General features: G+C 39.5%; 1 protein-coding gene across 1 annotated transcript; it reads left to right on the plus strand.

Annotated features, from left to right (window-relative positions):
- Nucleotides 1-13,990: 13,990 nt before the first annotated feature.
- Nucleotides 13,991-50,184, plus strand: FHIP2A (FHF complex subunit HOOK interacting protein 2A). The gene is made up of 17 exons (XM_082633776.1): nucleotides 13,991-14,344; nucleotides 21,474-21,552; nucleotides 25,870-26,039; nucleotides 27,739-27,843; nucleotides 28,284-28,406; nucleotides 33,217-33,510; nucleotides 33,686-33,882; nucleotides 35,419-35,533; nucleotides 36,108-36,184; nucleotides 36,267-36,459; nucleotides 36,643-36,812; nucleotides 37,195-37,338; nucleotides 38,223-38,313; nucleotides 40,345-40,488; nucleotides 46,205-46,345; nucleotides 46,692-46,795; nucleotides 46,900-50,184. Exons 1-17 carry the CDS (start codon nucleotides 14,300-14,302, stop codon nucleotides 47,003-47,005), a joined length of 2,298 nt encoding a protein of 765 aa, XP_082489902.1. The 5' UTR covers nucleotides 13,991-14,299; the 3' UTR covers nucleotides 47,006-50,184.
- Nucleotides 50,185-72,089: the final 21,905 nt, after the last annotated feature.

A 72,089-nucleotide genomic window follows, 5' to 3' on the forward strand; every position in this document is an offset into this window, starting at 1 on the left:
TGATGGAGACAGTACTAGCATATCCTAGCAGGTGTTTTGGAAATTAGTGTAGGACTATGGAATTCAAGGAACAGTTCTAGACATCCTGCAATATACGGGCTGTTCCCATAAAAGAAGGACTTTTGAATTTCTGGCTGGATATTCATGTAGATGAAAAACCTATTTACCGTTAGTTGAATATATAAAATAAAATTCCAGGAATGCACCAATTTGTAAATCAAGGGACAGTGGTACATTATTTTTTTTGGAACGTTACCAAAAGTTGCTCACCACGTTGAAGAATCGCATTATTCTTGGCAACACCATTTGTTACTTGCATCACTAGCGTAACATGCCTGAATAGATGTAGAGCTGTCACCTTCGTGCTGATCCCATATATGGATATAAACATCTATTTTATCATGTCCTCTCTGGAATTGAGTCGCCGCATTTATGTGTTAAAACACACATAATCCTATTAAATCAGGTCCAAATCCACCCTCCTAAACTCTGCTCTGTGGTCTGGGTCTAGGTCTGCAAATTAGTTTCTCTTTTGCCGGGTAACTGTTCAGTTCTGCCAGCAGGGGGTGCTGGAGGGAGAGGATGAGGAGGAAGAAAAGAAGCAGAACTGCCTCTTTGGGCTTGAACCCATGTCCCCTGCATTGGCAGGCAGATTCTTAACCACTGCACCACCAGGGAAGCCCTGAAAATGCCAAACTCTTCCCTTTGTTCCAGTGGCAGGTCATTATCTCTGGGCCTCAATGTTTGCCCCATGTACCACATTTCTTACATTAAATTCTCTCTGCTGAAATGACTGGTGTGGTCTCTGTCTTCCTGACGGTACCCTAACAGGTACAGTACTCAGTGCCAAAGTGGTTCTGGGAAACAGACCCTCAAAGATGGGATTTGGGATTGTTTGGTTATGTCCTTAACTTTGAAAGCAGTGCCAAGATCTTTTGCTAATAGAAAATAGGAATCTAGTTGTCTGTGGTCATGCAGGTCATCATGATTAACTAAAATATCATCTGTAGTTGACTGTGAAGAAGTGTGTACTGAAACAAGTGGCCTGGAGGACCAAGTGGTTGATGCACTGGGTTGCTATGATAATACTGAAAAGTATGAGAACTAGGGGGTCATTGGCTGCTTCTGACTGCACTGGAGAGCTTACAGAAAGGAAACAACAAAATCAAGGTTTTAAAATGTGATTTTAAACTCTGAGACATTTCAAGTCACAAAGAACTAGAGAGAGTCTATGGTGACCCTAAGATAGTTTGCAATTTCTTATAGCTGCAGGGTCAAACTCACTGAAAATCATACCCCAAATTTAGTTGCTTGGGTTGCAAAAAAAAAAAAAAAAACCAACTGGAGTTGAATTCATAGACTTGGCCATGTCTCTTATGTTAAAGTTATGGCATTGAGAGGGAGTGGACCTGAGACTTGGAATGGGGACTTCTGGTGGAATTGAACAAAGATGAGAACTTAACTCCAAGTGTCTCTGAGCCTCTCCTCCCAACACAGACAGCCTGTCCTCCTGTGTCCAAGGAGACTAGATTAAAGATCCTGTGTAAGATCACCTAGGGAAGTTGCCTTGCATATCCTTCTCGAGACCCACCCTGACCACCCCTAATGACTCTAGACTCAGATCTCAGCATACCCCTGAGAGAACAGTGTTTTCCTGAAGACTCAGTTACAACACCAGTTTGAATACAACATCCTGTCAAAAGAAAACTCAAAGACAAAAGCACTCAGAAAAGAAAAATAGCTTGCAAAGGAGATTTTTAGAAATAACATTAACAAAAAAATACAATAAGTTTTTTTAAATCCCACAAAGTTACCGATGTTACTGAGTTTATATTTCATTTGTTCATGATGGAAAATAGCAATTTTCTCATATTATTATTATATCCACAGAGACCATGACATTTTTTTCAGGCATCAGCACTACAAAAATCAAGGATGAAGTTGGTTGTTTTTGTTAGGGAGTGAGAAATTTCCAGAAAAAAAAAAAACACTTAAGGTTTCATTTATTTGGGGGACCAGAATTATATGGGGAGATTTGTTTGTTTGTTTGTTTTTTAAAGCATAGTTATACATAGAGTTTGACATGGCTTTGCTTCAATATCCTGAGAGTCTGTACTGTGATTCACATATAGCAGCCTGCCAAATGCTCCATACAGCATCCCTATCTGCCACTGACATTTCAGGCACCATTGGACCTGCTGGGTCATATGGCCAAGTGACAGAGCGGCTTATGCTGCAGCCCAGTCCTGTTTTGGGTCCCACTCAAAACTGGCAGCTTTGGGGGTCACTTCTTATATGGGTCAGAGCAGCATGCAAAAATGAGGTATATACTGCCTCCAAATTCCAAAGAGGCTTACTAGGTATTGTCCCTCTTTCTTAGTGGTAGTGGGGTCCAGATGGAGCAAATTATCCTTCACACAGGAGACATATCTTGACATGCCCCAGACCACTGAACTCCCTAGAAGTGTCACCAAAATGGCAAGCCTCTAAATTTTTGTAGGATTTATTTTGTACCTTCTGGCACATGTGTAGCAGGAAGAGTTATTACTTCCTGCTCAGCAATCAGCATAATGTCATCAATGTATCAGACTAGCACGGCGTCATGTGGAATGGAAGGTTGATCAGTCTCTGAACACTGGATTATGGAATAGGGGTGGAGAGTTGATATGTCTCTCAGCTAGGACATTGAAGGTGTATTGTTGGCCCTGCCTGCTGAAAGAGGACTCCATGTGATGATATTTAATGATGCAAAAGGTCAGCAAACCATGGCCTGAAAATCTGGCCTCCCAGCTGGTTTTGTACATAAAGTTTTACTGGATCACAACCACGTCCGTTAATTTATATATTGTCTATGGATGCTTTTGCACTACAATGTCAGAGTTGAGTAGTTGTGACAGGGACCTACAGCCCATAAATCCTAAAATATTTTCCATCGGGTCACTGACAAAAAAGTTTGCTGATCCCTGGTCTTTACTAACAGGTATAGAGGGGGAAAATATCTCAAAATAGCTGCGAGCCAGTTGAAAGAGGATGTGTTGATTTGCTCCAGCAATGAAAGCACATCTGGAACAACAGCTGCAGTAGGAGTCACCACCTGATCAAGTTTACAATAAACCAGTGTGGTTATGCAAGACACATCTGTCTTCTGCAAGACTACATAGGCAAGTTGAATAGAGATGTGGTAGGAATCACCATCCTTGCATCTTTTCAATCCTTGATGGTGGTACTTATCTCTGCAATCCATCCATAAATATGATACTGTCTTACTATTTTCATAAACAGAGGCAATTCTAGCGGCTCCCACTTAGCCTTTCCTGACATAACAGTACTCACTCCACGAGTCAGGGAATCAATGTGGAGATTTTGCCAGTTGCTGAATATGTCTATTCCAGTTATGTATTACAGAACTGGGCAAATAACTGCAAGGTAGATTCAGATACCCACTGGGACCACTATATAAGAACCTGTGACAAAACTCCATTGACCACCCGACTTTAATTTCCTAAGGCCCTACCCTCACTGTTGGACTACAGCAACATTTGAAGTCTCTAAAAATTAGTGTCAGAGCTAGTATTTAGTAATTCCTAAAATAGCCTGACTCTTTCTCTTTCCTCAGTACACAGCCACATTGGTAAATGATTACATATCCTTGGGAGATGGCTAGAAAGAAGATTAACACTGTAAATATTTGGCAGTATGGCATGGTCCTTTCTCAAGGGGACCTGGCTTTCCCTCCATTCAAGGAACTCCAGGTTTGTGACATGACTCAAGCCTGGGAAATGATAGAGTAGCTGAGACTCTCTGTTTTGGTGATAGAAGCCAGACTTCTGTTCATTAGAACTAGAGTAACAGATGAAGTAAGACTTTAATAAGGATGCCCATCTATTTCAATTCTAGGGATACCATAATCAATTAGCCAATGCCAAAGACCTGTGCAGGTTAGGCTATTCTATTTATCGCTTTGACTCTGTTGTCCATTACAGTCATTATGTCCACCTTGACTTTGGTAATTAAGTGCTGCCACTTGGCCCCTGCTATCCTAGGATCCTATCATCCCCATTTAATTTAGGGGTCCCAGTTCAATGGTAGTAGTTCCCAACTTCAATTACTTACCTAAAGAAGAGCCAGCGCAGAATCTATTTCTCACTACTTTGATGAAAAGCGTATCCTGAGAACCTCTTGGGGGCTGTGGTGGGAGGGTGGATGAGCAGGTCTTACATGATAAATCCACTAATATTCCAGTTTCCTTAAACTTTACAATTTCCTAAATACCTTTCCCTACAACATACGAAAGAAGTTCTGGCATTTCTACTTCATTTAATGGAAGTCACTTTTGGGTCCAGAATTTGGATCAACCAAACAAGAAAACTATCAGATCTATTTCCATGCTCGTTGGCTAACATGCTGAATCTAGACTCTCTGATAAGTGAGCCATCATTGGCCTGATCGAACTTTATATTCCTTCCATCCTTAAGATTTATTCCCACACCTATTCTCTAGGTTTCTATCTATATAAATTGGGAAAATCATGATACATTACCCTCAAAAACGCAATAAGACTGATAGATGACTTCTTAAAAAAAGTAATGGAGGCCAGAAAAATGGAATGATACCTTTAGGGTGTTGAAATAAAAATAAGTTCCAACCAACAGTAGGAATATCCTGGGCTTCCCTGGTGGCGCAGTGGTTAAGAATCCACCTGCCAATGCAGGGGACACGGGTTTGAGCCCTGGTCCAGGAAGATCCCATGTGCCGCGGAACACTTAAGCCTGTGCGTCACAACTACTGAGCCTGCGCTCTAGAGCCCGCAAACCACAACTACTGAGCCCACATGCCACAACTACTGAAGCCCGTGCGCCTAGAGCCCGTGCTCCACAACAAGAGAAGCCACCGAAATGAGAAGCCCGCCCACCGCAACGAAGAGTAGCCCCTGCTCGCTGCAACTAGAGAAAGCCTGTACGCAGCAACGAAGACCCAATGCAGCCAAAATAAATAAATAAATAATTTTAAAAAAAGAATATCCTTCAACATTGAGAGTGAAATAAGTGAATAAACAGATAAAGATGAAATAAAGATATTTTTAGGCAACCCCCCACTGCAAAACTAAAAGAAACAAAACAAAAACAAAAACCAATCATGGGAGTTCTTCAGGGCAGAAAGAAAGTAACCCTAGAGGGAAACCAGAGGGAATTGAAAGGAGAAATAAAGAACAGAAGAAGAAAATATATGGTAAATACAAGTGGATATATAATGTTCAAATAATAATAGTAATGTTTTATGGAATAAGACAACCCTAAAGGGTAAAAGTTAATAAATAGAAATAAAGTATTTTAAGGTCCCAGCATTATTATGGAAGTTATGAAGGTAATAATTTGTAATAAAATAGAATACGTCAAGGATATATGTTATAATTTCTAATCTATCAGTATTAAAAGAAATATAATGCCTAATTAACAAATTTTGTTAAATTTTTATATAAATGTAACAATATTAAAATATTAATGGAAATAAAGAATCTTGATTAATTCAAGGAAGGTAAGATATGAATGAAAAGGAAACAAAAAACTGGTAAAATAGAAAATAAATAGTGAGATGGTAGACATAAACCCAAATTATCAGCAACTATATTAAACAGAATAAAATTCTAAGTAAAGGGCTAAGACTGTCTCAGTAGATGAAAGAAAAACCTATGTTGTCAACAGACAGATCTTATTTTTTAAGCACACAGAAAGTTTGAAAGTAAAAAGATGGAACTATATACTCAGTATGCAAACATTAACCAGTTATACTTAAAATCAATCATAGTAGACTTTAAGGCAAGAAGCATTATTATCATAAAAGGTACTTACATCAGGACAAAGAGGTCAATCCATCAGGAAGTGACTAAAAGTCAAAATCTGAATATACATATAATACAGCTTCAAAATATATAAAGCAAAATTGGCATAACTAAAAGTAGAAGAAGCCACAATCATAGTGGGAGACTTACATCTCTCAAAAGCTGACAGAACAAAGCAAACAAATAATCATTAAGGATATAGAAGATCAGAACCACAATATTAACAAGTTTGGCTTTTACAACACTGCACCCAACAGTGACAGAATACATGTTATATGATTCCACTTTATATATAATTCAGAATGAGGCAAAACTAGTCCACGGTGTTGGAAGTCATAACAGTGGTAGCTCATGGCAAGGGTTAATGACTGGATGGGCATTCAGAGGCTTCAGAAGTGGTGGTAATGCTCACTTTCTTGATCTGCGTACTGATTGCCCAGGTGGTTCACTATGTGAAAATTCATTAAGGTGTACACATATGACTTTTCTGTATTTGTAATACTTTCATTAACATTTTTCCGTTAAGAAAAGGGGCCCTTTGAATTTGACAGCATTGAGAATTACTGCTTTCTGTGATCTGACTCCTGGCCACCTCCCTAACTGCATATTCAACTTTTTCCTTTTTTCTCCTCAAACACCTACCTATTCCAGCCACACTGGCCTTCCTCAGAGATGCCAAACTCTTTCTCATATCATAAGACATTTGCACACGATGTTTTCTCTACCAGAACCACTCTTCTATTTGCATAGCTAATTCCCTTGCTTTGTTCATATGACACCTCCACAGAAAAGACTTCCTGGGCCACTTTATTTAAAATAAGACTTCACCAAATCATCTTCTCTCCCTTTATTCTAGTTTATTCTCTTCAAAGCTTTTACCACTACTTGAAATTTTATTATATATTTGTTTGTTATTAGTTTTTCCCATTAGGATATAACTTCTGTGTGTGTGTGCATGCGTGCGTGTGTGTGTGTTGCTCAATAAATATTTGGTTTAAGAAAGAATATTGAGTCTTTGGAATTTCCTTATGCTTCTTTTGTGGCTGGGTATGTAATCAAATTTTGTGGATGTTCCAGGTATGCTTGAAAGTATGATTTCTTTCATGGGTATACATTTCTATATAACTTTTAGCTTGAGCTTATTAATCATGTTATTCAAATACCCTATATCTTTGCTTATTTTCAGAGCTTGATCTATCTGCGTATGTGAGAGGTGAATTAAAACCTCTAAGTACAGGGCTTCCCTGGTGGCGCAGTGGTTGAGAATCCGCCTGCCGATGCAGGGGACATGGGTTCGTGCCCCGGTCTGGGAAGATCCCACATGCCGCGGAGCGGCTAGGCCCGTGAGCCATGGCCACTGAGCCTGAGCGTCCGGAGCCTGTGCTCTGCAACGGGAGAGGCCACAACAGTGAGAGGCCCGCGTACCGCAAAAAAAAACCTCTAAGTACAATAGTTTATCTCTTTCTGTAGTGCTGTGAGTTATCGCTTTATATATTTTGTGTCTATACCATATTTTTTGTCAATATCAGGTATCTTTATATTATTGGTCTATTATTATTTTACCAATATTGTTATATGTTTTAGCTCTTGTGACATTTTTCAACTTCAATTCTTTTGTCTGGTACAATTGCTACTCTGTTTTTTTCTTTGATTCATATTTCCCTGGTATAACTTTTCATTCCTTATTTCAGCCTTTCTCTTCCCTTTTGTTTTAAATTTGCCTCTCCTAGAAAGTATGGTACTACAGTTGACCTTTTGACAATGTGGCAGTTTAGGGGCACTAACCCTCTGAGCAGTAGAACATCCGTGTATAACTTTACAGTCATCCCTCTGTATCTGCGTTTCTGTATCCATGAAGTCAACCAACTGTGGATCATGTACTACTGTAGTGCATATTTATTGAAAAAAATCTGCATATAAGTGGATCCTTGACATTCAAACCCATGTTGTTCAAGAGTCAATTATAGATATTTTAAAAAATCCAGTGTATGACTCTCTGGCTTTCAATTGGTGGGTTTAGCCCATTTACATTTATTATAATTAATAGACCTATTTTAAGTTTTCTATTTTTCATGCTTCTTTTTTATGTATTTTTTCTTTCCCACATTTCATTGGATTGAGCAAACTTTTTGTACTGAATTTGAAAGTTATACTTTTTATTTTTCTGCTGGTTACTCTGAATTAAACACTACATTTCCCAACTTTCTTTCCCAAAAACTAGGTGTGGTTATGTAAGTTCTGGCCAGTGAAATGTAAGAAGTGTGGAACTTTCAGAAAGAATTTGTTAAAAGGGAGGAGGTAATCGCTTTTCTCCTTGCTTCTTCCTGCTACTGCCCTCAAAAGGGTAACTGGAGCTCCAGCATCACTATGAGACCATGAATTGATCTTGAGTATGGCAGCACTGGATGGAGTGCAGAAAGTTAAGAGTCCTGACAGCCTACCAGGCAAACTTTTACTTGAGAGAAAGAAACTTTTTTAAGGAACTATTATTTGAAAAAAAAAAATTTTTTTTTTTTGGTCATATGCAGCTGGACCTAATAGGCACTGATCATCTCTAGGAATTGCTTCCTTTGTTGTAATTCCCTAGCCTATGGGATAAGGGTATATTTCCCTTAGTCTGGACCCAATTTGTGGCACTTGGTCTTCCCCTCCAGGTTTCTTCCACTCTAACTCCCACACACAGTGGGTTTCCTCAAAAGTAGACCCTGAGACAAAACTTGACTGTAATTTACTTCAGATCACAGGAAGTGAGGAAGTGGGGAGGATAAGAATGAAGAACGAAAAGCATAAGAGGGCTACTGAGGTCACCACTCTGGTCAGGGGTACTTGATCCCACCAGGACATCCTGAGAAGTGTGCAGAATACTTCCTAGAATTGCTTCCCAGAATCAGACAGGACACTGGAGTCTTTATCCACCAGTTTCCATCCCCCATTGGCTAAGAGTTGTCCCCACGGGTTCTAACTCCATCACACGTTTGCAAGGAGTAGGCTCTCCTACACAGAGATTTCAGTGGCAGAAGTTCTGGAGAGGGTTGAGTGAGACTGAGGTGAGATACTGTCACCATGAGGTGAGTCTGAGCTTGCACAGAACTGCAGTCAGCTGCAGCTGCAATCAGAAGTGGACCAAAGGAACGTGACACTGAACACTAGAGGTATCTGCTAATACTTGCTAAGGAGTTTTCACAGTTTTTATATAAGGTTCTGGGATCTATCAGCTTCTCTCTTGTTTCTGTGGCAGCTGTAGGGTTGAGTTCAGGAGATGAAGCCTATGCTACTTTTATCTTGAACCAGCCTCAAAAGTTCGAAACTCACTTCATCCTGAACTTCACAATGTATTTTCCTATCCCTTTAACTGCTTTTTTCAGTGAATTCCTCTTCCATCTCCCAATCCGCAAATTCAGTGACTCCTGGAGTTTACATACATTCTGTCTTTTTTCTGTTCACTATACCATCTCACTGAACTACCTCATTTATTCTAACATCTCATCTCTAAGAGATGACTCTCAGATCTTTACTTCCAGCCCAGATCTCTCTCTTGACTTTCTAATCCAAATTTATCATCCCGTAATCAACATCCTCACACAGATGTCATCATACAAGCAATCAAACCTAACATGTTAAAAGAAACCCTATCTTTCTACATTCCCGTAGTCCCTATTTCAATTAATGGCATCTTCACCTAACTTCATCCAAGCTAGAAACTCTAGCAACATCTTTGACTACTTTTTCTTCCTCACTTTTTGTATTTAATCACTTGCACAATTTGGTTGATCTTACCTCATCTTTCAAGTCTACCCTCTCCTTCCTATTTTCCACAGTTAAGAACCCTTACAATCTCTTGTCTGCACCAAAAATGGTTTCTTGCCTTTAGTTTCTCCCTTTGCCAAACAAACTTTGGTCATATCAGTTATACTAGCATACAGTTGGTCAAGAGGTTTTTACAAGGTTTGTTATGAAAGCCCCTGCCTTCCTCCAAAACTCCCAACTTCCTGCTTCACAGAGGCAAGCTCTTTCAATGCTTTGGGTGGGCTCTTTTGTTAAATACTTCATTTCCTTAAATAATATGCTTATAGTGTCACTTCTTGATATTTTGGTTTTAAACAATACCTAATGTTTCCTGACTACAGATGATAAAGATTTAGCTTTCTTTCACACTCACACACACATACCCCCCACCCCCACCCATCACACATCCATCCTTTCATCTTCCCTAAGAACAGCAGCAATACCATAATTTTTAATTAGATCAGTATTTACATTATTATGGTTATGTAAGCACTATTTACAGTTGAGCCATGTGTATACTATGATTACACATTTCTACACAATATTTTTCCTGGTGTTAACAATGATCTAGCTTTTTTTTTTCCTTTGCTTAGTTTTCTTTGTATTTATCACTAATTCAATATCACTCTCCTCCTATCTGATAAATCTGCTCAAACACATAGATAGGCTATCCACCAGTTCCATCTTCTTGAGGAAATCTCTTCTTTTGTTTTTAAATTGAAGTATAGTTGATTTACAATATTTTATTAGTTTTTCATGTACAGCATAGTGATTCAGTATTTTTAGATTATACTCCAATAAAAGTTATTACAAGATAATGGCTATAATTTCCTATGCCATACAATATACCTTTGTTGCTTATTTATTTTAGACATAGTAGTTTGTACTTCTTAATCCCACACTCCTACTTTGCCCCTTCCCCCTTCCCTCTCCCATTTGGTAACCACTAGTTTGTCTTTTATATCAGCAAGTCTGTTTCTGCAGGGACTCTCTTCTGACTTGCTCCAATTTGGACTGGTTGTTTGCTATCCCATCTTGATGCATAGCTGTCTTCCTGAGATTCTGCTTTACTATCATTCTAGGAATTTCCTTTACCTCCTTCTTATGGTGGATTCTGTTAGCTGATTCCTTTATCTGTTTTCCTTTGGTTTACTCCCTGAGTTTTGATGGAGCACATCTTCTGACAGCTTCCTGAGAAAGACTGCAAGTTAGGAAAAATTTTCAACACCCTGCACATCTGAAATGACTTATTTTACCCTTACACTTGATTGATAGTTTCTTAGTATAGAATTCTAGATTGAAATTATTTTACCTCAGAATTTTGAAGGCATTGCCCCAAAGCCTTCTGACATCCCATTTTGTTGTTGAAAAGTATGATGCCATTGTAATTTTTGATTCTTTGCATAAACTTGTTTTCTTTTTTTCCCTCATTGGAAGTTTTATAGGAGCTTTCTTTGAACCCACTGTTCTGAAATTTCACAATAATGCCCTCCAGAGTGAGTCTATTTTCATTCATTGTTCTGGTGTTTAATGAACGCTCTCAATTTGGAAACTCATGTCTTTCAGATCTATAAAATTATATCAAATTATTAATTAATATATTCAATTATTCCCCCCCCTCTATTCTCTCCAATTTTTCAGATGTTGGATCCATTGGACTGGCCTTCTAATTTAAAAAAATTTTTCCTCCCATTTTCCATTCTTTTTTGCTCTAGTCTAAGCTTGCTAAACTTTTTCAAGCTTATTTTCCACCCTTATTTTTTTTTAAATGTCTGTTATCATATTCTTGATTTCTAAGAGTCTCTTTTTCGTTTCCAAAATGCTGCTTTTTAAAAACACCATACCATTCATATTTTATAGGTGCAACATCTTCTATCTCTCTGAGGATATTAATGAGGATATTAAAATAGTTGTTTTTTTTAAAGTTTTCTTCCCATCTTTCCCTATCTGTTCAATGTAAGCAACTCTGTTTCTTCCCAGTTTCTTTTTTGACGTGTTTTTCCTTTGGGTTCTACCTTTAATGTTGTAAGCTTTCCTCAAGTTACTGATGATCCCGGGGCTGTGTGATCCTATTTAAAAGAGGTGCATGAAGAAACTGAAGCTCTGAGCATGTGGACAGAGCTTGTCAACTGGGGGCTGCACTGAAGACTTGTCTGGGTTCCCTCTGCAGGACCTTTGGGTCTTTTCTCTTGGGCTAAATGGATTCTCCAGAGAGGATCCTTCCTGCCTTCTACCTGGAAGGATCAGCCTGATGATTACATTTTGAGCCAAGTGCAGGATGAGGGTTGGGGACGTGCGTCTTCAACATTCACAAGGTTTATTTTCACTTTATCTTCTTCTTCTCCTTCTCCTTCTTCTTTTTTTCTTCTCTCAGTATGGAACCCCTCCCTTTCTGGGAAAAAGTCTCTAATGTTATTCCAGGGTGGGAAAGGGGACGTCAGCCAATCTTGTGGAGTGGGGGGGGATGCATCTATCCAGTTCTAAACAAACTTTCAATCCATCCTGATATTTTCAGTCCCACTTTTACCTCTACTTCCAGAGGTACTTAATGCTACCAATTCCTGAGCCATTGAGAGGTTCTGTGAATGTACTGACATATCACTTTTGTTCTTGGTTTCCTTAATTGTTACCTTGGGATTCAGCTTTCTTATGTCAGTCATATCAGTTACCTCCTTACAGTTACTTTCCAATCCTCAAAATTTTATTGCTATCTCTTAATTTATTTGTACTTTTTTGGTATGTACTTTGAAAAATCTCTTTACTGTAATTTTTAGTGACATTTGGAAAGGGAATGTTGCTGAATTCTATAGATAGAGGGAATATATATAGAAAATCTCCAGAAGTCTGCCAAATCTTGAAAGTGGGTATCCTCTAACTCTATTTCTTCTTCAACTCCATCCCAACTGAGTTTCAGTTTTATAGATTTTTCTGTGTCCTTCCTGTTTTAATGTTGAATAAATAAATAACTAAATAAAATAATAACAAGACAACAACAATAAAAATAATAATAAAGTTTTACAGTTAGCAAAGCCATTTCATCTGCATTAGTTGATTTGTTCTAATTCTTAACTAGTTTCTGGCCCTATTATTTTGTTAAATACTACTATTACTAATAACAACAATAATAATAACAATTGTCCATGCATCGCTTACTATGGACTGGGCATGTTAAAGTATTTTACGTATATTAAGGAATTTACATACAACTTCATGAGGTAGGTGCTACTCCCATTTTACAGATGAGGAAACTAAAAGCACAAAGAGGTTAAACAACTTGCCACAGTGAGTGGCATAACTGGGATTTAAATCTAGGCTACCCAGTTCCAGAGACTGGCCCTAAACACCACTCTGCACTGATGCTACTTTTTCTGCCTTTTTCCTCTGTTCAGCTAATTGAGTTACAATACATATTTTCATCACCGGTTGTGCAACACTTACTTCACCCTCATCTTATCAAGAATTTAGTGGTTCTTTTGATAAAATGCCAATACAAGCAAAAACAAAGTTCTCCAGGATATGAACATGTTCATAATTTGTATCAACCCAACCTAAACTTTACCAGCCCGAATCTTGTTTCTTCAAGGCTTGACAAATATACTGTTGCACCGTATTTTAAGAAGCCTCCATCCGAGCGCTTACATTGTAGCTCCACTTATCTGTCCTATGCATTTCCTAGAAACCCTTCTGATTCTTTTCCCTCACTGTTGTTTCCCAGTATCAACTGATAAGCTGAACAGAAAATGCTATACTGAATGCATTTTCTAACTATCAAACATGTTACAAATTAATAACTGAATCATCTTACCATTTGTCCACCTGGGGCTTCCTGTTTTAATGTTGAATAAATAAATAACTAAATAAAATAATAACAAGACAACAACAATAAAAATAATAATAAAGTTTTACAGTTAGCAAAGCCATTTCATCTGCATTAGTTGATTTGTTCTAATTCTTAGCATTTAAACCCACGGTTCCTGTTTGCCTTGGGAATTCTGTGCTTTTTCTTACCGGTCTTGCAAATCTGCCCTTAAAAGACGAACCTCTGAATTTTATGTACATACATATCTACGGTTTCATACAAAATCGGCATGTTAACTTCCATCGGAGAAGCAAAGTGAGTGAGAACGGCTGAATTTTTAAAACGTGAGAATGACCGCCGCAAGAGGGGGGCGGCTGCGCCCAGGCCCGATTCCCGCCCCAGGCAGGCCGCGGCCTCTCGGTGCCTCTACCGCCCCCGCGGCGTGTGGCCCCCGCGGCGCAGGGCCGGCCTGGCCTGGCTGGGCGCCCCACCCCCGGGCCGCGGCGGCGCCCCCTGCAGGCCGCGGCGGGCAGAGCGGGCGGAAGGAACCCGAGCCGAGCTGCCACCGTGTCCGAGCAGGAGCCGCCGCCGCCGCCGCCGCCGCCGCCGCCGCCGCCAGAGTGCCGCGGGCCCAGAGTCCGCCTGGAACGCCCTCCTCGCCGCCCGCCACGTCGCAGCGCCCGCCGGAGCCGCCTCGCCGCCCGCGCACACCCGAAGCGGCCGGGCCGGGCCCGCCTCGGCCCTCTGCTCGTCCTCCCCGCCCCGCACCGGCCTTCACTCTGGAGCGGCCCCGGCAGCCGCAGCAGGGGCGGCGGCGGCGGATCGAGGAGCTCTCCAGGTCGTCCCGGGAGAGGCTGCTGCAGTCCCGGGACAGGATGTTCTCCAAGTTCACCTCCATCCTGCAGCACGCCGTGGAGGCGGTAAGGCCTCGGGCTGCGGGCGCACGACAGGCCGGGGATGGCGGCCGGCCTACGCTCCTCCGCCGGCCCCGGGAGAGCCCGGCGGCCTCGGCACGGCCCTCGGCGTCCCCGGCCCCGCGGAGGGGCGAGGCCCGGGGCGGGCGCCGCGGGGTCGGGCGGGCGCCGGGGCCTCGGGCCTGGCTCTGAACGGACCCCCTGCCCTCCTTCCTGCTCCGGGCGGGCGTGGAGCCCTTTCCTTCGCTCAGGAGGGTGGGCGGGGGTCCCCGGCAGGACCGGCCCCCCGGCCCGGGTCGGGGGTCGCCCGATTCCTCCGGTGGGGACAAGGGGAGTCGGGGAGCACCTGGCAGGGCCACAGGGCTCTCCCCCGGACTCCCTGGCCGTTAACCTCAAGTGGTTAGCGTTGACCAAGACAAAAGAAACGGCCTAACACTGCTTGGGTTTGTTTTGTTTTGGGGGGGTGGGGAGGCAGGAAGGGGTGCTCTTGCTGGGGGCGCGGCTCTGGCGAGGAAGCAGCCCACCCGACCCGGTTTCGTAGTCTGGCCAGCTCTTGCTTTCACGGGCCTTGCGGCCGAACTCAGCAGGACCTTACTGATTGATGTGAAATAGGCGTTTGGAGGGTCTCATCGAGGGCGCTTTAGACAGCTTCCAAGCCCTCACACAGCACCGGGACCATCTGTTTCCTTTCACCTCTTCCTTTACTGGACGCTCGTCGTTTTTCCTTCAATTGTGCCCTCCTTTGAGGATTTTAGACACAAGCATAGGGAGACATTACTCAAATATCCTAACGCTAATAAAAGAGAAGTAACTAACAGGAAGATGTCTTCCTGCTGTTTCAGTGAAAGGGGTCGAGTTGCTTTACTCTGGTTGTTTTGCTTTACGCTGGCAGAATTGCCCAAATTGAAAAGTGCACCCTGTGAAGTTCATAACAAGTGCAGTTTTGCTAGACGTGTTACTTTGCTAGTTTTAAAAATGTCATTCTCTTTCTATGTTCAGTTTGAGTGATACAGCACATTCAAATCTACACAACTTTAAGGGAAAAAAACCCCAAACCCAATTACAATAGAACAGTTTTTATGGCCAGATAAAAATAGAATGGATTTTTAAAACTCAGTAATGGAAACAAAACTTCGATACAATTTTTATTTTAAGTGCTGTGTGGGAAATGTTTAAGAGTCATTTTAGCTCTACTACAGGTTCTTGAGAAAATGAGTGTATCAAATCAAGCAAGACAGGGTTTTTCGTAGATGAAGAGCAGTATTACTGTCAACTGGGAGATGACAGTTTTTGACTTTAGGGCAACTTTTAATTTTCCTTTCTTGGCTTCTACACAATCAATCTACAGCACCTTATTTTAAGAATTTAACTGAAATTTATTTTTTTAAAGTGATATTTAAATTTTATATTATTCCTTAACTTAAAGTACTAAGAATCATTTAATTTTTAACACTGAATACAGCTAAATACTGAGATAATTGGGAATAAAAATTTATTACATTATTTATATTCTTTACTAATTCAGGCTGATATTTACAGAAATAAGTAGTTAGAAAAAGAAAGATGGCTTTCATGCTCTCCCAGTAAAGACTCATTTTTGTCCAGAGGCCTGTGTTCTCTGTCTGCGTTATCTTTTTATAACTGTATATGTTAGCACCTACCAGATTATCCATGTAAATTGTCTGACTCTGGCACTGTAATATCCAGGTTCTCTACTTTGCTGAGGTTAGTGAGCAAAAGTTAAGAGTGGATTATATTCACCTGGTCCTAGGAGTTAATGCATTGCATTTAGAAAAGTAATGTTTTTATTTGCTTAGCATTAATGTTTTCAGCTGTGATACTTCCCAGTTTACCTTGATAAGAGGTTAAATCTTATGAAAAATTTTTGGCATACTTTTTTTTCTCCGCTTTTAGCATTCTCTTGGGAATGAACTCATATGTAATGCTGAATAAGCCACCTTTGTGGTATTTGAAGAATATTTTTTTTCCTAGCCCAAGATTGGTTTACATTTATTCAGTTCTATTTCTTTATTTGCTTGACATTTTTTTCTGTGTACTAATCTTACCATTCCTCAGTTTATTTCATTAGCTTTTCTCTGTACTCCTTTTAATTTGTATGCCCAATTAGCATTTTCTGATACAGTATTGCAATTATCATAATTATCAGGATTCTACAGAGATGGGAGATAATCCTATATGCAGATGCTGACATGACCTTTTTTCGGTTGTGTCATTGTGTGAATCTCGAATGTTTTCTCAACCGTTTTGGTATTATTACCTACTAGGTTTCTTTCTTTTTTCTTTTTTAATTAATTAATTTATTTTTGGTTGCCTCGTGTGTTCATCGCTGCGCGCGGGCTTTCTCTAGTTGCGGCGAGCAGGGGCTACTCTTTGTTGTGGTTCGCGGGCTTCTCATTGCTGTGGCTTCTCTTGTTGCGGAGCATGGGCTCTAGGCACGGGGGCTTCAGTAGTTGTGGCTCATGGGCTCTAGAGCGCGCAGGCTCAGTAGCTGTGGCGCATGGGCTTAGTTGCTCCGCGGCATGTGGGATGTTCCTGGACCAGGGATCGAACCCGTGTCCCCTGCATTGGCAGGAGGATTCTTACCCACTGTGTCACCAGGGAAGTCCCTTCCTAGGTTTCTTGATTCAATTGGATCAGCCTTCAAATGGTTTTTTAGGGTCAACCAGATACATATTCATTTAAATGGGGTTTAAGTGTAGAGTTTTCCTTATTGTTTAATTAATGGTTTCTTCACATTTCCTGTTAACTACTTAACAAGGATGAAATACAACTAAGATGTTTTCAAAGATCAGTATTTGAAGATGTGTTATTAAGCTGATAGACTGCATTTTGAATTTAGGAGAGAAATTCACACCTTGATCAAAAACAAAAACTGTAATGTAACTCTTGCCTCCTGTTTCAGAAATGACAGTTTTCCCTCAGCATACAAATGATTGGCCAGTAAGAGTTACGAAATGAATCTATTCTTTTAGCCAGTTGTCACATGTCACATGTCTGAAATCAGGCCTCCCATGTAGTTCTGAGGTGGATCATTTTAGTACAGCTTCTCCAAAGGATAAATAAAACACCTTCCATACAATTCAACATTTGTTGAGGGCCTTTGTCTATGTGAGGTTATCTGCCAGGGACTAATGTCTTTTAAATTCCAGTCAGTTCCATCCTTGAGGGCAGATTTATTCCAAGAGGATAAAGGGCAGTGTCAGGAAAGAAAGTTTCATCTACCTTAACTAATTAATTCAATGGAAGTCACCTTTCAGAATTTGAATGCAACATTTTCTTTTTAAATTATAGTTGAGTTAATGATGATTGTTGGGACCAGCAATTCCTTAAAAATCTACTCTGCACTAGGAATTAAAACTTCAGATGAAACATATGTAGTGTTTTCTTAAGTGTATTCTTTTCCAACAAGTGATCTTTAACTTTAGTCCTTTAGTCATTCAGTAAATATTTTATGAGCCCACCAAGAAAGCGTGGCACAGTGCGAGTTCACAGTAAGAATGCATTGGGAGACAAAACAAAACACTGGTTAAAGTTCAAGCAGTGCACAAGAGTGTGGCCTAGCCCCTAGAGCCAGTCAGAGTGGGGTTCCAGGCTTGCCTCCGTCCCTTGCTTTTTCACTAGACAAGTTACTTAGTCTTTGTACATTTCAATTCCTCATTGTAAAATGGAAATAATTGTATCTATCTGATAGAATTGTTGTGAAAATTAGAATGAGATTGTGTATATGAAGTGCTTAATGCAGTGCCTGGCACATAGTAAGTGCTTAATAAATGTTAATTATTATTATTATCTGGATGATTGTTCAGCCAGTGAGTTCTATAGGAGGAGGGGAGTAAACACTTAGGGTTGGAGTAGTTGCAGAAGGCTCCCTGGATTAAGTGAGACTTGAGCTGGACTTTGAAGAGGCAGAGAAGATAGGATGGGCGTCTGGAAAGTTGCAGCGGAGAAGAAGCATTTTAAAAGATCTGGGCATGGAATGTTCATGATACATGTGAGACTGCAGATGTGGCTTTGAGAACACTAGTTCTCATCTGAGTTATCAATGTAGATAGGTCCTTTTGTGTGGTAGGCATTTTGGAGAAAGAGTCCAGGTTTCTAATTACAAGTAGTGTTTCCTTGGGCAGGTCAGTTAATGACTCAGGGTCTTAGAGTTTGTTGTGAGAATTTAAGACCACATGGTGAATGTAAACTTTGTAGCACTGTGCCTGGCACATAGCTACTCATTAAATGGTAGCAACTGCTGTTTATTCACTCAATAAACGGTACTGAATGCTTACTATTTGCCATCATTGACTTGGAAACTGGGGATTCAGTGATGAGCAAGATGATATAATCTTTGTAAACTCATTGAGTTTACAATCTAGTGGAGAAGATGGGTAACTCAACAATTACAAACATGGGATAAGGGCTGGGAGAGAGTGAGCAGTCAGTCAGGGAGCGGGTGCCACAAATGTGTTTGGAAAGGACTAACCTTGGCAGGAAGTCTGGAAAGACTTCTCAGGGAAAGTGATATCCAGGTTAGATATTCAGGTCAGTTTTTGGTTGAGATAGTTATCGATCGCATGAATTTTCAAAAATTTAATCTCTGTATTGTAAGAAGTTAACTCACATTAGAATCCCCTCATGCTGATTCACACATCTTTTTTTTTTTTTAACCCAGAGTGTAAATGTTTTTAGGTAATGATAAAACATATATTTTGCATGTTATAATTTGAAATGAAAGAGGCATGTTTACTAGGAAGTTTTACCTAAATAAGAAAATTTATTCATGTTTGAACAAGATTGTTACTAAATTATTAGCAATTTAGAACTGTTTCACTGGCTCCGTAAATAGGTTTCTTATTTAAAGCAAATTTCTGCAAGAGATTCACAAGTAAGCAACACCATCCTGCTTTGAATTTGACTGTAACAGCAAAGACCCAGACACAAATCATTTAAGACCTCTGATTTAGTAACTCTCCTTGTAAATAGAGTTAAATCCCCTGGGTGAAATAATCTGGAACAAGGATGCTGTAATTCCATATATACCCTGGAAATTCCCTTGGAAAAATTTAACAAGTCATAATATTTACACATAAGAAACTAGGTACATTTTTTGAAACACCAAATTTCATTTGGGTTTGTCCCAATTGTTAATACATAATTAATTAATAATAATTGTTAGCACTACATAAAGTTGGTGTGTAAAAAACCAGGCCCCAAAAACAAGAGAAATTTTATGTGTTTTGAGGAAGATTCTAAAAATAAGTAGCTGATTAAAACAGACTTTTTAATCTAAAAACTTCAGGAAGATTATTTTCCCAAGTTAATTCTTTCTTTCCTATTTTTCTTTTTAATTGTTTTCTCAATCTCCTACAAGTTATTTCTTTCCCCATGTTCTTGAAGTATATAATCCCAAAGGTTTTAACTCCTTTGTTAAATATCTTAAAGTCTTTAAAAATTTTTCATAGCATTCTATTTGGAAATAAGATGAATATTTATGTTTTCTTAATTCAGTACTATTCAGAGTGGTACGAATACGCACATATGAAAAAGCTAGCGTTAAGATGTTGATGATTGCTGAAAATTTTTCAGGTCCATTTTTTTCCTAAGTACAGTTCATCCTCTGGATTGAAACACTTAAGACATCATGACCAATGTTTATAATTTGCTCAAGAGTTTGGAAATTGTTTTGACAGGGTTTCGAACTTTGAGGTCCCTCCAGGAGACTCCAAGAAATGAAAATGGAACAAGTAGAAGTATAGGAGTGACATGACCTCTTAGGTCATCTGTTTAGATGAATATATGAAAATGGACGACTATGCTGCCATAGTTTAGGTTCCCAAAATAGAAGCCTATTTGTTCTTTTTTTAATATAAATTTATTTATTTTATTTATTTTATTTTTGGCTTGTTGGGTCTTCTTTGCTGCATGTGGGCTTTCTCTAATTGTGGCAAGCAGGGGCTAATCTTCGTTGCATTGCGCAGGCTTCTCGTTGTGGTGGCTTCTCTTGTTGCGGAGCGTAGGCTGTAGACGCATGGGCTTCAGTAGTTGTGGCACACCGGCTTCAGTAGTTGTGGCTCGCAGGCTCTAGAGTGCAGGCTCAGGAGTTGTGGCGCACGGGCTTAATTGCTCTGCGGCATGTGGGATCTTCCCAGACCAGGGCTCGAACCCGTGTCCCCTGCATTGGCAGGCGGATTCTTAACCACTGCGCCACCAGGGAAGCCCGAAACCTATTTGTTCTTAAGTAAACTGGGTCAACTCTGTACTTTCTGACCAGAATTTATGATGATACTAGGACTGAGAGAGAGTTCTCTCTCTCTTTCTCTCACTCTTTTTAAGGGCAAGAAAATGTTTTAGAAGGTACATCCAAATCTTTTTCTATCCATTTAACACCCATTTGAAATACTTGTAAATTTGCTATGAGATGGCTGAAGGGATATAATTTTGGTCTTCAAACTTCTGAAGTAAATTTCAAAATTAAAATGTAAAACATTTTTGACTTTGTGGAATTTAAATTGGTAGTGTCTTTTTCATGTAGTTGTTTTGCTAAAAATATGCACTGCCTAATCTAGGCTTAAAAAGATTCACTTCTGTATGTCATTGAAAATAGGGAACAGTTTTAATCTGATTACAGGGTTGACTTTGGTGATGTGTAACTAATCACATAGCAGCCTTTTTACTATCTTGCATTTCAAAGTCCTAGGTACAAAGATCCCTGGTTATCGATAATTCCATTTTACTGATATTTAGTAATAGAATATTGTGTTGTCACGTAAGCTGTTACTTTTGAAGCCATATATATAGTAACTAGTGTCAGGGGAGGGGGAAAAATACCCAATACTATAATATAATGATAATGCTGATAAATGTGTTTGTCCTCTTTCTTAATAAATCATTTTTACTTTCTTGGATTTGACTCATTTTGTTTCTCTTTGATATTGACATAAAGAATCAAATTAGAAGCAATTATACTCCAATAAAGTTGTAAAAAAAAAAAGAATCAAATTAAAGCTCACCCCTTATTCTTATGCTGCTTTTGCATCATTAGTAGACAATACAGAGTTATACTTAATGGGAAACTTTTAATGCCATTTTCTTAATTGCTATGGTCTTTTTGTTTGTGTTTGTGTAGCTTGCACCTTCTCTTCCTTTACAAGAAGATTTTGTTTATCACTGGAAGGCAATTACCCATTACTACATAGAGACTTCGGGTAAGAAACAACGCTAATATTAATTAAACAGAAAATTTGTGAAATGCTAAAATACATTTCAAACTAGTTTTCAAAGTTATTTTACATTAAACTTATAAACAATTTATTTTACTTTTAATTACTCTCGTAGATTCATTCAAAAGTGTATCTGTTGAACACCTACTATGTGTAAGCGTTGTTCTAGGCACTGGGAAATATAACAATCAAACAGACAAAACTCTCTGTCCTAACAGAGCTTATGTATTGATTGGGAGGAAGCGAACAATAAATAGACAAGTATACATAGTGTGTCAGATGATAAGTGCTAAGGAGAAGATGAAGCAGGCTAAAAGGGATAGAGGTGTGTGTTGGGGAGTGGGGGTCAGGGGCAGATGGCTGTTTAAGATTACAGAAAGCCTTGTTGCCCCAGGTGACTTCTGAGCTGAAGTCTGAAGGAGGAGGAAGCAAGCCTGGGGGCACGTGGGGGAGAAGTTCCAGGAGAACACCCAGCGCACAAACCCTGAGGCTGGAGCGTGCAGCACTTGGCTTATACTAGGAACCACAAGGAAGTGTGGCTAGAGCAAGTGAACAAGGAGGGAAATGGGAGGAGGTGACAAAAGACAGGTGAGGGTGCAGCCTCACACAAGGCCTTGTCAGCCATTGTAAGGGCTTTGGCTTTTACTCTAAGATGGGAAGCCGTTAGAGGTGTAACATAATCTGGTTTAAAGGAATCACTTTGGCTTCTGTGAGAAAATTAGATTGAAAGTACGCAGAGGTGAAGCCGGCAGAACAGTTAGGGGACTATTGCAATGGTCTGAGAGATGACGGTGGCTCAGACTAGGGTGGAGGTGTAAGAAGTGATTGTCCTCTGGGTATACTTTGAAGAAAGCTTTGTTGGTGCATTGAATCTTGGGTATGAGAGTAAGAGTCATGCATAACTCCAAATGTTGGGGCTCAGGCAGTTGGAAAAATAGGGCCACTCACTGAGAATGGGGAGACTGTTGGAGGAGCAGGTTTGTGAGGCACTGTGGACATGTTTAGTTTGAGACGCCCATTATATATGCAATTGGATATGTCAAGTAGACAGTAGGAAATAGGAATCTGGAATTTAGGGTAGAGGCCTAAACTAGACATATGGAATTGAGACTCATCAGCATGTAAGTAGGATTTAAAGCCTTGAGACTGGGTGAGATTATCTAGGGATAGCTAAGGATAGATGGAAGAGGGAAAGTGTTCAGGAACTAAGCCCCTGCACTCAATGTTTAGAGATTGGGAAAATGAGAATGATAGCAAAGGAGATCTTGCTTTTGCCAGTTCGGTAGCAGACAGCCAAGAGAGAATGGTGTGTAGAAGCTGGAGGAGGAGAGAAGGATCCAAGTGTCAAATGATGTCAAGCTGATGAAGGCTAGGAACCGATCATTGGATTCAGCCATGAGGAGCTCATTAGTGGTCTTGATAAGAGTCCTTTTAATAGCAAGGAAGAGAGAGGAGACCTGATTGGAGGAAGTTTCAGAGAAAATGGACAGAGAATAGACAGTGTGTGAAGACTGCTGTCTTGAGGAGTGTTAGTGGAAAGGGGGGCCGAGAAATGGAGCAACAGCCCCAGGGGAGATGTGGTATTGAGGGGGTTTTAAATTTTTTGTAAAGATGGAACATACTAGAATAATCTAGTGGAGAAGGAAAGGTAGGTACGAGAGTCATATGAGATCATTTCTGAGCCCTATCCTTAAGTTGGCAAGTGGGGTATGGGATCCGAGTGCATTAGTGGAGGCTTAGCCTTCATAGACTTGTGGACAATTCATCCATAAAATTAAGGCAGAAAGAAGAACATATGGGTGTAGATTCAGGAAAGGGGTAGACATGGTATAGGGAGTCTTTGGAAGTTATTTTCTGGTTGCTTCAATTTTTCTTAGTGAGTAGACTGAAGAGTGAATATGGGGAAATGTGAATAAATTAGGTCAAAGGTTGGCAAAATTTTTCTGTAAAGTGTCAGATAGTAAATATTTTAGGCTTTGTAGGCCATTCAGTCTCTGTTGCAACTATTCAATTCTGTTGTTATCGTGCAAAAGCAGCCATCAACAATAAATAAAAGAATACCATTCTTTTGTTCCAGTACAACTTTATTAAAACAGATGGCAAGCCTGGGTTTGTCGCATGAGCTGAAGTTTGGCAACCTCTGAAGTAAGGAAATAGAGTAGCCTTGCTACATAGCACTGTGGGCTCCCTTGAGGAATGTATAGGTAAACGCTAGTGGATGTGCAGATTGGACACATGTTTTTTAACTGAAAGGAAACATGAAAAAAAAAAGTTGATCTGATAAGCTGATGTGGTCATAGATAATTCTTCTTTAAAAGAAAGAAATTCTTCATATTTGTATAGTAAGTGAAAATCAGACTATCTATATCTATATATACACCTTTAAGTGTAAAATATAATTTCTACCTTAATTTGGATGTTTAGACAGCAGATCTACAGAAAAGTGTTTTGAGAGGAGCTGCCTTTTCAAATGACTATTCTTAGCCCATGTGAATTTTTCACCCCTCCATGGTCTTAAGGAAATGCTTTACAGGAAAGCCTGTGAGTTCTTGCTTTAAATGATTTTTTTTGCAGTCTCGTAGCAAAAACAAGTGTGTACATTACAATAAAGTATGGGACAAAAAGGTGCATCAGGCACAGAGAGAGAAGGAAGAAGGGAGAAATAGGAAGCAGTGTCTGACCTGGACTTTAAAGGATGAGCAGTAGGCTTTGAGGTAGATGAGGAGGGCAGGGGCATTTCAGATAGAAGGAATAGCTTATGCAAAGGCACAGGGAGCTAAACATGGTTTGGGATGAGAGTGGACGGCAGAAACTAGATCTTCTTGAGAGCTAGGATTTTAATCCTGTCAAGTCAAATTTACAGTTTATTTATTTCTCAAAAAAAAGTCTTTTTGATTATTTTTCTCCATAAATAAGTGTAATCAGACCATGCTTAAATATTCTTTCCTGGAATGTTTATATAAAGTCTGCAGTAAAACAGGTGAAAAAACATTTTTAAAACGCAGATTTCAAATAAAATTACACACTTTTTTATTAGCCCTAGGCTACTCATTTTAGAAGAATATGAAGTAAGACATCATAAGTTAACATTTCTTGAATTCTTACTATGCGCTAAGGCACTGGGCTTTACACAGAATATTTCGTTGAAATCATACGACAGCACTTACTGGTGTTGATTAACTCCATTTTACAGAAGTTGGTGCTGAGGCTTAAACAGTTTGCCCAGGTCATCCAGCTAAAAGTGGCAGAGCCAAGATTTGAATTCAAGTTGTCCAACTCCAGGTCTCATGCTCTTAACAGCTGTCCCGTACTATATCAAATTTGGTACATATATGTCCTCCTGGGAAACGAGTGACTCTTCTCTTTCCATTGTTTTCTCCATAAGGCTTTAGTATTATGGTTTAGTCTGTGTGTGTGTATATATAATACATACATGTGCATATGCACAGACAAAGCTTTAAGTCAACAGATACATAGTATACCAGGATTGTGTAGTATAAACTGTAGCAGTACTAAGTAAAGGAGAATAGAGACGTAAATAGAGACGTAAAAAAGAACTTGTCATTCCCTAATATATTTTGTATTTAGACATTCTATAAAACTTCACATTTTATTGAGAGTAATTTAACCCTTATGTAATAAAGATAGGTTAATAAAACCATGTGTTTTTGATATATAAAAAGTATCCATGAATTTTTATTTTGAAAAATCAATATTTTATAAGAATTCTCCTGAGAAGCAGCTTTTACTTTGGGAGTAGGTATTTGCTAATGAGAAGAGATGTCAGAAATTTTTAATAGAGGGATTTTCTTTGGGGTCCTCATGTTTCCAAATCTGGAGATGAATTGGGGACAGTAAGGGCATTGTTACACGGCAGTGCAGCAGTGATCAAAAACAGAACCTGTCCTCTCCTCATATCCTACATTATTCAGCTTAACATTCACGGCCAACCTGTTTCTATATAAAGAGACCAAAAGTTTAGATCTTCTAAACTGGCTAATTGAAAAAAAAATTTTTTTAATTATAAGTGGGTACAAAATTCTGATGTTACTTATATTTTTTTCTGATCGTGTTCCATTCCCCATATAAATGGCTCCTTTTCTGAATTACTTTGCGTGAATATTAGCTTATAGACTATCTTTCAGAATATAGATTGTTTTTGAATAAGATATAAGCCTCACTTAAGTGTGTGTAGTTCAGATTTTTCTGTTTGAATAGGAACAGGGAAATACAAAGAGTATTTTAGGTGCAAATGTGCAGATAAAAATGTTTGAAAATTTGATGAACGTTTTTATTGTTTAGATGATAAAGCCCCGGTGACAGATACAAATATTCCATCTCATCTGGAACAGATGTTGGTTATCTTGATACAAGAAGAAAGTGAACGGGAATTTGGAGAGACGGGGCCATGTATGGAATATTTACTTCATCACAAGATCTTGGAAACGTTATATACCTTAGGGAAAGCTGATGTAAGTTCCTAATCCACGTGACGTTCTTGGGCATGTAATATATGTATTCATGTTTTAGAGGTAAAGAAGCTGCCAAGCACTAAATTTAATTGTAGAGTTGTGTGTTAAGTATGACAGGATTCAAGTCAGTATGTGGGAAAAAAAGAAAATTGTATGGCCTCTGTGAACATGACTTTCCATAGATATAGCGAAGCTTCCAGATGCTCTAGACAACAACTGGTACTTGGCTGCTTAGAATTACAGTGTAAACATGTGTGAAAATAAACTCAAGTGCAGACGCTCAGAATCAAAGGAAATGAGTAGGAACCCAGTGAAAACTGGGTTACAAAAATAGGAAGTATTTTTCATAATCCTGAAAGAAAATGTCACTGATTATTCTGACATTAACTCTACTGATGAGTGGAGCCAGTTTCAAGTAAGTCTCTGGTTAATCTTCCTCCTCTTTAAAAACTAGGAGGTGATCGCCAAGGGGCCTCCCCCAGCTCTAAAAATCTGTGTTTCTGTTCTGTGAATTTCTGTAATACATGATGTGAAAATCAAACTAGAAAAACCCCAAACTAATAGACGTGTTTAAACACCAAATAGAATTATGAAGTAGTATTGAAGACAGTTTCCTTTTAACTAAATCTGTAATACTCCATTTCATTTCTAGGTTAAATTCATTCTATTTATATTTTCTAGGCAACATGTTTGCTCCCTAACGTCCTCCGATTCATTCCCCTCCTGCCTTCTTTTTCCTGTTCTGTGGAGAGAGGGGTTATGCAACATTATATTGAACAAATATTAGTTGACTTTTGCGCAAATATTAGTAATTATACTACTAGGAAATTTAGTTTGATATTGGTGATTATAAGTATTGTGTTTCACCTGAATAATTGAAGGTATTTGCTATCTTAAAATATTATTGTGCTTAAGATTATAGCTTATGCTATTTTCAGATAATGTGTCTATGATGATGTTTTGGAAATACTTCTTTTGTGACTATATTTTAAATCTGAGGCAGAATAAGCAGGTTAACTATAGAACATATAACCTTGTTAACTCTTACTCTCTTAATCTACAACATGAGTAATCGTCAGGTTTACCTACTTTTCAGCAAATATTTAAAACAATTGGCATGTTATCAAAACTTATTTATTAAATATTCATTGCCTATAATAATCATAATGTAAATAATTTTGCAACTAATTTAGAACAACATTGTTAGAATAAATCACAGCAGTTTATACATAGGATTCCTTTATTTACATAATATGTGTTAGAAGACTTTATTACTCCTACACGTGTATGATGGAAGGTTATTGATTACCTGTCATTACCATAAGCGATAAGATTCTGCCTTTGCTTTGGCTGGGGAGTTTCCTGTTACCCTAGCATTTAGAATATAAACAGGTTGGCATTGCCTGAACCAAACTCCAGTCTCCATGGCACATTATCACCAGGCTATTTGTAATTACATCAGCCTGTGTCTCATACGCTATATTATAGTCCCAGATGTGATTTTATTTATGCAGTACCAGTCAGTAATAATTTGATGGAGAATTTTATTCTGATAAAGTCATTAACTGGCTAATTGCATTGATTTTTGAAGGTGGAATATATTCACGTACATTGCCTCTCCTATTTTTTAAGCTTTTGAGTAAGTATGTTTGCATTGTCTGTTTTTTTCTTGTTTGCTTTTCTTTTCTTCTATCCCTAGTGTCCTCCAGGGATGAAACAGCAGGTTTTGGTGTTCTATACCAAACTTCTGGGGAAAATCCGGCAGCCACTACTTCCACATATTAACGTGCATAGGCCAGTGCAGGTATTTTGTTCCCTTTACACAAAACTTTTTAGTTTGCTTCTTTTTGTATAGAAATAATTTTATATAATTTTTCTAAAATAACATGCAAATTAGCAAATACTTGAGCTTTCTTTATGCATGACGATGTATTAAATGCACTTCATGTCTTTATATTTCTCTTTTAAAATTTTATACATTAGTTTTACCATTTACTTATTTCCATGACATCTCAAGGAGAGTTTATTATATAACTCATTAATTTTTTAGAGTAACATATTTGAAAAACCTACTACTGGCAAATTTATTTTGATAGAGGTGATTGTAAATAATGTTCTTTATGAAAAATGCAAGGTATTTGCATTATTTGAAAGTTTTAAATATCCTGAAGGTAAATGAATGGCTGTTTACATGATTATAAAAAGTAACCTAAGTTTAAACATTTGTTTTAAATTTTTTGACAGAAATTAATTCGACTGTGTGGTGAAGTCCTTGCAACGCCAACAGAAAATGAAGAAATTCAGTTTCTCTGCATTGTGTGTGCAAAGCTGAAACAAGATCCCTACTTGGTTAATTTTTTTCTGGAGGTATGGTATACTTCTTGTCAACCTTCAAAGTATGTGTGTATTAAAATTATTATGAGAATTGAATTCTGTGAATAATATTAGAAGGAATTACTTCTTTGGGAATCAGATAGCTTGTTTTACTTCCCAGAATTTTCATTTAAGAGCACTGTTTTATTTTAACCTGAAATCTCCTGAGAAAAATGATTCTCAGAGAATGTGATTGAGCCAGATGTATGGGGCAGTATAGGGGCTGGACAAATACAAAGCCAAGGCTTAGAAAGAGTACAGCTTGAAGGGCAAATCAGGGAGAGAGAAGTCACAGGAATTTATAAGCTATCATATTTTCAGCCAGACTTGCTCAAGTGCAGAGTGTGGGTAACTTGACCTGGGGTAAGGATGGTGTGTGCAGATTTGGACAAGATGTGAATTGTCACGAGTTACCTCCCCACCGTGGTGTAGCAGTTGGAATTGCTCTACTATCTTGTACTATCTTTTCATAGCTGTAGTCACCGAATCATAGTTTACATAAATCAATTGATATTTGGATTTTATTTCCAGTTTTAAATTAGAAAATAACTTTTATGAATTTCTGCTTTCACTTACTTTTTTTCAGCAGTGAAGTCATTTAGGAATATATTAGAAAAAATGTTTTTTTTTAGTTAAAAAAAGTTTTTTCTTCTTTGTTTTTTTCAGATTGAGGTATAAGTTAGAGTACAATTCAGTCTTTCTGATCCACCATTCTATGAGTTTGACAAACACAGTCGTGTAACCACCAACACAATCAAGATATGCAGTAGCTCATCACCTTACCATATGTCCTTTCTTGGTCATCCTGTTTCCACCTCTGCCCGAAGCAGTCATTGGTCTGTTTTCTGTCCCAAGTTTTCTCTATTCCAGAAAGTCATAAAAATATAATCAGCCTTTTGAGTCTGGCTTTTTTTACTTCATATAAGCATTTGAGAGTCATCCATGAGTTTGGTCCTTTACATTGCTGAGTAGTATTCCACTGTATGGATGTACCACAGTTGTTTATCCATTCACCAGTTGAAGGACTTATGGGTTGTTTCCAGTTTAGGGCAATTATGGATGAGGCCAGTGTAAACATTCACAGATTTTTGTATGGATTTAGATTTTCATTTCACTTGGGTAAATACCTCAGAGTAGGATTTCCGTATCATGTAGTAAGTGTATATTTGCAAAACTCATCCCAAGTGGGTTTTTCATTTTGCATCCTATGGACACTGTATGAGAGTTCTGTTGTTCCATGTTCTTGTCAGAGTGGGTGTTGTCAAGTTTTTTTGTTTTGTTTTTAAAACTTTTAGCCATTCTAATAGATGGGTTCATTTTTTATTCACTTTATTTAATAAGTAATTCAAGATCTTATTCTGCACTCTTATCGGAGGTAGGTAAGCAATGAAGCTGCAAAATTGCATGAATTTAAATTTCTAGGTTAGTGTTAAGGACTATGAATGCCTGATTTTCATGGTATGCGTCATATTGAAAGTTTGCTTCAACATGGCTGGAATAGCCTTATGATATAAATGTATCAGATATCTTGATTGGCTAAGTGTGAGATTTTTCTTCTCAAAGTTTTTTACTAAAGTTTTCTTAGGTACCTAAGTTACTTTATTTTTTTTAATTTTTATTTATTTATTTATATTTTGGCTGCATTGGGTCCTCATCACTGCACGCGGGCTTTCTCTAGTTGTGGCGAGTGGGGGCTACTCTTCGTTGTGGGGCGCGGGCTTCTCATCACGGTGGCTTATCTTGTTGCAGAGCACAGGCTCTAGGCATGTGGGTGTCAGTAGTTATGGCACGCGGCCTCTAGAGTGCAGGCTCAGTAGTTGTGGTGCACAGGCTTAGTTGCTCCCGCGGCATGTGGGATCCTCCCGGACCAGGGCTCCAACCCGTGTCCCCTGCATTGGCGGGCGGATTCTTAACCACTGAGCCACCAGGGAAGTCCTGATACCTAAGTTACTTTAGATGCAGTAGATTTTTTTCCAAGCTTAAGCTTTAAGGAGTTTTTCTCAGAATCTCTGAAACTTGTTTCAGAAGTACACAGCCGTAGATCAGAAGCAGGGAAAATTTGCAAGCATGTGTATGCCTGCCTGTTTTCAGAGAAACCTTTACATTTAGACCTCAATACCAAGAACACCTTTCTGAATTAGTGTCATGACTGCTGTAATGCAGCATGTTTATAGCACATACTTCTCCAAAGCATGAGATGGTAGGTATCTCCATTTTCTGAACTGATCAGACTACTTATACACTTTTAATGTCAGTTATTACAATCTCCCTAGCATTAGAGTTATTTATATGCATTTTATTTTTTCTTCCTGGTCAGTAAGCTCCTTGAGGACAAGGACTCTATCTCAGTAATCTTTAGGTCCCCACAGCTTCTCTGGTATCTAGCACAATGCATAGTAACTTTAATTAACTCTTATTGAATGAATGAATCTTTAGAGAAATGCAGCTTTATTACTGGTAAGTAACAGATAGTAATAGAAGTACTTTGCAGTTCTTGAGCATGTGTCCCCTGAAATCTAATCTCTCTGTTCATTTATATCAGCTAATAGATACATTTGCTGTGAATTAAGTGCAGATAGTAGATGAGTTAGAAGCATTTTTGCCCTAAAGGAGTTTGTAGTCTGGTGATGAGGGTAAGACTGATGTTCAGATACTGTAATCTAAGGTAGCGTAAGGTGAGTATCATAAGAAAGATACCCCCTAATGCCCCCTAAATGTTCATAGGATGAAGAGATTACATCGGCCCTGGTCATTAGGAAAGGCGGCATGGAAGAGGTTGTCTTTGAAATGAGCCTTGACAGATGTTTAGATAGGAAGGGGTGAGCATAAATAAAGGAGTGAAGATATGAAAGTCTCTGGTGTGTTCTCATAGTTTATTTAGACCATGTGGTAAGAAAAGGGCCTAGACAGATAGGTTGGCATTGTCAAAGGCTTTGAATGGCAGGCTGAAGAGTCTGTACTTGCTTGCAGAGCTTTTTCAAAATGCAGATTCCTTGGAGGTTCCACCTCCAGATATTCTCATTCTGCAGGTGTAGGTGAGACCCAGGAATCTGCATTTTTATCAAGCCCCACAGAAGACCACAAGGCCAACAGTCTTGAGTCGCACTTTGAGGAACACTAGTTTAGGGAGTGAGTGCTGTTCTAGGATTATTCTTCCTCTTGCCCTTCTTATCCCAGGTGCCACTCCCAACAATAGCATTAACATTTTAGATGGAATAAAATGTTTTATATTCATAAAGACTATGATATGCAATTGACTTTATAGGAAATAAGGTAGTTGTTTGGGATATTCATGTAGTTCCTCAGCATTGTTTTCTTTTAATGTATGTGCTCTGAGCTCAATTTCTCAAGAAGATTGGTCTAAACTCTACTTTTAATAGTAATAAAAGTGATTTATAATAACTATCATATAACTTTGGAAGTAGAACTTTGAGTTCATTCAGCATTAATGCACTTCTGTGATGGGTGGAACACTCTGATAGGCCCTGCAGAGAAGCGGGTTTATGATGAATTCTAACTTGTGTGAGTGATTTGACTTTTGCTCTTATGTTTAAATGGAAAGCAAGATACTTTTACCTGGAAACTAAAGATTTGCTTCAGTTTAGATTCTTCTTGTGTTTGGGTGTATGTGGTGGGGGGAAGGGTCACAATATTTCAAGCAAATCTTAGTTTTATCCTCAAAAACACGAGTAAGAACGCCCTCAGAGTGTTGATTTATATTTACAGAGCAGAAGTGTAAGGAAAAAACAGAAAAATCATCTTAGAAAACTGGTTTTAGAAGAGTCAACATTGGGGCAATGTATTTTTAGTAGCCCAGTGATTAGAAAACAATTAACTGCAATTGAAACTTCTTGAATCTTTTTTTTCTCACTAACATCAGTTGTTTTCAGTAGTAGTCAAGTAGTTATCGCTAATATTGTTCATTGTTTATAGTCATTGTAAAACAGTTTGTAGATCGTGTTCTGAAGAGTATCATAAATGCCTATTGAATTTTTTTTAACATCTTTATTGGGGTATAATTGCTTTACAATGGTGTGTTAGTTTCTGCTGTACAACAGTGAATCAGCTATACATATACATATACATATATCTCCATATCTCCTCCCTCTTGCGTCTCCCTCCCTCCCACCCTCCCTATCCCACCCCTCTAGGTGGACACAAAGCACCTAGCTGATCTCCCTGTGCTATGCGGCTGCTTCCCACTAGCTATCTATTTTACATTTGGTAGTGTGTATATGTCCATGCCACTCTGTCACTTCGTCCCAGCCTCCCCTTCCCCCTCCCCATGTCCTCAAGTCCCTTCTCTATGTCTGAAACTCCTGTGTAATTTTAAAATATCTGAAACACAGTATGTTTAAGTCTGGGTATTTTCATTTGTCACAACACGTATCCATTGCTACAGTGGCTAGATATTGAATGTTAATTATAGAAAAACCCATTAAAGGGCTTCCCTGGTGGCGCAGTGGTTGAGAATCTGCCTGCCAATGCAGGGGACACAGGTTTGAGCCCCAGTCTGGGAAGATCCCACATGCCGCGGAGCACCTAGGCCCGTGAGCCACAACTACTGAGCCTGCACATCTGGAGCCTGTGCCCCGCAACAAGAGAGGCCGCGATAGTGAGAGGCCCATGTATCGCAATGAAGAATGGCCCCCACTCGCCGCAACTAGAGAAAGCCCTCGCACAGAAACGAAGACCCAACACAGGCATAAATAAATAAATAAATAAAATTTAAAAAAATTAAAATATGATTTCTATTACATAAGGCTTTTGACGTGAATCTTACAAAACATGTATTCCTTTTCAGAACAAGTTTAAATCACTGGCTTCTAAAGGAGCACCAAATACAACTTCAGAAGATGTATTAAAAGGTCAAGATTCCTTGTCAACAGATACAGGACAGTCCTGTCGGCCAGAGGAACCGTCTGGTGCTTCTGGAATGGAGCACGCAGAGTTAGAATATGAGCCTCCTGCTCCGATGGATGATCTGTCCACAGGCTTGGACAACCTCAATATTGCTGCACTGCCAGAGGCCACAGTTGCTCGTCTAAACCAGGATTACAACTTAGTGAACTCTTTGTTAAATCTTACTAGAAGTCCTGTGAGTCATCTGCTTTTCCTTTTTTCCCTCTCACACAATCTCAGTTATTTGCCTAGGGAAAAAAATCTATTTTTATTTGGGGGTAAAACTTTAAGTCCGTTTACGTTGAATTTTTCCAGACAACCTAATGTATGTCTAGTTCAAGCATTGAAGAGGTATGTGTCTTTCCCCTCAGGATGGCCGAATAGCTGTGAAAGCCTGCGAGGGCTTGATGCTGTTAGTGAGTTTGCCAGAGCCAGCGGCCGTCAAGTGCCTCACGCAGAGCACCTGCTTGTGCGAACTGCTCACAGACAGGCTGGCCTCCCTGTACAAGGCCCTACCTCAGTCAGTGGATCCCTTAGATATTGAAACAGTGGAAGCAATTAACTGGGGGTAAGAGCTGCTATTTCTGTTTTCCCATAAAAGTGACTTCTTAAACCTACGCTTTTAAATCCATTTCCATTTTGCAATGATAGAAATCTTTAGTTTTGAAAAATATAACATTGCTAGTGATCATTAAACAGGATTGTGTTTTTTTTTTTTTTACTGTACGCGGGCCTCTCACTGTTGTGGCCTCTCCCGTTGCGGAGCACAGGCTCCGGACGCACAGGCTCAGCGGCCATGGTTCATGGGCCCAGCCGCTCTGCGGCATGTGGGATCCTCCCGGACCGGGGCACGAACCTGTGTCCCCTGCATCGGCAGGAGGACCCTCAACCACTGCGCCACCAGGGAAGCCCCAGGATTGTGTTTTGAGGCTTGTTTTAAAGTTTGTTATCAGGAGTGAACTGGCGCGGGAACAGTCCATCTGTTACAGAGTTAAGCTATTTTCCCTCTGTCTGTTAATAGTGATCAATTACGACCTTAACTGTGTTAAGATCAATAACTTTATCTGACTATATTTTTTAAAAACAAAAAACCCTGAGAGAAGGAATCTTCTCTTTTATAAATCGGCTCCACTGCCCCTGGGGCCGTCTCATAGCTCATGGCCTGCCTGTGTGGAACCTCGCCTCCTACCTCTTTGTTTCACCCCTTCCCCCCAGCTTTTAGGGCTCCCCGCTTGATTCTCATATGAAAATATTATTGAGGAACATTTATAAGTTATTAAAAACTGTAAAGCAGCATAAATAAAATTACCCATAATCCCACCACCTGTAAGCAGTCTAACATTTTGACATAATAACCTGTTATTGTTTCTCTGCATTTTTAACCCTGCTTTGGTTCTTACTTGTTTTTTTCCATCTATATTCTGTTAACATCTGCCAGACCCACTTGTTAACTTTACTACTGGGTGGTATTTTAAGGCAGGAAGAGAAGCAAACCAGTTATTTCCTTTTTTTTTTTTTTTTTTTTGTGGTATGCGGGCCTTGCCCTGTTGTGGCCTCTCCCGTTGCGGAGCACAGGCTCCGGACGCGCAGGCTCAGCTGCCATGGCTCACGGGCTCAGCCGCTCTGCGGCACGTGGGATCCTCCAGGACCGGGGCACGAACCCGCATCCCCCGCATCGGCAGGTGGACTCTCAACCACTGCGCCACCAGGGAAGCCCCAGTTATTTCCTCTTGCAGTCTCTTCTTTATGTTTCTTTCCTTCCATCCTAGTGGCTGAGAACCTCCGACTTTTCATTTCTGTTACTTGGTCAAATTTATGGTGGAAATATGAGGACCTATCTCAATGGTTTTTCTGCTGCAGCTCCATTCTGCTTCAGGCTCTCTCCACTTAATGAGTGAAAATTATTCACAACTTTCATTTAAAAGGTTTTCTCTTATCTTTGGCTTTTATTTATAAAACCCTCTTCTGATTGTCATCCAGCATTGCCTGTGTAAAATGTATCATACTGTGTGTTCATTCACGTGCCTTCATCTCCCCTTTTGTACTGAACTGTATTAATGCTTTCGGATAACTTTGGACTTCACATTTCTTCTGTGTCCTATAGCTTGGACTCATATAGTCATAAAGAAGATGCTTCCGCATTTCCAGGAAAACGAGCCTTAATTTCATTTCTCTCCTGGTTTGATTATTGTGATCAACTCATAAAGGAAGCACAAAAGGTTTGAATATTTCATTGTTTTTTACTGATAACTTAAAACTGTAAATATCAACTAAGTAAAATTTGAACCCTCAATTTATATTTTTGAATATGTCTTAATTGTCTTAGGATAGCACAGTTAAATAAATAAAATGAAATAAACCCCCCAAAAGTTTATATATACACACGTGTGTGTGTGTGTGTGTGTGTGTGTGTGTGTGTGTGTGTGTGTTACAGCTCTGGAATAAATCGAAGTTCAAGTTCTGCCCATATGTTTCTTTAAGTATTATAGCATAACCCTTCACAAGGTGACATTGGCCTCCCTCCATTTCTCCTCTTTGGGGAGACGTTAATACAATAAGTGATTGGGATAATATTTTTATCCTGTTTGTCTTTGTTCTTGGAAATTTAGATAACATGTAAAGGACCCAATAGCTAATGTCTAATCTAGGTTTATATGCCATCAACAAGATGGTCAGTAGGCAAGTTCTTTTTCACATTAATTCAGATGGAGAGTGCAAACTGACTTACTGCTGTTATCAATTAATCTCTTTCCCATTTTGAAAAAAGATAATGATACTTATACTATGTTCTAGACTGCTGCTGTTGCTCTTGCCAAAGCTGTTCATGAAAGATTTTTTATCGGTGTTATGGAACCTCAATTAATGCAAACGTGAGTGGCCTCTTTACTTAAAAAAAACAAATCACTGTGTTCATGTTATTTTTGCCCGCTAATTACTTGTTTGTTCTGCCAGTTCTGAGATGGGTATTCTGACATCAACTGCCCTGCTTCATCGCATTGTTCGGCAAGTAACCTCTGACATTTTGCTTCAAGAAATGGTGTTTTTCATCCTTGGAGAACAGAGGGAACCAGAAACTCTGGCAGAAATCAGCAGACATCCTTTAAGACATAGGTTAATTGAGCATTGTGATCACATATCTGATGAGGTAAGCTATGTAAGGATTTAGAGTTGGACTTAGATTCTTTGACATACTGACTTTGATGTACATGTGATGTTTTGAATATAGCCTCTTTTTTTGTGTGGCTTTTTATTTTGAAAATTGCAAGCGTGAAGAAAAATAGTTTATTTAAACTATTTTTCAGTTACCCTTTATCATTTTGGGTTTCAGATAAGCATAATGACATTAAGAATGTTTGAACATCTTTTGCAAAAACCCAATGAGCACATTCTTTACAACTTGGTCCTAAGAAATCTTGAAGAAAGAAACTATACAGAATATAAACCTGTGTGCCCAGAAGATAAAGATGTAGTGGAGAATGGATTAATAGCAGGAGCAGTGTAAGTTTCTATCCAACTCTGTGAGTTTAGCATTTCATATAGAATCATAATTTTCTCCCCTCTTATTTCCCTTCCTTATTCTTAAAAAAATACCTCTAACAGTTTAAAAGTTTTTTAAAAATAAAATTTAGATGTCCTGATTTTATTGTCCCTTTAAATTACAAGTGGCAGTATATAGTCATTAAACCTAACAAAATCATTATAGCCTTGAGTTTGATGTTAGTATAAAATGTTAATTTCTCTAAAAAATATAAATACATTCATTATTCCTTAATTCTTTTATTAGCAAAATTATGTAATGTTTTCTAAGAACATAGCAGAGAATCTTTTGGTTTAGAGACTATAATAAAATTTTTTTTATACATCATTAAATTAAACTTAGAGATCTGGAAGAAGATCCTTTGTTTACTGACATTTCACCAGATAACACTTTGTCAAACCAAGAGTGGCTTAGTTCTTCACCTCCTGCTTCTCCAGACCACCCCAAGAATGATGGGAAAACTGAAGTCCATAAAATTGTAAATAGGTGAGTTGCTATATTAATTTGACTTACACCTCTTTTACTTATTTTTATAACATGTAATAGCTCTGCTCTTTGATCATTATAGAGATATGTTATGAATTCAGTCTTCCCTTCTTTAAAATCTTTAATGTCAGCTTTTTGAAATGCTTATGTAGCTAGTGACAGCCTAGGGGCAACGATCCATACAAAAGAGAAAAGCTCCAGAGTAGTAGTGGTTAAATAAATCTTCAAGGTCCTCTACTTATTTTTAATGTAAAATATTTTAAGTAATTCCCAGTTGGAACAACACTGAGAATTTCCAGTTTGACAAATTGAACTTATTAGCCGTGTACTCACATGTGTTGAGCAGAGGGCTATTCCTTGTTTTTTTTTCTTTTTTAGCATTTTTATGTTGTTGGGTTTTTTTAAGTGCCCTTTCCTGGCAATTTTCTTCTTTTCCTTCCTTTGCAATCCTGTCGCTGATATGCCTGGTGCTGGGAGGTGACTTTAGAGAAGACTGCGTATGGTGTAAGATGCACAGCTTAGGGTGCATGAAAATCGAAGGTTCAGTTACTTAAAAGCCAGGTTCCTGAGACTAACAAATTTCATGGCAATCAATCATTGTCCTGTAATGTAAAAAGAGTCGAGTCTTCTTGTGCTTGATTCTACTTTAAGTGGAATGAGTAATTTTTAAATAAAACCTTTAAAATAATGGCACAGTATTTAATCAGTGAATTGTAGTACTGATTCAAGATTAAGTACTTACAAATATACAATTTTACTTTTCAAGTTTCCATTTGCATTAATACTTGGCTAAACTGAAGATATTGCTAGGTATTTTAACACCTATAGAGATGTTGAATTGTGAGAGTATTTATATTATTGATTATGGCATTTTTTCTTTTAAGTTTTCTCTGTCTGGTACCGGATGAAGCAAAATCATCCTACCATGTTGAGGGCACGGGATATGACACCTACCTCCGAGATGCTCACAGGCAGGTAAGAGAAGTAACTAGTTTTCGACACGCAGTCTAATAAGAATGCACACACATGGTCACATTGCCCACAGTCGTTTCTCCAAAGGTTTCCCTTTCTCTGCAAGACCTGAACTCCACTCTCACCACTTGAATTTTTTGCCAGTGACCTGACTTTGCATTTCACTAACTGTGTGTCTCTATCTCAAGATTTCTTTATGCTGCCTTCCCCACCCACTCTCCTTTTCTTCCCTTTCTTCCTGCCCTTGAAATTATATGTCCCCCAGATCCTTTCCCCTGCTGATCTAAAACATGATTTTTAAATAATTCTACCCACCGCCCACCATTGCCCCCAGGCTATACCCTTTCCTCTTCACTGTTCTTACTCATCAGTAATTCACAAGTGCTGGCTCTTCATCCCCTGCATCCCAGCTTTCCACCTCACTGAAAGTACTTTCTCAAAGGTGCCCTCTTAGTTATTAAATTAAATGGCTTTCTCTCAGTCATCTTTCCCCTCTGTAACATTTTACATTTTTACCAAATTCCAAATTTTGAAATGTCTCAAGTCAGAAAAATATACATTTAATTTTCATTTAAATCCTTTGGGTTGAAGTGTGCTCTTATTGATAATTAACTTGCATGCGTTTATAGTTAATTCATGATGCTTTAAGCCTGAATTCAAGTCCACATTACTATGTGAATGACTAGAGTAATGCAAATACATTCACATAACAATAAAATAGAGGCAATAAAAGTAGTACCAACCTCAGTAGTACTGATTGGATTTTTAAACTGCTTTGATTCTTTCTGTAAAGTTTCACTTCCATATTCTGATTACAGTTATGATTGTTTCAGAAACATTCGACAAGACACAAAAAGAATAGAAAAAATTTACACTATTACTTTCTAGCTCAGAATTTCAGAAGTGTTAATATAAAAATGCTTTATTAAATATTGGGGTGTGGTTTTATAAAGAAAATTTTCTATTGAAAGACAAATAGTTTAAAACTCACAAGATATTAAAGAAGTTGGTTTTTTAATCATTTTAAATATGTTTTTCTTTTAAAAGTTGAAGTTAGTGCTTTGTGTAAAAATATGTTTTAATCTCAGTTAATTTGTAAACTAAAGATGATGAAGTAATTCTGCTTTATTGAATAAGGAAAATCTGAAAAGGGAGAAAGAATATGGAAGAAAGCTATGCTCTAAATTTCTTTTGTTTAAATTCAAGCAAATTACATATCAGGGAAGAGTTTAAGATTTTCTTTTTATTATAAGAGATATTCTTGTGCTTATAAAAATCCATATTGTGTATCCTGCTGATAAACTGTGTAGTGAGGACCAGTTTCCACTTATTTCCAATCTGTCACTGACCAATGCTTTTGTAAAATATTAAAAAATGAAAAGAAAAAACACAAAGTACAAGCCCTGATTATTTTATAGATTGAACAGATGTAAAATTTACGCAGTGAAATTGCAAGAGAAGTTTCTAAACTTGCTCTCAGTTTTTGTACTTGTCTCAGAGCAGTGGTAGTGAACAGTTTTTGGACCACACTTAGAGCAGCCCTGTTTCCTCCTGGCAGTCATGGCAACGTGCCTGGGTAAACACATCGTAGCAAAGTCAGGTTTGCCTTCTCAGGTGCTGTGTATCTGTTCACCTACTTTATATATGATACATATTCTAGAATAGATTTGAAAATGTGGCTAAGACTTGCTTTGCTTTTTAAATACTTGCTAAATCTGTGGCGAGAATAAGTAAAAGCTTGAACTCCTCTAAAGGAAAGAGCGTGAGCTCAGCAGTGAAAGGGGTACTTTGGTAAAGTCAAAATCTGCCTGCTTTCGCATCAACGTGCTGGGACTGGTGGTTGTGACCTGACCTTGTGCCTCTCCAGTCAGCGTGTTATCCGGGTCATTCTTTTCCACTCTTCCATGGCACCTCACATTAGCAGACACTTAGCATTCAAGCGGATTTCTATGCCTATTTGGGAAAATGATTTCTATTTAATCTCCATTTGTTTTTGTTCAGTTCTTCTTTAATGATCCAAATATTTCTCCCTAGTTCCGGGACTACTGTGCTATCTGCTTAAGATGGGAGTGGCCTGGGTCTCCAAAAGCATTGGAAAAGTGCAATTTAGAAGCAGCTTTCTTTGAAGGTCATTTTTTGAAAGTTTTATTTGACAGAATGGGAAGAATTCTTGATCAGGTAATAAGTTTTTTCTTTGTTGTTTTAAATTTTATTTATTTATTTTTGGCTGTGTTGGGTCTTCGTTTCTGTGCGAGGGCTTTCTCTAGTTGCGGCGAGCGGGGGCCACTCTTCATCGCGGTGGGCGGGCCTCTCACTATCGCGGCCTCTCTTGTTGTGGAGCACAGGCTCCAGACGCGCAGGCCCAGTAGTTGTGGCTCACGGGCCTAGTTGCTCTGCGGCACGTGGGATCTTCCCAGACCAGGGCTCGAACCCGTGTCCCCTGCATTGGCAGGCAGATTCTCAGCCACTGCGCCACCAGGGAAGCCCAGTAGTAAGTTTTAAAATATTAATTTCCATATTATTTTGTTACCATTCACCATGAGTTCTACTCACATCTTAGTTTACATCTTCAGTAAAGTAGTTTTATTGTTTTCTTTTTCCACTAGATGACTTTTTCATAAAGCTCGATTGCCAACACCTGGTGGGTTTCTGATGCATTCATTATGTTAAAACTTTTATTTGGCCTGACAGCTGTTACAGAGTTGTGTGTTTACTTCTCACTGTAGGTCGTTGTCTTAATAACCTTAACACCTTTCGGCAGTGCCTGGAGTGCTTTCTTAGAAAGCCTTTTAGTTAGTACAGTTAGTACAGATACAGGTAGAGTGAAACTTGTTAGGTTTAATTCAGAAGACCTTCAATGTCATTTCAAATCGAATCTTGAGAGCCCTGGTCTCACTAAAATTAGGGAGCAGTATCAGATGAACCTGCTTCTTCAGACAAAGAACTTGTGAATATACTCATTTTCATATAGGGAGATGCAATTTAAAAAAGGTTAATTTACTTATTCCAAGGTAGATAAAAATCACCATCGGCCGGTATGTTGCCGTCTCTCTCGTTGAATGTCGGGAGAACTGAACTTGGGATTATATCAATAGAATCCCTCTCTCTGTCTCTCCTTGACATACAAAGTGACGATAGAGCTTTGAACTGTTTTACACACTGGGATGGACACTTGAAATAAAACAGTCTGGCATTAAACTTGCCTCAACATGGAAACTGAGTTAGCCAATTTAGAATTAATTTAAAACTGTATATTCAAGTACTTGTTCATTTTAGTTAAATATTTATGTGACCATAGTGAGTTATAAAAGAAATTTACTCCACAAGCAGGCTGTCTTCAATAACCAGAAAGCCAAATAAAGAAATGATAATTAAGAAGTGTTTCACTGGGATGGACTTCAGTCAGCACTGTTTCTGATAGTAATCAATAAAGACACAGAGTAAAGTCCTTTTTTTCTTTTAACCTCCTAACAACATGTGCTGAATTTCTAGTGTTTCATTGTTTGCTGATTTCTTGGTTGGTTTTTAATACTTAACAACCAAAGTATTTAAATCCAGCTACTGAAGGTATTATGCTGTAATACATCACAGCTGTGTAAACCTCCCAGGTAATGGGGATCATCAGTATATTGTGTTTTTGTGCTGGTTCTCTTGGCTTAGTTTGGATCTGATTAAACTAACACAGAAGAGACATTAACAATCAGTATTAAGTAAGTCAGTAATCTTCAGAAATTTTGACCGAAAGCACTAACAAGGAATCTAAATTTTAAAAAGTAGTTTATTTATTTATTTTTTTTCTTGCTGTACGCGGGCCTCTCACTGCTGCGGCCTCTCCCGTTGCGGAGCACAGGCTCCGGACACGCAGGCCCAGCGGCCACGGCCCACGGGCCCAGCCGCTCCGCGGCATGTGGGATCCTCCCAGACCAGGGCACAAACCCACGTCCCCTGCATCGGCAGGCTCAACCACTGCGCCACCAGGGAAGCCCTAAAAAGTAGTTTCTGAGTTGAGTGGAAAGATCCTCTCTGAGTCCTCATCACACTTGAGCATTTTTCCCTTCAGTCTGTAGAGTGCTGACACAAAGGGATTCTGTCGGGGACAGAATATCCCGAAATGCTTACAGTTCTTTTTCGTTCACCAGATAGCTCTTCACAGTGCAGAAGCGATTCATACACAGTGTCTCACTTATTCTTCCTGGAATCCTGAATGATAGGCAAGACAGTTCCTTGTATTATTGTATAAATGAGGAACCCTTAGTTTCAGTTCATGTGACTTAGTGAGCTGTGGAGTCTAGGCTCAAACCTTCTGTCTTTAAAACCCTTGATTTTCTAAGCCTTTTTGGATAAGGACATTATAATCAGATCTCAAAGATAATCCTGAGTCCTGGTGTGCCTAGCGTGCTTGGTTTAATTTCATTTTCTTTCTTTTCTAAATGTTTTTGCTGAAGGTGATGTTTGCTTGTATTTTCTTAGTACATATGTACCCCTAATAGGATCAGGGTAACCAGGCTGGGATTAAACATTACTATGGATAATTAATAAAGTAAGCTAATTTTTGCATGTATAATTGAGAAGTTATGACATCAGGTATTCATGACACTATTGTGTTGTCACAATGTTAATTTTTGAAAAATATAGTGTGTTTAGTATTGCTTTTAACTGTAGTGATTTTAAAAAGATAATAAAAATGGAAGTCCATAGCAGAATGTAAAGAATACCAGGAAAAGTATAGGGAAGCCCAAGTTCTTGTCCCTGCTCTGACGGTGAAAAATCTGAATTTGGGCAACTAAACTTAGCTGTTTGTCACATTTTCTTATTGTTAAAGTGAAGTTGATATTACTTGATTTGCTTGTAAGAATTATCTGAAAAAAAGCAATTTAAAATACTTTAAAAAATATAAAATCTTGTTAAATGTAGGTGTTATAAGAAATTTCAGAGACTATCAAGTTGTTGAGATTTTTAAAAATTTGACTTATTTCTTATTATTTTGACCATCTACATACTTGGCCTTTAATAAAAGGGTTGTGACTGAGTTTGCAGGTGACATCAGTATACTTTTTTTTTTTTGGCTGCATTGGGTCTTCATGGCTGCACGAGGGCTTTCTCTAGTTGTGGCGAGCGGGGGCTCCTCTTGTTGCGGTGCATAGGCTCTAGGCACACAGGCTCAGTAGTTGTGGCGCACGGGCTCTAGAGCACAGCCTCAGTAGTTGTGGCACACGAGCTTAGTTGCTCCGCGGCATGTGGGATCTTCCCGGACCAGGGCTCGAACCCGTGTCCCCTGCATTGGCAGGCGGATTCTTAACGCCTGCACCACCAGGGAGGTCTGACATCAGTATGCTTTTTTTTTTTTTTTTTTTGGCTGCGTTGGGTCTTCATTGCTGCGCATGGACTTTTCTCTAGTTGCTGTTGTCTTCGTTGTGGTGCTCGGGCTTCTCATTACAGTGGCTTCTCTTGTGGTGTAGCACGGGCTCTAGGCACGTGGGCTTCAGTAGTTGTGGCACACGGGCTTAGTTGCTCCACGGCATGTGGGATCTTCCCGGACCAGGGCTCACACCCATGTCGCCTGCATTGGCAGGCGGATTCTTAACCACTGCACCACCAGGGAAGCCCTCAGTATGCTTTTAAGTCAAAGTTTATTGTTCCAAAATTCAGATCTTGTATTTAGGGTGAGCTCAATCAAAAATGGGCCAAGTGCACTTTAACGTGTCACAAAAATCTGGTTAACTTTTATTTCAGGTGAATACTGTATAAAGTACAAATGGGAGGGATTCAAAATAATAGATACAAACAGTTGCTGTTTGCAACCCTCTAAAAGGCCAGCTTGTTTTAAAGTTACTACTTTAAAGTAGAAGAAAGACACCATTGAAGTAGAGACCAGTTCAGAGTATGTTGGAACAGTTTCTATCTAGCTGAAATTTATCTTCGTTTTCACAACATTAAAATATAATCTGGGACTTCCCTGGTGGTCCAGTGGTTAAGACTTTGCCTTCCAGCGCAGGGGGTGCTGGTTTGATCCCTGGTTGGGGAGCTAAGATCCCACATGCCTCCGGGCCAAAAAACCAAAACATAAAACAGAAGCAATATTGTAACAAATTCAATAAAGACTTTAAAACAAATTTTTTTAAATATAATCTGAGTCAGCCTTAAGTTTCTTAAACAACCAAAGATATAGATTCTTGTTCAAAAAAAGCTTAAAACCAAACTAACACCATATAGAGAAAATACAGAGTTTAAGTGGCAATATATAGTTGTTTGAAGCCAAATTTTCTCAATTTATTTAAGTACCTGTAAATGGCAGAATTTAGTGACCTAAAACTCTGAGCCACCTGAAATGAAGTCACATACAATACTGTACTTAAGTTGTATTTTAAATGATTATGTCCACATTTTACCAAATGCATTCTTCTTAAAGATTTTTTTAAATGTTTCCTTTGTGCCTAAAATACAATTTAATGTGAATTCATTGTTTGTTTTGAACTGAGTCTTGGAGAAGGCTATTCTGCTGCAAATATTATCAAGTAGGAAAAGATGCCCTTCAAACTATCATTTAATGTGAATCGTATCTCCTTTCATTTATCTTGCTTAAGGCTAGATTTTGAATAAGAGTGACTTAGGGGTAGTTTTTCTTCTTTCAGAAGATCTGTGTTCATGTATCTAGTAGTAAGCAAAAAAGACTAAAATTGGACGTTAGCACAGGACTTGAGTTTTTGTTCAAATAACAGTATCTTTGATATCTTCTGGCACGTGCTCAAGCATTTGCTGTCCTTTAAATGTCAAATATTCACTTCTGGATTGGTATTCATTATGACCAAGGGCTTAAAAGCTGCTCAGTGAATGAGGGTAAAACATTCAGATTCTGTTTTTAATATCAACTTGGTCCTGAATCACTTTTCCCTTGCTCCTGCTGCAGCATCTGTTTCTCAGTCATCCAGTCACCTAGGTTCTTTCCAACCTTCTCACTGAAGTCAGTTTTGTTTCAGCCACTCAGTTGCCTTTGACTGCTTAGAAGAAGAAGACTGGAAGGGATGAGAGATTTCTGTTGAAAGTTCTAGGCACAATAATAGCAACTCTTTTTGTACATTATGCATTTTGCTTGGATTTTGACACATGCTCTGTAAAGCACCTCCAAGCTGCTTCCTACAAAGAATAAACAGATTAAATATTAAAAAACAGAATTCAAGTAAAATTGTGATACATACAAAAAAGTATACACAGATGGACACAGACATTGTTTTGGAAGAGTTAATGCTCCTGCACAGTAAAGGAGGTGATCCCTGTCTGTAATCATGATTTTGAATCTTCTCGTTCACTTTTGAGGCATATGGTAGTTATTTCCACCCCCAAGTACTTTCATTCTGTTGACAGGGTTCTGTATGTATATGACTTAGTTGTATACATGCTTTTGGTAATTGGCAGTAGTTGAATAATTTAAGAGACGAGGATTATCATTTCTAAAACTAGACTACTGTAAAAGATTTTAATACCTTCCCTTCTGTCTTTGGTGTTATATGTCATGTCTTCTATTGTTTGTAATTAATATTACATATGACTCTTTGGTGGGTTTTGATGACCTCTTGAACTATTTTACTACATAAAACAACCTGCATAAAACAGAGACATTCTGACTTTGTTACGTATTTATTTTTTTCTGTATGTTTATGTGCATACTTTTTATTTTAAGTTTTAGGACTGTGATATATGCACTTTGACTAAGGTGGTGTGAGCTAGAGCTAATTTAGTTATAGATATTTTCATTGTAGAAGAGCATGTAGTGGGAGGAATGAGATGGTAGATTTTCCTTTTTCTTAAGAAGACAAATGGAAATGGTAAATTAAGTGCTCAGGTATATACATTATACATAATGTCAAATATCTTTTTGGTTTTTCCCTCTCCATAGCCATATGATGTCAATTTACAAGTAACATCAGTGTTATCTAGACTTTCTCTCTTCCCTCATCCACACATACACGAGTACCTTTTGGACCCTTATGTGAACCTTGCTTCTGGCTGTAGATCTCTCTTCTCTGTAATCGTCAGGGTGAGTTATCGGTTTTGTTACGTTCTCTAGGATTGATAAACCCGACCAATTAACATCTTAATATCATTGTGTGTAATTAGTGTCACATGATAAAAAATGTTATATATTTACTGTTTAGCAATAATTATTTTACTACAGAATGTGGAGAATAAAGATTCATTCTTTTAAGTGGTATATATAACTTGTGTATTTTAAGGTATAGCTATGAGTCCTTTGTCAAAGATTGTTATGTGAATAGTGAAAAGTGACAGTCTTCATTTAGTAATAGGAAATGGAGTATTTTTTTTATCCTGAAAATCCCCATGGAGGTGTTAGGAACTGAGCTCCTTTTGTCCCTGTGACACAGGTTGTTGGAGACCTCATGGTTCGAATCCAGCGTATTCAAGATTTTACTCCCAAGCTTCTGTTAGTCAGAAAGCGATTACTTGGTCTGGAACCTGAAGGCCCTGTGTAAGTCAGCGTTTTACATGTTGTTTATCTAAAGCTTTTGCCAGAACTTGATGATCTGCTAATACCCTGCATCGATTGACTGATTGCCTGCTTTCCCTTCCCAGTATCGAGCACATCACATTGCTGGAGGGTGTGATTGTGCTGGAAGAGTTCTGTAAGGAGCTGGCGGCCATCGCCTTTGTGAAATACCATGCTGCCTCCACACCATAGACAGCATCTTGCAAGTAACCAAGGGAACAGAACTGTTGTATGCATTTCATCAAAAAAGCCTCAGTTCCACCCAGCCACAAGAGGATACAAAGCCTTTTTAAATGAAGCATTGCTGTAAACTGGCAGAACCATTCGGAACCCACTGAGTGGACACTCAATGCAATGTTGTGTGATGTTGACTTTATCATAAGGGTTCTAGATATAAAGTTGCACATCCTTGAGTCCAGGATACAATCAAAGGAACTTCAGGAAATGAGCATTTCTAATGCCTGTGTGAAAAGCTGCAAAATTTCTGATGTCATGACTTTGATGATATCTCTGTTAATTTAATATCCTTTTAGGTAGCAAGGCATTTTGACATTCTCTGGGACTCAAATGCTTATATTCTTTTGGATTAATAAGTAGCAGAAAAAAAAACACCTAATTTTATAACTTTTTAAGGTCAGAATTCTTATCAAACAAAATATTGAAAAAAACTGTAAGTGAGAAAAAAATACAATTTAGGAACCATCAAATGAATTAATAACAGAAGATAAAACTGTGTAGCGCACCATTAACTTTCTTCAGCTTTTCTAAGAATAACAATTTAATATGATAATGAAATTCTTGATTAATATAATATATATATATTTTTTAAAGAAACCTTTTACTCTCTTGTGCACATAGCCACGTTAGTGATTGATTTTCGTGTATGGGTCCCAGTTTATTTAAACTTTGTCATTTTTGCAACAATGTTGAATTTGTGCTCACTGTTGGTAGTGTTTACTAAAATAGTATTTTTAAGCTAATTATCATGTATTGGGTTGAGACCCTTTTTTTCTCTCTCTCCCTCCCTCTCTGAAAATTGCTTTATAATTTGATTTTCTTATTGAAATGCATGGTAACCTGTAGGTGGCAGCAATCAAAATGCCAATGGCCTCCTGAATGTTTACATTTTTTTTTTCCATTTTGTTCAGTCTTTTGTTTTAAATCATTCTGAAGAGTTTTTAAAACAAACCAGCAAGTCTGACCTGTTTACATATGAAAGAACTTGGGTAAATTGGTATATGTGTGAATGGGTACGTGTGTAGGAACGTGTGGTGTGGGTAGTTGGCAAAGCTGCGCTGTGCACAGCATGCTGGTACTTGATTTACAACATGGCGTTTGCTCATCCACTTTCTAGTCTTCCTTTAAGTGATACTTATCACTCAAATATTGCTATTAAGCTTCCTTGGGTTTTTGTTTTATTTTTTCAGTTGAAATGTTAAGCAGCAGCACTTTGCTCTTTACCTTTTCATTTACTGATATTTGGGGGAGCAGACTAGGCAAACCTTCCAGCCTGAAAGGAACTGTAGCTGCCCGTTCTAACAAGTTGTTTTGTGTAGCATGTTTGTATCTATACATCGTGTAGCATGTGTATAGAAGCATATTTTACACCTACTGCTAATTTTGTTGTATTCGTTTTCTGATTTATAGTTAGTTTCTGCTATTTATTAACAAGAAAATATCGAAAATTATGAATATTCTTGGCTCTAGAATGCTACCACTGTTAAAACAACAACGAAAAAACTAAATTTCTAATTTAATGCAAATCTCTGTTAGCTCACTCTAGGAAATGTATTGAGCGAAACAATGAAAAAACAGGTGGGAGATAGTTACTTTGTGCATGATTTTCTTTAAATGATTTTTAACGATGGGAAAGCATTATTCTGTTTGCTGTATTTATTGACGAAGGAATGCTGCAACATCTTCATTTTTAGATGTAGTTGTAGTCTGCTTTGATGTAGGTGTACTTAAAATAGAACATTAAGAGATATTAGATATTTCTTAATGCTTTTGTAGCATTCGATAGGTGTAATGGCAATGATGTTACCTCTCAAACCAAATATGATTTTATCCTTGATTTCACAGTAGGACCTTTTGGCTAATCCATGAAACCAAGCTCAGAGAAGCTTTAATTCATATTTGTGTGTGTGTATGCTGCTTCTTAAAAGATAATTATTTTCCTAAGTTATTGTAATGACTTTGATTTGTAATCAGCTAAAGCTTAAGGTATAATTTGTTTCTCTTCTAAGTTTGCGACTGTCTTTCCTTCCTTCCTTCTTCTATTTAGTTCAGACCTAGAGCCAGCACAAGTTCCCACAGTGAGTTGGATTTGTTGGTGAAACATTGTCCTCCATGACTAGCCATTTGTGTACTGTCTTTCAGAAGCTATTTCTGTTTCTCAGTATTTGCAAAACAGTGACTGATGTGCACTGTGTTGCGTGGGCAGTACCACCCTAGCAATCGATTGCCGTGACAAATTCCAAACTGAATTTTAGCCTTGCTTCACATTGGTGTAAATGGGTATGCACATTCTTTTTTTTTAACTTTCTAACAGTATAGTCTTTGGGTTTATTTTTTTTAGTAATGAGCCACATTCTTTACGTGATAGAACTCAAAATGTGTCCTTAGCCAGCCAATTATCATTGTAGTACTCACATTGACTCTGTAAGGTTCTCATAATGTATCTGTCTGTGCAATATATAAGCTATGAGTGGATTCGTAGCTTTTTGGTTTAATTGTACATTATTGTGTGTGTACATGTGTGTATATATGTGTGTATATATCTGTAAGGACCAAAATCCTTAGCTTGCTTACACTGTTGCTAGTGTAAAGATTATTACACTTAATTTTACGGGGCACAAATTATGGAATTACTTCATAATTCATGGTAACATATTTCCATAAATTATTGCATTAATATACAATTACCATTTAATTATGAAGTTTATAGGTATTGACAGAAGTTACAGTGAAGTGCTAAAACCACAATTTATATGGTAATTATATTTTGGGTTGTACAGTTAATCAAAATATGCATGTCATTGTGACACTTGATGTGTTAAAACATGATAGATAATCATATTTCTGGGCCCTGCAAAATAGTGTTACTATAATACTCTGTTTTGCCTCCTGCCTTGTTTACATTAAACAAAGGATATTTGGTAAATTTTTCTATTGTACATTGTATAGGTTACTGACAGTGTTACCAAGGCCTGGAAATCTTGGGCCATCTATGAAGAAACTCTTCAGATGGTGATTATGTACCTAATATCTCTTCAAAGGAGGTTGTGATCAAGTTCAACTTTTTGTGCTAACAATGCATGCAGGACTAAGAGGGATGATCTAAAAATAAATAATGTAAAAATTTAAACAAACTGTTGTCTTATGTTTGTAGAATTCTAATTGGAAACATTTCATTCCCTGATAAATCTAAAATAATAGTTCATAACATACAAAAGGATATGACACACAGCAGTCAGTGGTTCATTATACCATTGATTCCAGAGAAAGAACGAAAAGGAATATATCAGAATATTTGTGGAGGGGGAATGTATAGCTTGAAAAATCTGTCTGGGTGAGCCTTATATGTATTGATATTTTCCACCCCACTCCTTAATAACCATTTCCCTAAAGGAAGGAATGGTTATATAAGTCTTAGAAGTATAATTCACTGTAAGCATTATTTTTTTTTAATATGTTTATTTATTTTATTTATTTTTGGCTGCATTGGGTCTTTGCTGCTGTGTGCGGGCTTTCTCTAGTTGCGGCGAGCGGGGGCTACTCTTCGTTGCAGTGCGCAGGCTTCTCATTGCGGTGTCTTCTCGTTGTGGAGCAGGGGCTCTAGGCACGCGGGCTTCAGGAGTTGTGGTTCATGGGCTCTAGAGCGCAGGCTCAGTAGTTGTGGTGCATGGGCTTTGTTGCTCCGTGGCATGTGGGATCTTCCCGGACCAGGGCTCGAACCCATGTCCCCCGTATCGGCAGGCGTATTCCCAACCACTGCACCACCAGGGAAGCCCTAAGCATTATTTCTTAACAGATTTATAACGCATATAAACTTCTCTCTTTAACTGACATTTAAAACAATTTGACTCTAGGCTTATTCCATTCACTTGAGTATTTGCCAAAGTCCCTTAGTTGGAAGCTGAAAGAAACATGTACTACATGGCACAACGAGAAAGAGAAAAATCTAGTTATGAATCCCTCCTACCCATGACTCTTTTCAGCCAGTGTTCCTCAAAATAGTTATAGAAGGAAATAAGGTAACAGGTTTAAGGATGCAAGGGACGTAAGGTTTAGGCATTGAAGAGTTAAAATTACCTCCTTATCTTGAGCTCCTTTGAAAGTAAACTGCATTTTAGGAATGCATAATCAGATCCCCAGTCCAAAAACCTGGTTCGGAATTTTGCAGTGTTCCATCTAGAAAACTAGTTATCTCAAGGGAATTTAAAGAATAAACATAAAATTGTTAAGGTTGAAATTTTGTTAGAGTAAAGTCTTTCAAGTAAAAGCTGTACCTCTTTATCAAAAAAAAAGGCAAAAACACTGTGTGACAGTTTGATGCTGAAGTTTCCATGGAAGAAATAGGTTTTAGTTGGTCTAAAGCCAGTTAGGAAAGTTATTACCTATGGGCCTCGCCTCATAGGAGACTGTTTTTCAAATTGACTTGATCTACACCCTACTACCCACATTAGAGAGATTTCATCTAAGCCTGTTTCACATACTCTTATGGTTGACTGTTATGTGCATTAGGGGTTTTATTTGTGTTATAATAGCATTTCTAAAAATGTATCAGAAATAGGATACTAACATGTCATCTAAAACCAAACCAAAACAATAATTTGGTTTACTCAACAAATATTGGGAACTTCTTATGAACCAAGTTTTAAGATGCTAGGAAAACAAATAAGAAGCTTTTCTGCCCTCACCAAGTCACAGTCTCGGTTCAGTGTGCTGACAAAAATAAGGTACACTGCACACCGGAATACTGTTAGAGAAACAGCACCCAAGCATTGTGAGAGCACAGGGAGAGGAAGTCGTGTTGCCGATCATCAAAAGAGAAACCTAAAACTCAAGTCTTGACTGAATTATATCCTTACTTGTGAGTGCAGATAGGCCAGATATTCTGAGAAGTAATGATAAAGTCAACTCAGCAATAAATAGACAACTGTTCTGTATTCTGTTATATTTACCATGATTAACCATTTCCTTTCACCTTCTTCATTCTGAGATTGGTATAAAGCACCAGCCTAAATAATTGTGCCTTTGGGCCCACATTTTCTCAATTGCTGAGAAGTACTTAGCTGTTCTGATTTCAGTGATCTCTTTCTAGAACTATTATAGAGAGAGAAGACAAAAAGTCAATTGAAATATTAAAACGGAAAGATTTAAGAAGGCTTAAAAAAATGGTTGGAACATTAGGGTAAGATTTGGTTTAGTAAATCTGTAGAACCAAACCTTTCTCCCGGCTTGAACTCAATGCTCCTTTGACCACATTCTTTATTCTCTGCCGGATTGGGGCACGGGTCGCTGCGTATCCAATTAAGAGAGAACGAAATGGGCTGATGGAGACAGAAAAGGTCAATTCAGAAGCCACATGCTGGATGTGTGTGAAGATGGAATGTGTAAACTTCCACCGTTTCTCATAACTCCATCCGTTCCTGAAATTGAAGGCAAGGGGTCAGGCTAGAAGGCAGATGGACAGGCTTGGGGGGTCACACCTGCCAGGACAAGATGAGGAAACCTGACTTCTGTTTCCCTTCCTAACCTCAGCCTTCTTGAGGTAACCTCAAGGAATTACCTGATCTCCCAGGAGTGAGTCTGAGGAATTAAAGGAAATGCAGCATGCCTTATAATTTTATATTACCTTACTCTTCCCTCTAGTTAGACTAATCAGTACATGAAGGAATTAACAGAGATTCTCTTATAAAGGGCATTAAGGTATTGATTCTCTTGACTAAGTAGCCAAATCCTGACACGAATGGAGGACCCAGTAGGAGCGTCAGGAATTCAAATACTACCATGGGTTACTTTGCTCATTGCAAAGGTGAGGAGGTGAAGGTGAGGAGAAAAGACATCCTTTGAGTTTTGTAGCTTAGTTTCATAATGGTACCCATGTTATATACATTCATTTGCATGGTGATCATTCTATTAATTCTTAACAAAATATTTAATACCAATGACGTGCTAAAGTTTTCAGGGGAAATATTCAGGTTGAAAGATCTGAATAAGCCAAGAACACACTCTGGGTCTAAGAGATCAGTCTTTTTCAAAACACATTTTTCGGTTGAGAACTATAACCAGAATTGCAAGCTTGAGGAGCTATTTGTGGCTCAGAAAAAAAAAAAAAAGAAGAAGAAGAAAAAAAGAGCAAGTGACATGTGCAGCCTCTGAGACTCGAGGAGACAAAGCAAAGGCATCTCCTGTAACTGTTACTGCTTCAGTCCTGTAATTTATGAGTAAGGAATCATAAAATCAATTTCACTGTTATGCAGAAAGATGAGATGGCACCCGAATTCGCTATAGTCTGGGTAAAGTTATATTTCAAAGCCCTGAAGATGAGATTCATTTATGTAATAGCATGAGAAATGTATTCCTCATTCCACTCATAAATAGAATAGCACGTAGGGCTTTAACTGATCAGACTTCCCAAGAGAACCATGTACAAGGAGATTTCTAGAGGGAAACAAATTGGCCATTCCTTAAACATTATTCTTCCATGTTTAAAATATGCTTTCCTTCTGAAATCTCTTTATCCTGTTGCTATTATCAACAGTGTAGCAAGTCAGAACATTTTATGGTTCTGTAATCCTTGTTGGCCACTTCAATTATTTGGGTGTCCTGTGATCATTATTTCAGTTACGTTTTAGAAATGATTAGGAATAGAACATCTTTTTCTTAAGTCGAATTGCTGTTGGGCTCCAACAGAAATGGAAGTCGGGAAGGTAACGTCTACTTTTAGGATATAAATGTTATCCCAATAGTCTATATAGCTTGGACTCCTTGACAATAAATAGGTTCTATTTTACAAAGAAGTGCATTTTCCTGAAAATGAGCCAGTGTGATGCAACTTCAGGAAAGCCTTTCCCTGAAAATACTGTCGGCAAGAGCACCTGACTCATTGGAGTCTGGGTTCAAAACCACATCCTAAAAAGAAAAGCTGTAAGTGCAAATGTGCATAGCAATTTCTGGGTGTTTTTCTTTGGAATTTGACATTGAAATAAAATTTGCACAGTTTTTTTTTTACATTTTTATTGGAGTATAATTGCTTTACAGTGGTGTGTTAGTTTCTGCTTTATAACAAAGTGAATCAGTTATACATATACATATGTTCCCATATCTCTTCCCTCTTGCGTCACCCTCCCTCCCACCCTCCCTATCCCACCCCTCTAGGTCGTCACAAACAACTGAGCTGATCTCCCTGTGCTATGCGGCTGCTTCCCACTAGCTATCTACCTTACGTTTGGTAGTGTAAATATGTCCATGCCATTCTCTCACTTTGTCACAGCTTACCCTTTCCCCTCCCCATATCCTCAAGTCCATTCTCTAGTAGGTCTGTGTCTTTATTCCCATCTTACCCCTAGGTCCTTCAGAACCTTTTTTTTTTTTTTAGATTCCAAATATATGTGTTAGCATACAGTATTTGTTTTTCTCGTTCTGACTTACTTCACTCTGTATGACAGACTCTAGGTCCATCCACCTCACTACAAATAACTCAATTTCGTTTCCTTTTATGGCTGAGTAATATTCTATTGTATATATGTGCCACATCTTCTTTATCCATTCATCCAATGATGGACACTTAGGTTGCTTCCATGTCCTGGCTATTGTAAATAGAGCTGCAATGAACATTTTGGTACATGACTCTTTTTGAATTATGGTTTTCTCAGGGTATATGCCCAGTAGTGGGATTGCTGGGTCATATGGTAGTTCTATTTGTAGTTTCTTAAGGAACCTCCATACTGTTCTCCATAGTGGCTGTACCAATTCACATTCCCGCCAGCAGTGCAAGAGTGTTCCCTTTTCTCCACACCCTCTCCAGCATTTATTGTTTCTAGATTTTTGGGTTTTTTTTTTTTTTGCAGTGCGTGGGCCTCTCACGGTGTGGCCTCTCCCATTGCGGAGCACAGGCTCTGGACGTGACTCACGGGCCCAGCCGCTCCACGGCACGTGTGATCTTCCCGGACCGGGGCACAAACCCGTGTCCCCTGCATCAGCAGGTGGACTCTCAACCACTGCGCCACCAGGGAAGCCCGTTTCTAGATTTTTTGATGATGGCCATTCTGACTGGTGTGAGATGATATCTCATTGTAGTTTTGATTTGCATTTCTCTAACGATTAATGATGTTGAGCATTCTTTCATGTGTTTGTTGGCAATCTGTATATCTTCTTGGGAGAAATGTATATTTAGGTCTTCTGCCCATTTTTGGATTGGATTGTTTGTCTTTTTGTTATTGAGCTGCGTGAGCTGCTTGTAAATTTTGGAGATTAATCCTTTGTCAGTTGCTTCATTTGCAAATATTTTCTCCCATTCTGAGGGTTGTCCTTTGGTCTTGTTTATGGTTTCCTTTGCTGTGCAAAAGCTTGTAACTTTCATTAGGTCCCATTTGTTTATCTTTGTTTTTATTTCCATTTCTCTAGGTGGTTGGTCCAAAAGGATCTTGCTGTGATTTATGTCATAGAGTGTTCTGCCTATGTTTTCCTCTAAGAGTTTGATAGTTTCTGCCCTTACATTTAGGTCTTTAATCCATTTTGAGCTTATTTTTGTGTATGGTGTTAGGGAGTGTTCTAATCTCATACTTTTACATGTACCTGTCCAGTTTTCCCAGTACAACTTATTGAAGAGGCTGGCCTTTCTCCACTCTGCATTCCTGCCTCCTTTATCAAAGATAAGGTGACCACATGTGCATGGGTTTATCTCTGGGCTTTCTATCCTGTTCCATTGATCTATCTTTCTGTTTTTCTGCCAGTACCATACTGTCTTAATTACTGTAGCTTTGTAGTATAGTCTGAAGTCAAGGAGCCTGATTCCTCCAGCTTCGTTTTTCGTTCTCAAGATTGCTTTGGCTATTCAGGGTCTTTTTTGTTTCCATACACATTGTGAATTTTTTTTTCTAGTTCTGTGAAAAATGTCAGTGGTAGTTTGATAGGGATTGCATTGAATCTATAGATTGCTTTGGGTAGTAGAGTCATTTTCACAATGTTGATTCTTCCAATCCAAGAACATGGTATATCTCTCCATCTATTTGTATCATCTTTAATTTCTTTCATCAGTGTCTTATAATTTTCTGCATACAGGTCTTTAGTCTCCTTAGGTAGGTTTATTCCTAGATATTTTATTCTTTTTGTTGCAATGGTAAATGAGAGTGTTTTCTTAATTTCACTTTCAGATTTTTCATCATTAGTATATAGGAATGCCAGAGATTTCTGTGCATTAATTTTGTATCCTGCTACTTTACCAAATTCATTGATTAGCTCTAGTAGTTTTCTGGTGACATCTTTAGGATTCTCTATGTATAGTATCATGTCATCTGCAAACAGTGACAGCTTTACTTCTTCTTTTCCGATTTGGATTCCTTTTACTTCCTTTTCTTCTCTGATTGCTGTGGCTAAAACTTCCAAAACTATGTTGAATAAGAGTGGTGAGAGTGGGCAACCTTGTCTTGTTCCTGATCTTAGTGGAAATGGTTTCAGTTTTTCACCATTGAGGACGATGTTGGCTGTGGGTTTGTCATATATGGCCTTTATTATGTTGAGGAAAGTTCCCTCTATGCCTACTTTCTGCAGGGTTTTTATCATAAATGGGTGTTGAATTTTGTCGAAAGCTTTCTCTGCATCTATTGAGATGATCATATGGTTTTTCTCCTTCAATTTGTTAATATGGTGTATCACGTTGATTGATTTGCGTATATTGAAGAATCCTTGCATTCCTGGGATAAACCCCACTTGATCATGGTGTATGATCCTTTTAATGTGCTGTTGGATTCTGTTTGCTAGTATTTTGTTGAGGATTTTTGCATCTATGTTCATCAGTGATATTGGTCTGTAGTTTTCTTTCTTTGTGACATCCTTGCCTGGTTTTGGTATCAGGGTGATGGTGGCCTTGTAGAATGAGTTTGGGAGTGTTCCTCCCTCTGCTATATTTTGGAAGAGTTTGAGAAGGATGGGTGTTAGCTCTTCTCTAAATGCTTGATAGAATTCGCCTGTGAAGCCATCTGGTCCTGGGCTTTTGTTTGTTGGAAGATTTTTTATCACAGTTTCAATTTCAGTGCTTGTGATTGGTCTATTCATATTTTCTATTTCTTCCTGGTTCAGTCTTGGCAGGTTGTGCATTTCTAAGAATGTGTCCATTTCTTCCAGGTTGTCCATTTTATTGGCATAGAGTTGCTTGTAGTAATCTCTCATGATCTTTTGTATTTCTGCAGTGTCAGTTGTTACTTCTCCTTTTTCATGTCCAATTCTATTGATTTGAGTCTTCTCCCTTTTTTTCTTGATGAGTCTGGCTAATGGTTTATCAATTTTGTTTATCTTCTCAAAGAACCAGGTTTTAGTTTTATTGATCTTTGCTATCATTTCCTTTATTTTTCATTTATTTCTGATCTGATCTTTATGATTTCTTTCCTTCTCCTAACTTTGGGGTATTTTTGTTCTTCTTTCTGTAATTGCTTTAGGTGCAAGGTTAGGTTGTTTATTCAAGATGTTTCCTGTTTCTTAAGGTGGGATTGTATCGCTATAAACTTCCCCCTTAGAACTGCTTTTGCTGCATCCCATAGGTTTTGGGTTGTCGTGTCTCCATTGTCATTTGTTTCTAGGTATTTTTTGATTTCCTCTTTGATTTCTTCAGTGATCACTTCGTTATTGAGTAGTGTATTGTTTAGCCTCCATGTGTTGGTATTTTTTCCTGATTTTTTTCCTTTAATTGATATCTAGTCTCATAGCATTGTGGTTAGAAAAGTTACTTGATACGATTTCAATTTTCTTAAATTTACCAAGGCTTGATTTGTTACCCAAGATATGATCTATCCTGGAGAATGTTCTATGAGCACTTGAGAAAAATGTGTATTCTGTTGTTTTTGGATGGAATGTCCTATAAATATCAATTAAGTCCATCTTGTTTAATGTATCATTTAAAGCTTGTGTTTCCTTATTTATTTTCATTTTGGATGATCTGTCCATTGGTGGAAGTGGGGTGTTAAAGTCCCCTACTATGAGTGTGTTACTGTCGATTTCCCCTTTTATGGCTGTTAGTATTTGCCTTATGTATTGAGGTGCTCCTATGTTGGGTGTGTAAATATTTACCCTTGTTATATCTTCTTCTTGGATCGATCCCTTGATCATTATGTAGTGTCCTTCTTTGTCTCTTCTAATAGTCTTTATTTTAAAGTCTGTTTTGTCTGATATGAGAATTGCTACTCCAGCTTTCTTTTGGATTCCATTTGCATGGAATATCTTTTTCCATCCCCTCACTTTCAGTCTGTATGTGTCCCTAGGTCTGACGTGGGTCTCTTGTAGATAGCATATATATGGGTCTTGTTTTTGTATCCATTCAGCCAGTCTGTGTCTTTTGGTGGGAGCATTTAATCCATTACATTTAAGGTAATTCTTGATATGTATGTTCCTATTCCCATTTTCTTAATTGTTTTGGGTTTGTTATTGTAGGTCTTTTCCTTCTCTTGTGTTTCTTGCCTAGAAAAGTTCCTTTAGCATTTGTTGTAAAGCTGGTTTGGTGGCCCTGAACTCTCTCAGCTTTTGCTTGTCTATAAAGGTTTTAATTTCTCCATCAAATCTGAAGGAGATCCTTGCTGGGTAATCTTGGTTGTAGGTTTTTCTCCTTCATCAGTTTAAACATGTCCGCCAGTCCCTTCTGGCTTGCAGAGTTTCTGCTGAAAGATCAGCTGTTAACCTTATGGGGATTCCCTTGTGTGTTATTTGTTGTTTTTCCCTTGCTGCTTTTAATATGTTTTCTTTGTATTTAATTTTTGACAGTTTGATTAATATGCGTCTTGGCGTGTTTCTCCTTGGATTTATCCTGTATGCGACTCTCTGTGCTTCCTGTACTTGATTAACTATTTCCTTTCCCATATTAGGGAAGTTTTCAACTATAATCTATTCAAATATTTTCTCAGTCCCTTTCTTTTTCTCTTCTTCTTCTGGGACCCCTATAATTCGAATGTTGGTGAGTTTAATGTTGTCCCAGACGTCTCTGAGACTGTCCTCAGTTCTTTTCATTCTTTTTTCTTTATTCTGCTCTGCAGTAGTTATTTCCACTATTTTATCTTCCAGGTCACTTATCCGTTCTTCTGCCTCAGTTATTCTGCTATTGATCCCATCTAGAGAATTTTTAATTTCATTTATTGTGTTGTTCATCATTGCTTGTTTCCTCTTTAGTTCTTCTGGGTCCTTGTTAACTGTTTCTTGCATTTTCTCTATTCTATTTCCAAGATTTTGGATCATCTTTACTATCATTATTCTGAATTCTTTTTCAGGTAGACTGCCTATTTCCTCTTCATTTGTTAGGTCTGGTGGGTTTTTATCTTGCTCCTTCATCTGCTATGTGTTTTTCTGTCTTCTCATTTTGCTTATCTTACTGTGTTTGGGGTCTTCTTTTTGCAGGCTGCAGGTTCATAGTTCCCATTGTTTTTGGTGTCTGTCCCCAGTGGCTAAGGTTGGTTCAGTGGGTTGTGTAGGCTTCCTGGTGGAGGGGACTAGTGCCTGTGTTCTGGTGGATGAGGTTGAATCTTCTCTTTGTGGTGGGCAGGTCCCTGTCTGGTGGTGTGTTTTGGGGTGTCTGTGGCCTTGTTATGATTTTAGGCAGCCTCTCTACTAATGGATGGGGTTGTGTTCCTATCTTGCTAGTTGTTTGGCATAAGGTGTCCAGCACTGTAGCTTGCTGGTCGTTGAGTGAAGCTGGGTGTTGGTGTTGAGATGGACATCTCTGGGAGATTTTCGCTGTTTGATATTATGTGGAGCTGGGAAGTCTCTTGTGGACCAGTGTCCTAAAGTTGGCTCTCCCACCTCGGAGGCACAGCACTGACTCCTGGCTGCAGCACCAAGAGCTTTTCATCCACCTGGCCAGGTACATGGGGAGTTTCTTGCCTTTTGGGAGGTCTGAGGTCTTCTGCCAGTGTTCAGTAGGTGCTCTCTAGGAGTTGTTCCACGTGTAGATGTATTTCTGATGTATCTGTGGGGAGGAAGGTGATCTCTGCGTCTTACTCTTCCGCCATCTTCTGCACAGTTCTTAATGGTTGGAATCTTTATATGCATAGCTTATAATATAATTGATATTCATTGAGTTCTGAGTCTTTCAAAGTAAAAGCTGATATATATCTTGCCAAGTAATGTTTTGCTCATTTATTATCATTCTTATTTCAATAGAAAGAAAAAGACTAGGGAAGTGTAATTAATTTGACATAGATAATTCTGGGCTGAGCATTTCAATATCAACACCATTTTAAGGCCATTATGAAAAGTTCTTTGTCCTCATGATGCAGCTTACCATTGCTATACTTTCTGATACAAGACTATTGTATTTTGGCCCTTCCTCCACTGAGCTGTGTGATCAACCACTCAACTGATGCCATAACGCCTTAAAACAGAAATCCTCACTATCAGCCTTTTTTGGATAAGAAAGATGTTGGGTAGATGTAAATGATGAGTTTTTCTGCTGGTTCTAGGATTATATTTAGAAAGAACTTACAAGTTTCTCAGACCCTGCATTACATTTTTTTAAATCTGCAAACTCTTCAGAAATCCCCACATCACCATGGAAGCTGAACTGATCCCTGTCTCTTACAATGATTTAAAAAAAAAAAAAAGAAGAAAAAGGTATTTTACAGGAGTAGTTAAACTACTTTCAGCATCTCTGTGCGTAAAGACCGCTGACATCAAGAGGCTATGCCACTTATACAAAAGGCAGGGCTCTGCTCTCCTGATGTGACTTTCCAAAAGGATCCTGAATAGAGTGGGAAAAAAACTTTCTAGCTAAATACATAAAACACTATAATTGAGTGCTGTGTTCATAAATATTGAGATCTGAGATCCAAAATGGATTGTGCTGTGTCACAGGATTATAGTAATATCATCCGTGATGCTCAACCAATATTTACTAAAACCCTGTCTGGCTATGGCAAGGCGAGGGGAGTCCCAGAAAGTGTGTGTCTTTGAGAGGTTTGCTTTTTAATGTAGAGGGGATGAGGGGAGTTCCTTGCAGGTTATGAAGTTCTTGTCCTTCTGTTCCAAATCCACTCTTCTCTATTCTTTATGATGTAGGGCTGGGATTCCACACATTAGATTTCTCCTTTACTAGCTAGCTTTCTAGCTTTTGTCAATAAGGGGTTCCAGAGGAGAAGGGAAAACCAGAGGAGAAAAGGAACTTCTCTGAGTTTACTTCCTGTTCCTGACATACCAGCTCAGCAGTGGGTTCTCAGCAGTTGGTTTTGGCCTCTATATTACTTAAGCTCTCCCAGAAACAGCATCAGGCCTTCCAGAGGCAGCAACAGCAGCATGCAGCAGCCCCTGTCAGAGGCCTGAGCCCCAGCTTCCCAGGGCCCATCCTGGGTTATTACTTCTGGATGACCACAGAGAATGATCCTCTTCATCACTCAGCCCTCCAACTAATTCCCATATTAAATTCCCTCTGCTGAAATCTCTACGATATGGTTTCTATTGTCCTGACAGGACCCATCTCAATGGCAGCATCTTCCTCCATGAACCTCAGCCTAGGGAGCATAGCCCCACAGAACTTTCCGAGGATACTGATATATTTCTTCATACCTTGGTGAGGACATTGCCAAATGGATTCCACCCGGAGATACGGTTGGGTATTCATGGCCTACGTAAATCTACAGTCCTGTCTCCCTAAGTCTTTGGATGAGTTTTCTACATCACACTAGGAAGTTCTAGCATCTCACCTCATCGGATGTAGGTGCCAATGAGTACACACATCATTAAATCAACCACGAAAACTGCTAGAGCCACGTCCAGCTGGGTGAGCTGACACATTAAATCCAGACTCAGATAAACACACCCAAGTCCATACGTTTGGCCTGGTTTAATATCATATTTTATCTTCCCTTGACTCCATTCCCACAATGAAGTTACTCCCCACCTCCTTCCACACTGCCCTCTTTGGAACCAAGCTGCAGTGCGTAGTCCACACTTAAGAACTGGGAGTTACATGCTATCTTGTTGAAGGTGGAGTGTCTACATAAATTATTTGCAATTCTCCAAGGAAAATGTATGTCCTCCTCCCCCTTTATTTATTCAATCATTTGTATCAATATAGACTCATGGATATTTATTTTCTACTTTGGGTTATAAGCCAATACTGCTTCCTTGATTTTACTGCTCAAATTGCTCCATCTTTGGCCATTGGGAGCTCTTTCAGTTGTTTCCTATGTCCTGTTGACAGTCCCATCAATGTAGGGGTTTCTTTTGGTTGGTTTTTGATCATTTCCTTACTTTCTGGCACCGCAAGATGCTCCAGGCTCATCTCCTGTATTTCCTACCCTAATCCTAGAATCAGCAGTTTCATCAAGGAGCACCAGGGCCATTAAAAAAAAAAAAAGAGTTCTGCAGCAATGCATTGAGCTGGCATGCTGCTTTGGATTCAAATAGGCTAAGAAAGGCTGTTGGACTAAATATATGGTATTTATAAAGCCCTTCCAACTTGAGCTTTCTTAAGACAGGCTAGAGGACTCTAACATATTAACAGAACGATTCAGAATGGGTGACACAGTAGGAAGAGTGGTAGGGCTTAAAGACAAGAGTGTCCGTGTTAACAGAAGGGAAACCTCTACGGTCACCAATATTGTTAGCTTGAACATGGCCACGCAAAAGTTTTCAATTTTAGACTTTTTATGTTATTTCCAAAGGAATGATATACTGACAGGATTGAAAGAAGTTTTTCAACATACAGCTTTACCCCATGTCCTGTTACCTAAGGTGCACTATGAATTATTACTTTATACAAATCCAATAATTAGCTTGTAACTAGAACAATTACATTGCATTATATCTTTTGTGTTAAAAATATTAACTTGCTAATGAAGCATTTACATTCCACTGCAATTTTTAAAACCCAATTTTGTCATTTCTTCATTTTAAAAGTACTTGGGAGACTCAAAAACGGGGGGGGGGACCTAGACCTCTCTGGCCCACAGAGGCCCTTGGGCAATATTGATTTTCCTTTTTTCTGACAGAACTGGTTTGCTTAAATCTGTACAGATGAGAACACAATTATTCTAAAATAGGAAAACCCACATTGGTTGTGTATACTTCTGTTTGCTCTGTAAAGGGCAGCATTTAGGTATCTTAAGCTGTATCTTGAAAGCTTTCCTGTCTCAGAAGCTCACTTGCATTAAACATGAGATGCTGCTAATTGCTGTTGCCACAGGGAACTGCAGGCAGCTCTTCTCAGCCCCGGGTGATCTCAGCTCTGTGGGAAGGCGCCACTGAGGAGGGCTTTGGGCCAGCTGAGGATGTACTCGCTGTGGGAAGAAGACGGGTGGGGATTTTGATTGCAAAGGGATAGGATTTTGATGTTTTCCTTTACTTAAGCAATTGATTGTTCTCTCTGACATCCTGTGAGGAGTATGTGACATGCTGGGAGGACACGCCTTGGATCTCTGAGGGAAGCTAAAAACCTTCCTCTAGCGGGGAAGACAAGAAACAGGAAGAAGGGAGAAGTAAGAAAGGAACATGAAAAGATCCAGAGGAAGAAAGAAGCTCAGGGAGAAAGGACTGCAGGAGGACACGGGTACAGAGGAGTCCCCAGCCCCCTCCTCCAGCGGACCACTGCTTGGCCTCCATCACACCACCTCCCCCTGTGCTTTCTGCAGCCTCTGGTCTGGTTGGTTTCTGGGCCCAGCCTCCTCTTCCTCTCTCTACCTTTTGTTCCTCCCTACCTACATCCCTACCTCACCCCAAGATTTCCTTCACCACCGAGCACAGGTTTGACACCATCCCAGCTCTGGGACCACACCTGTGGTCTGTCATATCTCAGGTCCTGCTCTGACATTGGGCACCAGGCCTAGTAATGAAGGATTTGACTTGTTCTCGTGACTTGTTCCTGTGAGCAGCTCCCTGCCACCAACTCCCCGCCACCTGCCATCGCCAACCAGGCCCCATCACTGCCCAGCCGTGAGGCTTCAGGCACCTATCACCACCTCCCTGAGCCTCAGTTTCCTCATCTGTGAAATGGGAAGAGTACCATCTACCTCAGAGAGTTGTTGTAAGGACTCGATAAGGGAATAATGCAGTAATGCTGTGCCTGGGACCAAGTAGGCACCAGACAAATGGTGGACCCCTGCACTGCTTCTCAATCCCCTCAGATTCCTAGACCGATTGAATCAAACTGGTGGAAAAGGCCTTCACAGAAGCTCGCTGAACAAGCTTCCCAGGTGGTTTTGATGTGCGATAAAGTTTTCTTCACTGAGATTAATCTTTCCCCCCAGGCCCGCTCCAGGACCTAGGTCGGCACTATGGCCCGTTGTCCCTGTTCACCCTGGTGACACTTCCTCTCCTCAACTGTCCCCCCAACCCCGCCAGTGTACCCCACTACCTTGGACTTCTGTCCCCCACACAAGGGACAGTGTTAAACTGAACCTTCTAAAGAGTTTGTTTTGCTAAATATTTACACTTTCCCCCTTTCCCAGACCCTATAACTGTTGATGTGATATATTTTTTTCCCCCCAGTAAACTTACAGGAGCAATTCTGGCTCCATTCAGCATTCCCGGTGTCAATAAGCAACTCTGCAGCTCTTAACAGCAACTGTTACTCCTGGCAGTTAAGAGCCAGTCTGGAAACTTTGTCCCAGGTTTATGGCTCCAAGTCTGCTGCTGACATGTCAGGGAAGGGAAAACATATTACTAATTCAAGGGAACTTTCAAAGGGCAGGCCCACGCCCAGCCGGTCAGTGGCTGAAATGGAGGCAGACTCCATGGGAGGCTCTGTCAGGCAAGGTTCAGAGCCCGCTTTGGGACCTTTTCTAGAGAAACAAGGGAAGAGTGAACCCAGGCCTGGCTAAACAGTTATCAAGTGTCGCCACAGGAGGGCGATATCTCCAAACAGTCTCTCTGGCCACATGGCATGGCAGTGCCCGGGGGTGAGTACCAGCCTGAATTTCCAATTCCCTCAATCCATAGGGCGTCTGGAAATTGTGAAGCTCTTTCTGAAATCCTAACAAATATGTATATATATACCTTCAGACAACGAAATAAATGAATGTAGAATTTTACATTCAACCAGATAGACTAAGTCAGTGGTTCTCAATTCTGCCTGAAGATTAGAATCACTTAAAGAGATTTAAAAACTATAGCTGTCTGGACCCCAGAAAAGACCAATTAAGTCAAAGTTTCTGGAAGATGGAGCAGTGGTATTTGCATATTTTTAAAGCTCCCCAGTGATTCTAATGTTCACTCTGTAAGATTCTAGTTGGAACATCAGGGGCAGGCATCAAAGGAAAATTTACGGGAGAGAATTTTAATTTTGGAAAATTCTATCATGTTTTCTCCTACAAACTAGGAAATCACTATTGATATTTGCTTTTAGAGGTAGAACTGCTTACCTCTCACAGAAGGGATCCTCTGGAAGGGATCAGTGGTTGAGAACTTCTGCATCCTGCCTATGGAAGTCCATTTTCAATAACACCTTTCCAGAGCTAATACCCAGGTGCAAATAACTTCCTCTGAGATCAAAATATCTAGGATTCTGACAAAACTGAGGCCAGAGGAGCTTAATTTTTTAAAGAGAAGGGGGAAGAAAACTTACACTGGCTTTTCTTACTCCTGTATATAGGCTTTTCTTGAAAAGTCAGAAAGTATTAAAAAATAAATCATCTACAACCTCTCTATTGATATTGATATTTTTATATATCTCCAGTATTTTATGAATATATGTATATTTTTTTAATCTGTGAGGTCTACATAATTTTGTTTCATCCTTTTTACCTTAACATTATAATATGTCCATTTCCCATACTTTAAAACATTCTTTAGAAGCCTTATGAATAGCTGCCTAGAATAAACCTTATGAATATACTTCAAATCACGCAGTGACGGTGGGACGTGAGAGCATCTGTTTTATGCCCACACCCCACTGTAGGCCTTGGAATTATGCTTCTAGTAGAAAATAGCTGCTGCATATTGTTGTAGGTTTACATAGTCTGTTTCAAAGAGGCCTGGAGACACCGGCTGGAATCTCTTGGACCCAATTACAAATTCCCAGGAAAGAGACTCATTGGCCAAGCTTGGGTTGGGAGTTCTTACCTAATCCAATCAGTTGTGGCATAGGAGGAGTGGGGGTGAGTTCACACTGTTACAGAAGCTTCTGGGAGCTCAGGGCTATAACCTTGTTGGTGGCAGGGTCAGGATAACCCTAGGAGAGCAGAGCCTGGGCTGGTGGCCCTTGGGTGTTTTCCACAACCTGTCCTTCCTTAACCTTCTCTTGGCTTTTGCATATGAGATGCTACGATAGGAGTTGTGTGGGAATCAAAGGACTGTCCTCAAAGGAGCTTAGAATCCAAATGAGGAAACATAGGAAGCATGAAATGAGAAGTGACATAACAGTCATATTTGCTACTTTTTACTGAGCACATATTTTGTACCATCTTGTATACGTTTATTATGTCATTTACTCTTCAGAATCATTCTGTGAGCAAGGTACCAATAGTCCAAATCTATAGGCTGAAAGGGATAAAGTAACAGTTATTAAAGGTAGAGCAGGGCAGCCAAAGCCCTCACTATTTCCACAATGGCAGGCAATCTCGAGTAGCCCATAATTATGTAGTGACCTGATCTTAATGTAGGATCAGACTACTGAAGGACTCATAAAGTTGGATATTGTTTTAAAATGTCTCAAAAAACCCTCCAGCAAGCCCTTTAATCCCCATTTTACCTCCTTCCCTTGGGACTTGGCTTAGGCAAGCCCCAAAATTGAATTAGAGAAAGGAACTGATCTCATATATAAAATGCAGAGTTATACCAGAGCCAGACTAAAGCACATGTGAATAAATCCATATGGAATGCTAACACACACACACTCACACACACTGGGGCACATTTTTTCAAGAAAGGCAGTGATACAGGAAAAATTGTCTCTGCAGTAGAGCCTTTTATAGCAGTTCCGAAATACCTCTGTGTACTCTCACAGAATCACCAGAGGCACTCTTTTAAAATACAGGGTTTTTTTGTTTTTGTTTTTTTTGCGGTACACGGGCCTCTCACTGTTGTGGCCTCTCCTGTTGCAGAGCACAGGCTCCAGACACACAGGCTCAGCGGCCATGGCTCACGGGCCCAGCCGCTCCACGGCATGTGGGATCTTCCCAGACCGGGGCACGAACCCGTGTCCCCTGCATCGGCAGGCGGACTCTCATCTACTGCACCACCAGGGAAGCCGTAAAATGCAGCTATTTGAGCCCCACTTAAGATTTACTGAATCTCTGGGAAGGGGCCTTTCCTCTCCCCCAAATATCAACAGATGGTTACTCAACTACCTGATAAGGAGAAGTGGGCATGGTTCACTGCAGGGTTTTGGTTTTTCCTAGTAAACTTTTGTTTGTTTTTAAACAGTTTTCTTAAGATGTAATTCACATACCATACAATTTACTCATTTAAAGCGTACAGTTCAGCAGCTTTCAGTATGTTCACAGAGCTGTGCTTCCACCTCCCCAGTCAATTTTAGAACATTTTTGTTGACCCCCCCAAAGAAACCCTCCTTCCGTTAGCCATCACCCCAACTCCCCCACCCCAACTCCCAGCCCCAGACAGCCACAAATCTGCTTCCTGGCGCTATGGATTTGTCTATTCTGGACGTTTCATGTAAGTGGAATCATACGGCATGTGGTTACTGAGCAAAGTTGGCAAGTTTGGGGCAAGAGCAGATTCGCTGCAGGCAGCAGAGGATTCTTCCCCACTAACACCAGGTGTGTCTCCTCTAAATAGGTGTTGAGTACACATTTAAAGAACATTGGCAGACTCGCCTGGTGGTGCAGTGGTTAAGAATCCACCTGCCAATGCAGGGGACACGGGTTCGAGCCCTGGTCCGGGAAGATCCCACATGCCGCGGAGCAACTAAGCCCGTGTGCCACAAGTACTGAGTCTGCGCTCTAGAGCCCACATGCCACAAGTACTGAAGCCCGCGCACCTAGAGCCCGTGCTCTGCAACAAGTGAAGCCACCGTAATGAGAAGCCCAGGCACTGCAACAAAGAGCAGCCACTGCTCACCACAAATGGAGAAACCTGTGCGCAGCAACGAAGACCCAATGCAGCCAAAATAAATAAATAAATAAATGTATTAAGAAAGAAAGAACGAACATTGGCTTGAAGGAGGTCAAAGAGTCAGTCTTCCCGGGACCCCTGCAGGGTCAGCCCTGGATCACAGCAAGCAGTCACCAGGGCCATCTGTGCACTGAACATGGAGGGAAAGCTTCTGCCCATTGTTTCTCGGGCCCAGCTGGGCAACTGAATCACCTAAAGGGCTTGTTTAAAACACAGAATCCAGGACCCCTTCTCTGGGATTAGTGTGTTTTGGGTGGGGCCCAGGTATCTGTATTTTAAGGAAGGGCTCTGGTGATTCTGTATGGAGGGCATCAGACGGCATTCAGGAATCACTCTAAAAGGCCCTGCTTCCTCTGCAGACAAAAGCTTCCTCTGCTCATACACCTCCTTTTTATCCATCTTCCTTTCTTTGCAGTAGCTGCAACAGGGACTTTGCTTCTGCACAAGGCCAGTTCAGTTATTACATGGAAATTCCATTCTTCCAGAGACCAGGGGAAATCTTCAAGTATAAAGCTTTCAAGTATAAAAATAACTTCCAAGTATAATTGTTTGCCTGGAAACAATTGCAAACTGCTGACCCGCTGGACATTGCTGACCTGGAGGAGAATGGCTCCGGGACTTCAGACAATCACTGTGCCTGAACCAACGTGGGTGTTTAGTGAGGTAAACACGCCTGAAATCTCTCCTCAGCCTCCCAGTTCCCCTTCCTGGGCCTGAAACTCATTTTCTCAGTGAGTGGAAATACTTCCTTATCTGAGCCCCTCTTTGTAACTTTGATTTACAGAAGCTTCCCAGCAAATAAATACGAGTTAATTCCTAGGTCACAACCTCTGGAGAGCTTCCCAAAAGCCTTCCAAGGTAAGGCAGAGAAACTGGAACAATATTTGGAAAAGAATCCCTGTGGCTTGTTTATCATTTCACTAGGGGCTGAGACCCTGCTTATGTCATGCCTCCTCACGGTAACCCTATGGGGTAGACAGGGATTTTGAAGCTTAACTTTTTGCAGGTAAAGAGAGCAGATTCAGAGAAGTTAAGAGATTTGCCCAAGATTATCCAGCTGGCTTCGTTCTGGGCCTTTGTCGTAGATTTCCAAGCCTCGGGGCTTACCATGTTGCCTCCCTGTCATAAATATTTTAGAGAAGACTGCCAGGATGTAAGAGACTTCAGAGATTTTTGTCCCAGCTGTTTAGCCACAGAGACTGGGTTTACAGAGCCGCTAATTCAGCCTGACAGTTCCTTGTTGTCTGCAAAGCCTCAGAAGAATGAGGGAGATCTGTGCGTTTCAAGGATGGCTAGCCCAGTACCCATTCTAGGGTATCTCAGGGCTCTGCTAGACACACACACACACACAAACACACACACACACCACACACACACACCACACACACACACACACCACACACACACACACAGTGTCTCTTTCTCTCCCTCCCTCGTGGAAAAACCAAACCTGACCTGGTTTATTTGTAGCTTTACTTAGCCCAAGTGGCCAATCTATTTCAAAGACAGTCAAGACCTAGTCATTAAGTCATATTTCTGAGCGCAGGCGTGTGCATGTGTGTGTGTCTGCATATGTAATTAGCTTATTTGTCATGTCTTTCCTTTAATGAGGCCACGTACTGACGTGAGCAGTGGGCTCGGGCTTGCTGACCCGAATCAGCACTGTGTGCGGCCACGTGTACATGTCTGATCGCCAGGGAACAGAACAGATGCTCATGGGCTTTTTCTGAGCAGCCTCAGCCAGGCGGCAACTGCTCATCACCTTCCAGGAGCCTGCAAACCTTCAGCAGGAACCTCAGGCAGGCACCTCTAAGTGAAGGATGAAGCAGAACCTGGCCCCTGGCATTTCGGTTTCTTTCCCACGACAGGAGGAGCTCTAGTGGTTGAAGAACCTAGTCTGTGCTGTGGGCTTTGCTGGCATTAGCTCCATCCTCCTAACGACCCCACATGGTATACACCCCATCATGCAGATGAGGACACAGGCTCAGAGAGAGCAGACAGACATTAAATAAACTCCTACGAATACAGTAAGGACTACAAAGGACATCCCAGGAGGAGCTGTGGTAGTGTCAGGGAGTAGAAGGAAGATTTGGTCTGTGGGTCAGGAGACACCTCCGAAGTTGTATGTAAGCCGGGTCCTGAAGGATAAAGGGGTAGTGAAGGTGTGAGGTGGGGATAGGATGAAAGAGCAGTCCAGGAGGACTAGGTAGTGTGAAAGGCTCGTGACACAGTGGAGCATTGGAGGCACTTAAAGGCGGCCAGTGTCACACAGTTAGTGGACAAAGTAAGGAGGAGAGTTGAGAGACTGGGAAGGAGAGCAGGAGCCAGACTGGGAAAGGCCTTGGAGTCATTTTGTGATAGTACAGGGTTAAATAGCTTTTATAGATGACCCCTGGGATTGCAGGACCTTATATCACATTCTTCCTATGGGGAAATATTCCAGGTTTCACAAGTCAGTTTTCCAAGGGACTTTAGGAACACATCCAACTAACTGATAAGATATGGTGGGGCTCTACTGATTGTTTTAATTCTCATTTTTTTCATATCTGTGTATCTTCTTATCTGCATCGTAAATTCCTTGAATTCAAAGATACCATGCTTTTTAGAACACCCTCACCCCAACACATACCCCTACAACCCTAATTATTTGCTGTTAGAAGAAACAACTTTTGATTCTGCCTTTATGTGGGAGTAAAAACAATTAAGAATCCGATTGGTTTGTGCTGGAAGAACATAAATGCAATATTCCATCCCAGCTTAACATAGTACACAATAGATTTTCTTTTTTTATGTTTATTTGTTTATTTTTTGTTATTTTGGGTAAACTTTATTTTTTTATTTTTATTTTTTTTCACACACACACACTGTGTTTTATTTTTACAAGAGATAAAGAGACTGACACCAAGCGTTGTAAATGGATGACCACAACAGAAGCAACAATGATTGCAATTACCAAACACGAAACACACTCGTACTGTGTCATGATATTGACATTCAGTCCAGTAATCCTCCACTGCAACAGCTCCTTTACTTTGCAGTGCACAATAGATTTTCTTATACTACAGACCAAATCATGCTTCCCTCAGAAAAGGTGTGACTAGATAGTAAAGAGTCTGGTTGCCATCCTTCACACGCAAAGATCCATGTGATTTCAGTTACCACGTGTACAGAGTAATACATCCATCTCACTATGTAATCTGCCAAAAATGAATTAATGCCCTGCCACGTCATTAAAATTGCAGTGGGGATTGAATTGGATACATTGGGTTGCAAGTGTCAGGCACTCAACTTGAATTAGCTTACCAAAAAAAAAAGAAGCCGAGGGGCTTCCCTCGTGGCGCAGTGGTTGAGAGTCCGCCTGCCGATGCAGGGGACACGGGTTCGTGCCCCGATCCAGGAGGATCCCACATGCCGCGGAGCGGCTGGGCCCGTGAGCCATGGCCGCATGAGCCTGCGCGTCTGGAGCCTGTGCTCCGCAGAGGGAGAGGCCACAGCAGTGAGAGGCCCGCGTACCGCAAAAAAAAAAAAAAAGCCGATTTGTTGGAAGGTTCATGATACAATGAGGAGAGCCAAATGAGTGGGGTCTGAATAAAGCTGGTACCTCCCACGCAATTAGAATGATCCCTTCCCAGGAGAAAGGAGATATTTCCTGGACAAAAAGTTAATGTTAACAAAAGACATCTACTGTTTGAACTTTGAAACTTGTTCTATAATGTTATAAGAATACAGTTATTGTGGTAAAAAAAAAAAAGAGCATGACTTTTTGGGGTCAGGAAAAACTGAATTGAACCACTAATCTGCAACTTATCAGTGCTTAGACGTTAGCAGATAACATAAACTCTCTGAACTTGTTTTTCTTCAGCTGAAAAAAAATGACCATTTAGGGCTTCCCTGGTGGCGCAGTGGTTGAGAGTCCGCCTGCCAGTGCAGGGGACACGGGTTCGTGCCCCGGTCTGGGAGGATCCCACGTGCTGCGGAGCGGCTGGGCCCGTGAGCCATGGCCGCT

The sequence above is a fragment of the Mesoplodon mirus genome, assembly GCF_964341445.2.
Source record: "Mesoplodon mirus genome assembly, chromosome: 2".
NCBI lineage: Eukaryota > Metazoa > Chordata > Mammalia > Artiodactyla > Ziphiidae > Mesoplodon > Mesoplodon mirus.

Coding starts and splice junctions, on each gene's coding strand:
- FHIP2A (XM_082633776.1), top strand. CDS start 14,300: ATGTTCTCCAAGTTCACCTCCATCCTGCAGCACGCCGTGGAGGCG. Junction 26,040..27,738: donor ATACCTTAGGGAAAGCTGAT/GTAAGTTCCTAA, acceptor TTCTATCCCTAG/TGTCCTCCAGGGATGAAACA. Junction 27,844..28,283: donor ACGTGCATAGGCCAGTGCAG/GTATTTTGTTCC, acceptor ATTTTTTGACAG/AAATTAATTCGACTGTGTGG.